General features: G+C 40.4%; 3 protein-coding genes across 3 annotated transcripts; all 3 read left to right on the forward strand.

Annotated features, from left to right (window-relative positions):
- Positions 1-17,240: 17,240 nt before the first annotated feature.
- On the forward strand, positions 17,241-17,819 carry LOC309809657 (DBIRD complex subunit ZNF326-like). Its single transcript, XM_082630973.1, has one exon. The coding sequence runs from the start codon at positions 17,342-17,344 to the stop codon at positions 17,552-17,554; it is 213 nt and encodes a 70-aa protein (XP_082487099.1). The 5' UTR covers positions 17,241-17,341; the 3' UTR covers positions 17,555-17,819.
- A 12,566-nt stretch (positions 17,820-30,385) lies between these two features.
- Positions 30,386-51,014, forward strand: CMKLR2 (chemerin chemokine-like receptor 2). The gene is made up of 2 exons (XM_082629935.1): positions 30,386-30,412; positions 49,835-51,014. Exon 2 carries the CDS (start codon positions 49,863-49,865, stop codon positions 50,928-50,930), a length of 1,068 nt encoding a protein of 355 aa, XP_082486061.1. The 5' UTR covers positions 30,386-30,412; positions 49,835-49,862; the 3' UTR covers positions 50,931-51,014.
- On the forward strand, positions 32,546-33,499 carry LOC309809586 (small ribosomal subunit protein uS5-like). Its single transcript, XM_082630823.1, has one exon. The coding sequence runs from the start codon at positions 32,565-32,567 to the stop codon at positions 33,453-33,455; it is 891 nt and encodes a 296-aa protein (XP_082486949.1). The 5' UTR covers positions 32,546-32,564; the 3' UTR covers positions 33,456-33,499.
- Positions 51,015-59,016: the final 8,002 nt, after the last annotated feature.

Raw genomic sequence — 59,016 nt, forward strand, 5'->3', positions numbered from 1 at the left:
AGACGGACAAGTCAGCCGCATCAAGGCTGGCTTCCTGTCAGCCTCCACACATCTCACCCTGTGGGTTTCTGAATTCTGAGTCCTGCTTCAGGTACACAGACATGCCCTTATCTGCCAGGGCCACAGATAAGATGAGAGATAAGAATCAGACCTTTAATTTACTCAAAGCCTGGAAAATTCTCAACCCACCTAAGTAAAGAAATAAAAATTAAAATACATATTTAACTGGGATGAATTGGGTGATTGGGATTAACATATATACACTAATATGTATAAAATAGATAACTAATAAGAACCTGCTGTATAAAAAAATAAAATAAAATTCAAAAAAAATACATACCTAACTAAGGTGTGATTCTGATTCTTCCCTATCAGAAATACACTGAAACCCAGGAAATAAAATCTCTCTCCTAATGAGCCCTGGCGCATTTGAAGAGCTCTCCTTTGACATTCTAAGGTTCTTTTCATCCCATCGTCGGAATGAATTTTTTTTTAATAAATTTATTTATTTATTTTTGGCTGCATTTGGGTCTTCGTTGCTGCGCATGGGCTTTCTCTAGTTGCGGTGAGCGGGGGCTACCCTTCTTTGTGGTGCGTGGGCTTCTCATTGCAGTGGTTTCTCTTGTTGTGGAGCACGGGCTCTAGGCACACGGGCTTCAGTAGTTGTGGCACATGGGCTCAGTAGTTGTGGCTCGTGGGCTCTATAGCGCAGGCTCAGTAGTTGTGGTGCACGGGCTTAGTTGCTCCGTGGCATGTGGGGTCTTCCCAGACCAGGGCTCGAACCTGTGTCCTCTGCATTGGCAGGCGGATTCTTAACCACTCTGCCACCAGGGAAGTCTGGAATGAAATTTAAATTGACTTTTCATAAGCAAAAGCCCACCCAAACAAAGGAGGGATTGGTGCCTCCCCCATCACTGGTTTTCAGCCTGCGGCACTGCAGCCAACAGTAATGATTTCCATTCAAAAAACAAACCTCAGTTACACACGTGTACACGCTGAGTAAAAGAATTTGTGCAGCGTGTTCATTGCTTACTTTTCTCCTGGAATACATGATGAATTTTTATGGAGGGTAGGATAGGAAGGGAAGAACCACATTCAAGTGAAACCCAACATCATTCTCTACAGTGTCATTTCAAAAGCCAGATAAAAGCCAAATGAGGAGGCTGGGAGAAGAGTGTCCAACGTAGCTGTTCTGAAAACCACCTTCCATTTCATTCTGGAGCAGGGAGGTTACACCACACATCCCAAAAGCCTCTCTCCTCGCAGAAAATTAACTGGTAAGTGCTTTCTTGTTTTCCTTGAACTGCGGCGTTTGGAACTGACCTGATGAGAATGCCTGCAGATTATTTATTTATAAAGCAGTATTTGGACTAACTACTAGCTGGCAAAAAAGGAAAAGGACTCCTGATAGTTTATGAAAAGCTCTCTGTGCAGATTCATATTTTTGGTCCTGTCAAAAGCGTAACAGGGTTTACAACAGCTGTGATTAAATCTAAAACACTGAGAGAACAGGAGGAGGTTGCTAGGGTAGGGGTTGGGAGGGCACAATGAACTTTCAGTCATTTCCTCAGCTTTTACCTAGCAAATAACAGCTCATAAATGTAGTCTTGACTCAGAAATGTCAAACATCACTAGTGGAAAGCCCACTGTAGTGAAATCGAATAGGAGGAAATGGTACTCAGGATGAAAATTGACTTTGCCCTCCTTCAATTACAAGGCAGGAAAAAAGTTCTAAATTGAGGTGTAATGTGGCTTGGTTTTCTCCTCTCTTTTTAAAATGAATAGCTTGTGGCTCTTCAAAACATTTCTTTGTTGTTGCTGCGTTTTTTGAAACTCATAATCAATTGCCTGTTAGAATAATTGGTATCTGGGCTCATCTAATGAAGGACAAATGGCTAATTGAAGGCAAGTACTTGGAAGAAAAGGTTCAGCTAACTTGACTGTTCTTTTGGTAGTCAGATAACTGTGAGTACCAATTGTTTTTTGTCTGATAGTTTATCCTTCCCTCCAAAGGAAAGTTAGTGAAAACCAAATGAAAATTTGATAACCGAACTTTCACCAGCAATTATTCTCTTAAATTGGCCCTTCTCACTTTAAAAAAAAACTCATTCACCCAAGCTTCCACAAACTTGTTGCTAAATTAATCCACTAGTATGTTTTGTTTTGTTTCATGAAAAAGTCAAGGGACTGCTCTTGAATCTCAAATTACCTAGTTCAGATAATTCCTCTTTCTAAATAATTTTAATCATGTTTGCACTTCTTCCAAACACTAAATGATTTTTAAGTTTTTTCACGGCCTTTATTTATTATTTTACCCAAGACTTAAGTCCTTTAGTTTATAAAAGAATGTCATACATTTTCTGTGTTACTTTACCACTGTCATCTCCCCGAGAGATAGCTATTTAACCCAACATTCCCCTTTCAAAGGCTACAGCAGTTGAAGCTAACTCATGGAAGTAATTTTAAAAGAAGAAAAAGTTTTATGCTAAAAGACTTTTTTTTTCTGAATTACTTATAATTTTAAAAAGTCAGAAGCAATGTAAATATCCAACAAATATGCAACAAATAGCTTTCTAGTGCAACCCAAATCTATGGTTGCATTAGAAAGCTAGTTAAGAAACATCTTATATATTACCTCAATGGAAATATTTAGTAGTCATTAAGTTATCATAATTTGGAGGGATATGTAGCATCATGGATGAGTACTCATAATACTAACAATAATTATAATTATGTAAAAAAGTAAATGGAGTTGAAAAAATTGAAGAAAGATACGCAAAATTGAAAATGATTATGTTAAGCTGATAGTGAACTGACGGTATATCAGGGAGGAAAAACTTTTCCTCTGTCCTCTTAAGTTCTGTTTCTGAAGTCCTGTTAATTAAACTAACGAATGACAGATTAGCAAGAGATAACACAAAATTTAATCATGTATTTTTATTAACATACATAGGGGAGTTCACAGAAAAATGTGACTCAAAGGGAAGGCTAGAATTTGGAGCTTATATACCATCCTAAGGGGAAGGGAAGAGAGAGAAGTATACTTACAGGGAAACAAGTGACTTCTTAATAAGGGAAGGGGAGGGGGAGAAAGGGGACTTATGGGAAAACAAATGACTTTTTAGAAATATAAATGGGCTTTAGGAGAATAGAAAGGCGATACGATAGTTTTTGTGACATCTGTTTAGATCTGATGTGGAGACTTCTCATCTATGGCGATGAGTCAACCTCTCCTTGTTGCTCCTGGGGAGGGGATTTATGACAATTGAGTTCTTCTGGGACCTCAAATGCCTTCTGCTCAAAATAATTTTTATGCCACGGTAGCATATGCTGGACCCCTTCAGATGATATAGCTCTTCTCTTTTCCCCAAATTTTCTCTAATAGTCCATTACTTGTAAAATTTTAAAACTTAAAAATTTTGAAAAGTCCCATCTGTTTTTTTCTTCAGGTCTCAATTTTCTTATAAACCACAAAAAGTTAAACCCTCAATCTGGTGGGGGTTCTTCAGTTCTAATTCACCTGGTTTCTTTGGTGGCATTAACTTTAGTAAAGGTTCCTGCCTCATAAAACTTCTTTTTTAAAAAGAAAATTTATTGAAGTATAGCTGTCTTACAATGTTGTGTTTAATTTCTTTTTTTTTTTAAGTTTATTTATTTATTATTTATTTTTGGCTGCGTTGCTGCATGCGGGCTTTCTCTAGTTGTGGCGAGCAGGGGCTACTCTTTGTTGTGGTGCGGAGGCTTCTTATTGCAGTGGCTTCTCTTGTTGCGGAGCACGTGCTCTAGGTGCGCAGGCTTCAGTAGTTGTGGCACACGGGCTCAGTAGTTGTGGCTCGCAGGCTCTAGAGCGCAGGCTCCGTAGTTGTGGTGCACGGGCTTAGTTGCTCTGCGGCATGTGGGATCTTCCCAGACCGGGGCTCGAACCAGTGTCCCCTGCATTGGCAGGTGGATTCTTAACCACTGAGCCGCCAGGGAAGTCCCAGGGTGTAGCTTTTAAATTGAAGACTGAAGTAGAGTAGAAAAAGAATTCAATCCCACCAGGGGTTAGATGGACTAAGTTAGAACACCAAAAACATGAGACCTTGTTGGTACTGCTGACAAAAATGCCATCACTAGATGGCAAAGTTCAAAGCATGGTGAAACCAAGAAAGTAATTTATTTCATAAAATTTAGCATATAAAGAATTCAATAAGGAGAGGTCATAGTCTTCACTCAGGAATCATGCAGAAGCAAAGCTTATTCAGTGTGCTTTGAAAGCCCTCAAGGGTTACTCTCTGAAGTTCTAATCTTGTGTTTCTTTTTATACAAGAAACAAAAAAGTTATTTAAGAACAGTCCATGGTCAACCAGCCAGTCACTTAGTATAATAACCAAATCAGTTGGGTATTGTAGGGGTGGAAAACTTTTCCCTTCTTTCCTTCTAAGTTCTTTGGCTGGTGTAATAATTAAATTAGCATAAAACTGATTAACAGGAGAAAAATTTAACGTCATGTGTACGGGAGTCCATATAATAAGAGATTCAAAGAAGTAACCAAGGCAGGCAGACTTTATACCTTTTAGACAAAGAAACAATAAATTTGTGAAGAATTGACAGTACAAAGATGTTTGGGTTTGGGGTAGTAAATTAGTGAAGAAGTAACAAGTTTTGTTTATACAGCCTTCTTGGACCTAAATTCCCTATTTCTGGTGATAAGGATATCCTCTACCCCGATACAGGGAGGGTACCTTTCACATAGGAGATTTATTTTCTGCTTTCAGGGGGACAAAGGAGGGTCAGAGTGTCCTTCTTGTACCAACTGTTTCTCAAGTAATTTTAGTTCAGAATATTAATATGCCCAAGTGGCATATTTGGGGGTGGCATATTCTACTCCCTTTCAGTATAGTTCCTCGATTATAAATGCTTTACACAATCGCGTATAACAGATCCCAGCATTCAACAAAAAGTGATCATTATAAACAGATATAATAATGATAGAAGTGTTTGAGGAACACTAGGGGGTGCATCAGGGCTTGGGAAAAAGGCAGAGTTAATACTAAAAAGGGAGAACTTCATGAAGAAGGACTTTTGCAAGGAGGTGTGCAACCTGGCAGCTTAGAAAAGAGAGAATCAAAGCCAAGTGTAATAATATGTGCTGGGTTAATTTTCATTAGGACCTAAGGGCATGAAAAATAATTTGTATATGAAATTAGATCATTAGACCTAGAAGAAAGTGCTTATAGACATGATACCCTTAATTTTTCATAAACTTTCTCTTTGGCAGTTTATAATGATAAACCTCCGTTTCAGTGCAAAACATCTGGTAATGGAGCAGTCTGCTTAACTATGTAGCTAAGAGTTGACATAGATTTTTTTTTTAAATGAAGTTATACCATATAAAAGTGCTGTTATTTGACCTTGACAATGTTGTATGCTTCAACATAAAATATGGATTACTAATTTAATAAAAACAGTAAGATATATTCATATATTATTTGTTTTATTACATAAGTATTTGTTTGTGTATTTTATTTAAGCACATTATATAGTTAACTATGTTTAACACTAAAACTATACGAAACATACTATAGTTTTTTTTTTTTTGCGGTACGCAGGCCTCTCACTGCTGCAGTCTATCCTGTTGCGGAGCACAGGCTCCGGACGCGCAGGCTCAGCAGCCATGGCTCACGGGCCCAGTCGCCCCGCGGCACGCGGGGTCCTCCCAGACCGGGGCACGAACCCGTGTCCCCTGCATCGGCAGGCAGACTCCCAACCACTGCGCCACCAGGGAAGCCCCATACTATAGTTTTGAGGATGAGAAAGTACTTCCTCTTTCATTCACTAAACTTTTATTGAGCACCTATTATGTTTCCTGCAGTCTGTTCTGTACTTGAGATACAAGGATGAGTAAAACTTAGACCTTGCCCTTGAGGCTCTCACCGTTAAGCAAGGGAGATGAACACATTAACAGATGATTACTACAGAGACATCGTGTACAAGGATTAAGAAGGAAGTCCCTGAAGTCAGACAGACCCAGAAGTCTTGCCTGGGCTTCACCACTTTTGCTAATTGCCCAACCTCTCTCTTAGCCTTATAGAAATAATAATAGTACCTCACAGGGTTGTTGTGAAAATGAAATGTGAAAATGCATGTAAAGTTGCTTAGCATTGTAGTGTACTGAACAAGTACTCAGGAGATGTTACTGTATTACTGTAATGTGTTAAAAGGTATTATATACTTAGGTGTGCTTGGTATTTGCTTCCTCATTTTGCATGTATTAGGTTAACTGGTCTTAATTATAAGTAATACATTATTAGACAACTGGTTGATAGTGAAGTAATTTGCTCCTGATAATAGTTTAGAGAAAAACCTCATCATCTTTCCCTGTAAGTGGGACCTGTTGTCATTCAAAAGCCCTGGTCTAATTAAGTGGCCAGACAGATTTAATACATCTCTGAGGAGTGAGATTCAACATTCTTTTAACACCTTTAATAAGACGGGGAACTGAGAACAAGACCTAATGGATTTGATGGTAATTAAGAGCTTAAATTTCCTTCTCAAACTCACCTTTGCCTTCTCAGACAAATATAAATAAATGTTAGTTGCTGCGATGCCCATGAGCATGAATGCCTTTTATCAAAACCCACTGAATAGCCATTCTTCTAGTCAATAAATATTATTGAGCTCTATTCTCTGCCTGGCACTGTGCTAGGTTCTGGGAGTATAAGGTAAGCAAAAGTACATTCTGGTGGAGGAGAGACATTCATCAAATAAGCATTCAAATATATAACTAAAAATTCTGTGTGAAGAGTGTAGAGCAGGGACCCTGAAATAAGCTGGGGGATAGGCTTGTAGAGATCAGGCAAGAATTCATTTAGGAAAGTAATATCTAAAAACACAGCTTACCCTTTAGAAGAAATGGTGGTTTTCTCCTTAATACCAAACCATCAGCAAGTTCAGGAAATAAGAGCTTAGTCAAATCAATTGTTTGGTTACTTTGTGGGAAATACTAAGTGTATATAAATTGTTTATTCTATTACCCAACTGTATAGATAATACTAAACCTGACTCTTCTGCTTGATTGTCATTCTGCCGCATATGGGCTTCCATTTCATTAACTCTATTCAAAATAAAACCATTCACCTCTGGGGTGATTTTATCATTATCAACACACTCACACACACAATGTATTTAATTTAGTTCTTTACATGCACCAACCAAGAAGATGGAAAAACTTAGAAGATAGTAAAATGACTAAATTCTTCCTTCCTTGTCTGGGAGAGATGCCTTGCTCTGGAATGATATTTCATGTATAAGCATAGCATTTCTCCTTGGTTTGCTTTTTGGTTTTTGAGAGATTGAATAAGGAAGGGGGAACTTCAGCACACACCTAAAACTGTTTATCTCTAAAGAGGAATTATAATATACCAAACACAATATAAAAGTGGTATTCTCAGATTTCCTCAGAAATGTATTCTATCCCCCAGAACACGAGCAGGCGTGGAGATGATTGTGGAGAGTGTCTCTTCATTTTAACTTTTTTTTTTTTTTTTGGCTGTGTTGGGTCGTTTCTGTGCGAGGGCTTTCTCCAGTTGCGGAGAGCGGGGGCCACTCTTCATCGCGGTGCACGAGCCTCTCACCGTCATAGCCTCTCCCGTTGCGGAGCACAGGCTCCAGACGCGCAGGCTCAGTAGTTGTGGCTCACGGGCTTAGTTGCTCCGCAGCATGTGGGATCTTCCCAGACCAGGGCTCGAACCTGTGTCCCCCGCATTGGCAGGCAGATTCTCAACCACTGCACCACCAGGGGAGCCCCCATTTTAACTTTTTATTAGATTACTTACAAGAATATTCACTCATTTTATTTCAGTCTTAATTAAACAAAAGCTTGATTTGTTAAGAACTACATCTATTTTCAAGCCATGTCAAATGCAATCTGCTCAAATTCACTGAGTGCACTTCAATAATTTTCTTGAAAATGACCATTTTGGGACTTCCCTCGTGCCGCAGTGGTTAAGAATCCACCTGCCAATGCAGGGGACATAGGTTCTAGCCCTGGTCCAGGGAGATCCCACATGCAGGGGAGCAACTAAGCCCATGCGCCACAACTACTGAGCCTGCGCTCTAGAGCCTGCGAGCCACAACTACGGAAGCCCACCTGCCACAACTACTGAAGCTCGCATGCCTAGAGCCCGTGCTCCACAACAAGAGAAGCCACTGCAGTGAGAAGCCCGCACACCACAACAAAGAGTAGCCCCCGCTCACCGCAACTAGAAAAAGCCCGCGCGCAGCAATGAAGACCCAAAGCAGCCAAAAATAAATAAGTAAATAAATTTTTTTTAAATGGCCATTTCTTCCTTTTTACACTTTTCTCAAGCTCAGTAAGCAACTCATTCATCAAACTTAAGAGAATGCCCCAACAGAATTTCTATGGGAAAGCTCGTTTTTTGTTTTTTGTGGGTTTTTTTTTTTTTTTTCTGAGCCAGACAATTGTTGTATTTTCTAGCCAGCTGGATTACAGCAAGTCAGTGAGATTACAGCAAGAAGCTCAGATACTTCGTTTCCATCTTCATCACAAGAAATGAACTCATCTACATGAATCATTTGATGTAAAATAAAATAAACTCCTTTAAGTAAAACATTATCACAGGGTCAAAATGTCCCCCTTTGGAAAGGAAGGAATGAGCATAATGTAGCTTTACTGTAACAGTAGGAAACCATTATTTTCTTGCTCACAGTGGTATCTTTCAGCTAATGTTTTCTTTTAGGATGAAACATAAGTCCAAAATGATAATCTAAACTAATTACAAATAACATCATCAAACGAGCTCTCTGATTAGAGCCAGTGATCATTAAACTAGCTGCAAGCCCAAGAATTCCCTACTTTTCAACAAAGCAATATGTTAGTTATGTGAATTATTTCATAATACACCCTAATGAAAGGATTAATAAAGTAAGATATAACACAATTCCTGAGCTCTTACTAGGAGCCAGGCACTGTGCTAGGCACTTATACACATTATGTTGTTTAATTCTTCCAACAGCCTTACAATGGTTTACTGATGGTGTTTCTCCCCAGCTCACAGATGAAGAAACTGAAATTGCTTGTAATCAAAAAATATGGTACATGTGACCAGTGTCATTGATTTGCTAATGTAGGGGAGGAAATAAATATCATCTCTTCCTCTTCTAAAGTCTCAGCTGGGGCACTTATAACAAAAGACAGGTTAACAGGGGGAAGGCATACACATTTTTAAATAAAAGTTTTACATGACATGGGAGCTTTCATAAGAAAATGAAGACTTGAGGAAATAGTTAAACCTGAGTATCTTTATGTGTACTAGGTTGTATGAAAAGTGGAGAGTCATCGAGAAATGTGATCAGACAAAAGGGGTATGTGCTAAGGTTGGTAAATTGGGGGAAACTTTTCAAGGCCTGTTCATTCAGATTCCTCTCAGCATCCCTCCTTCTTTGGAGATAAAGATGCTCCTTTCCTACGGGTATGGAGAGGGCACCTCTCACGTGAGGATCTCATGTCCTGACTCAGGGGAAGGTCAGAAATCCTTCCTGTACCTGTTGTTTCTCATATTTCTTCAGTTTAAACTATTCCAGGGCTTCCCTGGTGTCGCAGTGGTTAAGAATCCGCCTGCCAATATAGGGGACACGGGTTCGAGCCCTGGTCCTGGAAGATCCCACATGCCTCGGTGCAACTAAGCCCGTGCGCCACAACTACTGAACCCAGGAGCCACAACTACTGAAGCCCACACACCTAGAGCCCGTGCTCTGCAACAAGAGAAGTCACCACAATGAGAGGCCCGCGCATGCAAAGAGTAGCCCCCGCTTGCCACAACTAGAGAAAAACCCGCGCACAGCAACGAAAACCCAGTGCAGCCAAAAATAAATAAAATAAAATAAATAATTAAAAAAAAACTATTCCATATGCCAAGGTGTCATATCTGGGGCTAGCATGTCTTGAACCTCATCAGTATCTATGTTGGACTGAGGGGGAAAATGTGAAGTAGTACCTACAAATAAGAAAATAGGAAAAAGAAGTACACTAGAAACAGAGGGAAAATAGGAAGTAGGAGAGTGGAAACTGAGAAGGTTACAGTCATAACAGATCACTGACACTGAGCTTCACTCCATTGCCTCATTTCCTCCTCACAGCTGCCCGATAAAGTAGATATTATTGTCCCTGTATCGTTTTTACAGATGGAAAAACTGATGGTTAGAGCTTTTGACTGACTTCCCAAGGCCACACAGGTAGGTGATAAGTGGCACTGCAGTTAGAAAACAAGGACTGTCTGACCCCAGGGCTCTCATTCTTTTTTTTTTTTTTTTGCGGTACGCGGGCCTCTCACTGTTGTGGCCTCTCCCGTTGCGGAGCACAGGCTCCGGACGCGCAGGCTCAGCAGCCATGGCTCACAGGCCCAGCCACTCCGCGGCATGTGGGATCTTCCCGGACCGGGGCACGAACCCGTGTCCCCTGCATCGGGAGGCGGACTCTCAACCACTGCGCCACCAGGGAAGCCCCAGGCCTCTCATTCTTAACCACCATAAAATACTGCCCAGAAAGGATGGTAATTGTTTCTGGATTACATCGAAGCACGTGGTGAGGAGGGACTGGTAGGGAAGAGGGAGGTTTAACCAAGGGGACAGAAGAGAAAGAAGAGAGACCCGGAGGACTGGAGAAGGGAATGTGGAAATAAAAGTGCACTCTGCATAAACACCCTGATGGGTTTAGTTATCCCAAGGGAGAGCTGAGGCAAGGGCAGGAGCCGATCAGATAGTCCCGGGACTTCTCTTCATCCCTCTTCGGTGAGGCAGACAGTGTATCCATCCTCAGGCCGAGGAAGGCATTCTGTGTTCTCTAGCTGCAGCGCTGATCAGGCAAAGTGCCATATCTAACCAATTATTTTGGAGTTTGGTGTGGCTAGAACACTGGCTTGACTCCCTTCCTCTGAGTAGCAGCTGAAGGGATTAAGAGGCCTCAGTCTGACTGCAAAAAAATAAAAGAGAGAGAGAGATAAAAGGAAAGCTGCACATATTTGAGTGCTGTGCTAATATCCTGGCTGTGTCAAACAGTTGTATTAATCTTCCAGCAGTCATATCAAGGGCCTGGCTTTAACATACTGTCCTTAAAGAGAGCAGATAAGAATGAAGGACGCAGGGAAAAGAGGCTGGGATCCCTAAAGAAAGAATTTGCCTCAGCAATACAAATGTGTGGTGGTGTCAGAATTCTCTCTCCTTCAGCCCTTCCCTGCTTGCCTGGCATTGCACTTAAACCAAGCCCCCAGCCCTACCCCACCCCTTTCCCCTAAATGAGTGCTTCCCCCGTCCTGATGATCAGTTCCATCATCATCCTAGGAGTGGAAGGTAAATTTAGGTTTTGGAAATTGAGTGGGCCAGAAAGAAACTTCATGTACACTTTTTATAAAACCTTACCACATCCCTACCCGCCTCACCCTACTCTCATTAGTCCTCCCAAGGTCAGACCAATACTTTTGGACTAAAGGCCTATTAAAAGACCATTTTTTTAAAAACAGGTAAATCATGACTCACATACAAATATGAAGTTAACCTGTTTCAAAGGTTTTATTTAACTCTATTAATGATAGGATCAGTTAAGATGTTACAATGGGTAAAAAGGAGAATTCACAGTCTCACAAATGTGTAGACCATCAGGAATGTTGAAATGGATTTATAAACAGTTACAAAACTGCCAAAACTGGTCCGTATTTACAGGGCAAGAACTGATTGCATTCCATTAGACACAATTCATTTGTATTTCTCTGGATGGGATCATTGCACGATTGTAAAATAGACGAAGACAATGACAAGCAGAGAGAACCTGAAATAAAACCCAACCATAAATCATATTTTTCAGGATGCCTAAATATCATAAGTCATGTCTCACAGTGTACCTCTGTATTAAGACCACTGTACTGATTTTACTTCCAATGTTCCACCTCAGTGTGTCAAGAAATGGAGGAGTGTGGTCCTTTTTAAGCAGTATGATAAGATGTCACTTTGAAAACATTTCAGATAATTTGCTGATCTGTTAGTTTAAAAGATAATTTTAAATTATTCAATGCAAAATAATTATAAATTTAAACAAATTATTTTGAATAAAAGTTGTCTAGGGAGAAAGCAGCTTTCTAGATTTGCACGTGAGAAGGCGGTCTCTGGATGGGAGGATGAAGATGAAAAATTGCAGGCTCTTGGTGATACTTTGCTCTACTTTCTCTGATTCTGAGCTGGAAGTAGAAACAGTAAGGATAGTAAAGCAGCATACAAAGGGTGCCCTGAAACAACAGCAGCGTGTGCCTCAGAGGGACACTTGAGCCCCGGTTAGCCACAAGCACCATCAGCCCCAGTGGTGTGTCAGGAGATCATGATCATGGGAAGGCTCTTGTTTCATGGTTAACACTGCTGCCCAGGCCCATGTGGGGAAACATCCAAACAGGACAAAACTGATGCCTCCAGCTGCTGTGCCCTATTTCCACATCTGTTTAGTTTCCTCTTGGTTCCTGCTCCAGTCCTAATTTCTGCATTCTGATTCCTGGCTACTCTGTCTCCTGCAGCTTTATTCATTTCCAGTCTCACTGAGTGAGTATTGACAATCTGCTAATAAATGGGCTATATTCTCTGACGTGTGGCTTCATAGAGCCTCCTGACTTCATTCCTCCACATGTAGTGGATAGAGCATTGGTTCTCCTGTTTCAAGTCAGCTCAATCCTGTGTGGTGGGTCCTCCCCTCCTAAGCCCCTAGCTACCATTGCACCTCTTTCCTCAAGGTCACCCTGCACCTGAGCACCCTAATGGGTTTACATTCAAAAGGCTCTCTGCTGCTTCCCCCAGGAACCCAGAAACACTGCTTCAAACTACTTCCCGGCTCAGCTTCACCCTGATTAACTACTTGTTTGCTGAAATAATTACAGAATTCTGATTCTCCCAACTTGTAGTAAGAAAGAGAAAGTAAGCAAAAACAGTAAAACCAAATTTAATTTTGGCTATAATGATAGGAGTTGATTTGGTAGGTAAAAGAGTTGATTTGATAGGAGTTTGGTAGGTAAAATTATTCATCTATACCAAAATCATAGTTATTTTAGATCTTCCTCACTTGTTCCTTTAACAGGTAATTACAGAGCATATTCCATGTTCTAGGAATTTATCTAGCAACTAAGGACATAGTAGAGAATAAAAAAAGACAAAGTTTTGGTACTCAGAGTTTATACTGTATATCTAACAGGGTTTCTTAGAGTGAGGAGGTACATAGTTAATGATTTACAGAGTTCTACTTTATAGAGGGGGAAATTTTAAGAGTCTAATTGGTATGTTAATCTGTGTTCTCTAAGTTAATCACAAATAGAGTGACCAAAAACTCATGGCAGAAACCTGAAATAAAGGCATAATCTTTTTTTTTTTATTTTTATTTATTTTCTTTATTTTATTTTTGTCTGTGTTGGTTCTTCGTTGTTGCCCACGGGCTTTCTCTAGTTGCGGTGAGCGGGGGCTACTCTTCGTTGAGGTGCACAGGCTTCTCATTGTGGTGGCTTCTCTTGTTGCGGAGCACAGGCTCTAGGTGCTTGGGCTTCAGTAGTTGCAGAGCGCAGGCTCAATAGTTGTGGTGCACAGGCTTAGTTGCTCCGCGGCATGTGGGATCTTCCCAGACAAGGGCTTGAACCCGTGTCCCCTGCATTGGCAGGCGGATTCTTAACCACGCCACCAGGGAAGCCCTAAAGGCATAATCTTGCAAGCCTTAAAGAGGTAAGCCACAGCAAACATCCTGGCCTGTATTTTCTTTCCAAATTTTCATTATGAAAAATTTTTAACATTCAGAGAAGTTCAAAGAATAGGACAGAGAACTATATACTTATAACATAAATCAGTTGTTAACATTTTGCTACAGCTGGTTGATCTGTAATTATTTATATTTATATATACATATATATGTACATATATTTAATTTTTTATTTGAAAATAATTTCAGGCCTACAGAAAAGTTGCAAGAAAAATAAGAAGAATCCTCTCACATCCCCTTTACCTAGATTCACCAATTTTTAAACTCTTGCCTCATTTGCATTTTTTTTTGGCCAACCTGTGATTGAACCCGGGCCCTCAGCAGTGAGAGTGCAGAGTCCTAAACACTGGACCACCAGGGAATTCCCTGCCCCATTTTCTTTTACTATATTCTATGTATGTGTGTATGTATGTTTTCTGAACCGTTCAAGAGGAAGTTACATACAATGTACCCCCTTTCCCCTATATTTTTCAGTGTCTATTTCCTAAGAACAAGGACATTTTCCTACATAACCACTGTATATTTACCAATTACAGGAAATTTAAAATTGATGCTGTACTTTTTCTTAATTGAAGTATAGTTGATTTACAAGGTTGTGTTAATTTCTGCTATATAGCAAAGTGATTCAGTTATACATATATACACATTTTAAAAAATATTTATTTATTTATTTGGTTGTGCTGGGCCTTAGTTGAGGCAGGCAGGCTCCTTAGTTGTGGCATGTGAACTCTTAGTTGCGCATATATGTGGGATCTAGTTCCCAGGCCAGGGATCGAACCCAGGCCCCCTGCATTGGGAGCATGGAGTCTTAACCACTGTGCCACCGGGGAAGTCCCTATACATTCTTCTTTTAAATATTCTTTTCCATTATAGTTTATCACAGGATATTGAATATAGTTCCCTGTGCTATACAGTAGGAACTTGCTGTTTATCCATTCTATATGTAATAGTTTTGATGCAATACTTTTTAAAATCTCATCTGTAATCCACATTCTAGTTTGTCAATTGATCCAGCAGTGTTCTTTTTGGCCTTTTATTTTCCTCTAGTACAGGATGCAGTCCAACATCACATATCTCATTTAGTTGTCACACGTTTCTCTAGTCTCTTTTATTTTATAAATTTTTTAATTTTTTAAATTTATTTTTGGCTGCATTGGGTCTTCATTGCTGCGCGCGAACTTTCTCTAGTTAGCGCGAGCGGGGGCTGCTTCTTCGATGCGGTGCGCTGCCTTATTGCGGTGGCTTCTCTTGTCGCAAAGCACGGGCTCTAGGCGCGTGGGCTTCAGTAGTTGTGGTTCAAGGGCTCTAGAGCACAGGCTCAGTAGTTGTTGGTGCATGAACTTAGTTGCTCCGCAGCATGTGGGATGCTCCCGGACTAGGGATCGCACCCCTGTCCCCCCCACCGACCGGCAGGTGGATTCCTAACCACTGCACCACCAGGGAAGCCCTCTAGCCTCTTTTAATTCAGAACATTTCCACAGCTTTTCTTTGTTTTTGATGACACTGGTATTTTTTAAGAAAACAGAACTTTAAAAAAAAAATGTTCTTCATTTAGAGGTTGTCTGATATCCATCTTGTGTCGCAGATTCAGTTCTCCTAGAAGAAGACTTTGAGACAGAATTTAAGGGTCAGATATTTACTAGGTTGTGCCCTTAGGATCGATACCTGCATGTGGAATGGGGGGTGGGGGCGTTGGGGGAACAACACAACCGGGCAGAGGGAGAAGTTGAGCTGTAAGGTAGGACTGACAGACAGAGCCGACTCCAAATGGACCTCTGAAGCTAAAATGGACCCATCAGGATTATCCCCCATTGGTCCAAAGTGACCAGACCTTTCTACTTCCACCTCAATCATCGCTGACAGTTGGCTGTCCTAGAAGGGCATGACCTTGGGTAAAGGGGCTCTGTGTAGTAGCAGCAGTCTCTGAAGGGCTATTAGTTGGATGTGGCCTCTTGACAGCTCTCCCAGGAGTTAGTTTGTCCTTGTAGGGGGATCTGGACAATCATTTCCATTTACCACATTTCATGATTGAAATCAGATTTTACATTCCCAGCTGGACAACTACTATGTGTGTGTGTGTGTGTGTGTATATATATATATATATATATATATATATATATATATTTCTTTTCTTGTCTTTTGATTTACAATGTTGATTTACAATGCTGTGTTAATTTCTGCTGTACAGCAAAGTGACTCAATTATACATATATATACATTATTTTTTTACATTATTTTCCATTATGGTTTATCCCAGGACTATATATATATATCTTTCTGAATCTTTTGAAAGTTAAGTTGTAGACTTCAGCCCTAAAAACTTCAGCATGCACCTATAATAAAGAAGATTCTGCTACAAAACAATATCATTAACATACCTAAGAAAATGAAAAAAATATCTTAATGATATTCAATTCATATTCAAATTCTCCCTATTATCCTCAAAATATCTTTTATAGAGTTTTAAAATCAGTATCTAATCAATGGTCATGTTAAATTCCTTTTTTTTTTTTTTTTTTTTTTGGTCTTTTCTCTTTTAAACTGGAACAATCCCTCTGTTTTTCCATATCAAAGACTTTCTAAGGAGACTGGGCATGATGTCTTGAAGAACCTTCCTATTTTTCAGAGTGTTTTTTTGTTTGGTTTTTTTTCAAATTTGAAAGGCATAAGACATAATGTCACAAGAACTGAGGAAAATACCATTTGCTTTTTCTTAGATGATTTTAAGTATTAATACAGATGAAATAATTTTTAAAGATGTGGACTATCTTTGTTAGAATAATAATTAAAGGCCTGCTTTTATATCCATTATTAATTAAGGAGAGTCAAAGAGAAGTAAAGAGATAAAACGGTTCTTTATTTTTTATAAAACGGTTTTTATACCGTTTCCATTACATTTTTATAAAACTGAGTTGTCATTATTTGTGCCCCTATGTATTTGTGTGTGAAAACATAGCCAGATTCTACTTAACGTTCACATCTTCTCTAACAAAATAAAGCAAAATAAAAAGCCACTTAGTTTTTTTTGTAATGTGTTAGTGAGAACAGGAAATGAAAGAATCATATTATCTTATCCCATCATATTATGTTGTATCATAATCATATTATATTATATCGTTAGTCCTTTAAATGTAGCACTCTCATTATAAGCAGCTCTAATCCTCTTAAAATATTATGAGTCATTCATTATAACAAATTAAGAAAGACATGAGACACAAGAATCTTTTCAGATTATTTCCAAACAGGCTTCTTTACCTAATATCCTTCAACTGAGTTAGTTATGAGTTTTCTGATGGAACATAAGCCTATTTCTGCTAGGTGTTTGTCAAAATACTTGCAAAATTTGTCAGTGGCCACCATCTTGACAACTGACAAGAATATCTTCCTGTCTCCTCCCTCCTTTCTCCATTCTTCTTTTTTTTAATGGAAAGAATTTACTGTTAAAACTATATTATAGGCTCTTGGTCGCGTTGACTGGCTGTGTGTAACCGCGGGTCACCGGTGCTCACCTCCCGCCACAGCTCAGCCCAGCGCCACCGAGGCCGTCGGCCCCAAGCCTCCGCCATGGACTTCGAGGACGATTACACACACTCTGCTTGCAGAAATACTTATCAGAGCTTTAATGGAATGGATCGTGATTATGGCCCCGGATCTTATGGAGGGATGGATTGTGACTATGGCCGTGGATCCTGTGGGGGTCAAAGATCCATGGACTCCTACCTAAACCAGTCATATGGCATGGACAGTCACAGTGGTGGTGGTGGGGGTAGCAGGTAAATTGCTTCATCACTTGGCCAAATAATTAGATGACTGTAAGATTCTGGATATTCTAATATCCTATTCCTTAGGCATGTGACGCTACTTGAACTTTGCTATTTAGAATCACCTTAAATGTTGAAAGGTGTTAATGGTTCTAAAAATTATCTCAGCATCACTGGCAGACATTAGGAAAATCTCAGGAAAACCTTTATCGTTTCATTATAATAGAGTAAGATTTTCTGTCTTTAGCAGTGAGCATTTTTTTTTCTTCTTTTACTTTTAAGTGCTTATCAATCAGAATGTCCTGAACAAATGATATAAAAATGTTATTGGAAATATTATTTGTGAAGCTTTTTGTTATGAATTTCCAAAAATCTTTACTACTGTGGGGTACTCTATAAAGCAGCAAAGCAGTCTTTGACTAGAATGGGTTTAACTGAACCGGTCTAGCAAAATCAATTTCTAAGAAACATTTAAAATAGTTATTCTTTTAATTTTAATTTTAAAGTAAGTTACAAGAGCATATTGTAATAATAAGAGTGTTCTTTAAATCATGTCTAGATTATTTATTGGCAGGTACTGCTTATACCAGAAACACTTGTGCTCTAGACTAGGAACATTATATTAAAGCCATGAGTATGATACCTTTGCTTATTTTAATGCAGTAGAATTTAGATTGTACTTATGTTTCACTGTCAATGCTGTGTAAAGCTTAAACCTAGTTGAACTCCTATAGGCTTTAGGGTTGACCACATTTCAGGTCAAGGGGGTCTACTTTTTGAGGTACAAAGATTCCTACTAGATATAAGTGAAACTAGTTAGGAAACATTTGAAAGTATTGTCCTTCTTCATAAATTGAAGGACCTGGATTCCTTAAGGATGGACCAAATGATGCTTACTTTTCTTTTTTCTGCTTCAAGTGTGCCATTATGGTTTATAGTAGAGAAAAATCAAGAGAATAGATACAACAATTTTGCTTACGTGATAGATGTTTTCAAAAATGTAGTTGAAAAGAGGAATAATTTTTATATGGTTACTAGGATTCAGAAGTAAATAGTACCTTCTATTTAGTGATCTGTAAATAATTGAAGTAATGTAATACATTTAAATGTTTTACCATATCTCTTCCTGCCCTATTACATTGTAAATGTAATGTGCGTAAACTATGTAGATGTTATCATTTATCTCATGTAATTGTGGGCCTTTATAAAACTATGTTGTAAGATTAAAAAAAAAAACAAAACTATATTATAGGACTTATTTTTTACCCGAACTAAGATATATCCCATAAAAACTAAAGGAAATGGGAAATCTTCAATATAAAAAGTTTACAATTTTATGTGGGATAAATATAAAACCAAATATTTAATGTTATGAATAGGATAAGATATAATAGAGAACAGGTCAATTTTGCCTATTTTGAGCCAATCCATTTTGGCTCAGCACTGTTCCTTGAGTGTCTGTTATGTTTAAAGTTCCTGTACTGGGCCCTTTGATGAGTCACGAATTTAACTGATTAATTCATTTATTTATTCATTCACTTTTATAGTCTCTAGGGCTAAATCAAGCTTAGGAAGGAGAAGGAAATGGTGGGAAAATATACATTTTTCCATAGGAATTTAACTATTAAGTAGTCTACATTCCTCCTAGATTTCATAAGCCTAATTTTTAAAAGAACACCATGCTATTTGGGCCAAGTGGTTTCCAGACACACAGAGTATGCCAATTCAAACTCCCTATCCAGGTGACATCAGCAAAAATAGTGGAGTAAGGACCTCAGAAAATTCTCTCTTCCACAGAAGCAACAAGAAACTGGCAAATGGTCAGAATCAAATGTTTCAGAACTCTGAAAATTTCCCAAAGGCTTGCAACAATCTGGGGAGTGTTTAAGAAGAAGAAGGAGGAGGAGAAGGAGGGGAAAAACTGTTCAATCTCAGTAAAATAAATGAGCTTTGTGGCATTTTTAACTTGCCCTAGTCCCATCTCGGACTCTCTTGCTTTGTGATATTCTTGAAAACCAACAGCCTGCATTCATGGTGAAGACCAGCAGCCCGACAGCCACTGGAAGGAACAGAAAGGGGCTGGAGCTCCTTCAAAGCTTCATCCCCAGAGACTTATTATATGACCTGTTTGTTCCCTGGAAAATCCCGCTTGCAAGGCCGTCTATTTGACTTAACTCAGAGCTCATTAAGTGTGAAAAACTTTTTACCCATAAACATTTGTCGAAAACAATTACAGGCAGTTACTTAACTTTGCAGCTGCCTGAGGTGATGGATACCAGTTGGGGGAAAACATTAGACTAACAAAAAATTAAAAACAGAATGAGACATACAGAGGGGCTTTGGGAAGCTTCTGAATCAAGAAGGCCACATGCATGTATAGGGTTGTGCTCATGCCCAGGGCTCTGTGCATTGACAAGAAAGACCTGAAAAGGCCCTAAGCTCTCACCTCTGGATGACCTTGAGATTCCGTGCAAGGAAAGTGGAAGCTAAGGCAGAGTTGAAAATGCACCCCCAATATGCACACACAGCCTCTCACCAAAAACTGGGTTACTTATTGGTTCTAGGCATTTAAGGAAATTTCCAGTTCCTACCTTATACCTTCTGAGCTTTGCATGGAGGTAAGAACAAAGGAAAGATCACATGGGCGATAAGACAGCCAAAAACTTTGATGTCTCTCTAGATTCCTGTTCCCATTTCAGTTCAGGCCACTAAGGATTTCCCTTACTTTCTTGCCAGCTCAGCCATACATTTAAAAAGATGATTTTTACATTTAGTACAGTGGCTTTTAGAGATTTTGTAGTGAAAAGATTTAAAAGAATATCTGTAATACCATATTGCCAGAAACACAACTCCACCTAGCTTTTGAGATATTGTTGTCCTTAGGAAGTTTCTACCTACACTGTCATTTCTTATCTGACTATAGTAAGGAGGAAAAAGTTATTATGTTGACTGCAGTGATGCATTGTTGGGGAATCCTGCTTGTCTTTTTCTACTGTTCAACCTCAGAGCCAGGCTTGAACCAGCTGCCGGTTTTCTCTTCTTATCCTTGAGGGGCCCCAGAAAGCCAGCACTTCCCTCTCTCTCAGTAGCTGACTCTACCTACTTCTCTTGTCACAAATCTCTCCAACTTCCATATTCTTTCCTCAGCAAAAATTTATATTTGCCTTAAGGACTTTACTATTACTCACTAGAGGAGAATAATTAGATAGCAAAAACATGACCAATATGAGAAATTTACAGGCATTTCATAATTTTACAGATCATCGTTCTCATTTCCTTTTAGGATGATTTTTGTCTTCCAATTGCATTCTCTTAAAGAGTTGTTCTATAGTTAGATGAAGACCACAGGAACCCTTCCTCCTAAACCACAGATGTAAGGGTTTGTGGATGTTATCAAGACAATGGGGGACCCTCTCCTCTCCAGAGAATATCTGGTACCTCTGAGAACCACCAGATTGAGTGGTACCCAAATCAGTCATCCTCTGTCCTGATTAGGACTATTATGGACATTATTTTATAATCCTTTTTATTAAATGATCAAAACAGCTGAATATAAACTAGATTCTGATTGTGGATACACTTTTTCTTTTGTCTTTATTTTTTTTATTTTTTATTTTTTTAAGGATCCTTGGCTTTTACTTTCTTTCTTTTTTATTTATTTATTTAGGTTGCACCATGCCTTAGTTGCAGCACATGAGATCTTCCTTGCGGATGCGGACTCTTAGTTGCGGCATGCATGTGGGATCTAGTTCCCTGACCAGGGATTGAACCCAGGGCCCCTCTGTGGGGAGCATGGAGTCTTACCCACTGGCCCACCAGGGAAGTCCCTGTGCATCCACTTTTAACCACCTGGTTAACACAAGGCTTTATCCCCTTCTGAAACTCTGAGTTGATATATGTTAGATCTTCTTACTCTTTGCTCCTCATTTTTTAGCCTTCCTTTCATATCTTTCATATCATTGTCTCTCTGTGTTACATTTTGGATAACTTCTTCAGATATGTCTTCTAGTTTACATTCTCCCTTCAGCTGGGTCTAAGCTACAATTTTATGCATCCATTAAATTAAATTTCAAGATTAACTTTGTAATTTCTAGAAGTTCTATTTGATTCTTTTTTGGCCATGCCATGCGGTATGTGGGATCTTAGTTCACCAGCCAGAGATTGAACCTATGCCCCCTCCACTGGGAGGGCAGAGTCTTAACCACTGGACCACCAGGGAAGTCCCTCTATTTGATTCTTCATAAAACTTTCTTTGCCCAAAGTCGATATTCTGCCTAAAATTCTAGTGGTTACTGGTGCTTCTGTCTTTCTATTCAGGTCTTTTAAAGTGTTCTGTTAAATTTCTGTTTTCTTGTGTATAAAATGAAAGGACTAGAGTAGATTATCTCTACTATCTCATCTTACTTTAAGGACTATGATTCTGTGGTTTTTAGCCACCTGACTCCATCCTCCTTCAAAGAGATTAAAGAATTGAAACTGGTCTGTAAAGGAAGAGCTCCCATTCCCCAAGCAATAATGGCAAGTTGAAAAAGAATAAAAGTAATAGAAATGACAACCAGATCTTTGGGGGTGAATATGGGACATAAGAAAATTGTTTCCCTTCACTGTACATCACATACGAAAGAACTTTTATAGTGTTTTCTCTCCATGCCACCCCATCCCTCTTAGCACAAAATAAAATAAAATAAAATAAAATAAAATGAAATGAAATGAAACTACACTTAGCAGAGGCAGCACTGCATATATGCATTGACTGATAGAAGACCGTGGCTAAGCCACAGAATCAGAACCGTACATCATGACCCATGGCCAGGAGAGCCATCAAACTGCATCAAGTGTAACATTAGAGTAACCAAAACATAGAGTTTCAGGGTTGGCAGAACTTTAGACATTAAGTCCAGTCACACTCGATGCCAGAAAAACCTTCAATTTATGGTTGTCTCATTAAACATCTCTAAGTATGAGAAATGTGCCATCATCTGACAAAGCTTTGTGCTAGGCTGAAAGCTCCATGGCTTCAGTTCATTGCTATTCACTTCTGTTTCACTGGGGCCTAGAACACATAGGAGATGCTCAGGAAATATGTATTAAATGAATAAATGCCAATTTTTAACCACTATAATCTCTAGAAAGTTTTGCTTTATATTGAGCTAAAATTTCTCTTTCCCTCATATTCTTAGCTTTACTCTCTGGCCAGATAAAACAATTCCCTTCTCTGCATGAAAAAAGTTATCCTGCTCTTTCTTTTCCAGGATAAATAGCTTCCACCAGTTCATTCAACACTCCTCCCATGATGTCATTTTAAGCTTTCTCTTCAACCTGTTCCCTCTCTTCTGGACATGCTCCAGTTTATCCTTGTTCTTCATAAATTTAATTCCAAGGAAAGAACACAGTACCCCCGGATGCATTCTGACCAGCTCAAGCAGAGTTGGACAAATACTCCTCCAATTCTATTAAAACAGCCAAGGGCAAATTCACTCCCCCTCTTTTTATTTTAGGCGGCCACATCCCTTTCTTGACTTACTTGAGCTCATGGTCAAGGAGAAAGCTTGTGCTGAGTAGAAATTTAGCATGCCCAAAGGTCAGAAGAGGTCACCAAATGACACCAATCTCAGTACCTGGGTGAACGGTGCCCATCCCGTGGAAATGCAGGTGAAAGTGGTTGATTGGGATACCTTCTGGGTACATCACATCGACTCCCTTCTCATGGTTGTTGAAAAGGCACCGAATAAACCATTAGTTCATATTATCTATCTCTTTAATGTAGGCTTACCAAATCCATTTTAGGGTAATAATTCAGGGCCTGTAACTGCTGCCTAAGCACATTACAGCTGGGAAAACCTGTTTGAGAAGATGATTTGCTTTGCACTGTAACTGGCATAAAGTTCAATGCAGGTGTTGCTTAACAAGCTAGTTCTGAAGTGAAAGGTAAATTCTAAAGAACATTCTGGACACTGCCTTTCAGTCAATTTTCCAGGTCAGTATGGTGGAATTAGACTTTTTTAGAAGTAATAGAATGACCATTCTGAATATCTCTTTCCAGAACCTTCAATACTTTATCTTGAATGCAAGCAAAACTAAAGTGTTTTTGACTCAAGATATCTATGGTTACTATTAACATGACTATTCTTAGGTGGCTTTAAAGTTGAGCTTAGAATTGCCAAGATTTTTCTTTTAATAACTAGTCACGTGAGTTATTAAACATAGTTTCAGGGAATCAGACTTTAGGCTTGAAGTGGTTTGTCTGACATTGTCTTAGTAGAGAAAATCTGTGATGGACAGAAAAGATAGAGGAAAGTGTTCTAAAAGTAGAATTTAAAAAAAAATTTTATTGTATCAAGTGATTTGCTACTCAGTTTCTTCCAAGTTCCTTGTCAGGAAATAAACTGCTTGCATTATGTTTTAGTGATGATATATTGTGTTACTTGTATAGGTGCCAGGATATTTTCTGACTGCTTTCTTAGGCTTGAGTACTTGGAGAAATACTTGGCTTTTGAATTATCGAAAGTACAGACCGTCCCCGACTTATGATGATTCAACTTATTTTTTGACTTTATGATTGTGCAAAAGCAAAGCACATTCAGTAGAAACTGTACTTGGAATTTTGGATTTTGACCTTTTCCCAGCTAGCAATAGGCAGTATATGATATAGTGATACACTGTCTCCTGATGCTGGGGAGCCACAGCAGACACAGTTCCCAGGCAGCCACGTGATCACGGGGGCAAACAACCACTACACTTAAAGCCATTCAACTGTAGCCCCCTGCAGTGCAAGCACGGAGCCCTAATCACTGGACCGCTAGGGGAGTCCCTAGAAGACATTTTTTGAATACCCATTCTGTGCAAAGCACTGGATTTGGTGCTACTTGGAGACATAGACAGTAAAAGAGCTAGAATATATTGTCCTGCCATCTCTGACCTTCTCATACAAGTTTAAACTGAATGTCACCTGTATTTTTCAGATTTGGCCCCTGGGATCCTAAGTGGGAAGGTGACTCATCCAAAGTCATGCAGCTAATGACATGTAGAACAAAAATTTAGAACCATCTCTCCTGAGTTCCAATACTCTTTCAACATGATAGGCTACCTAGTACCGTGGACGTCAGTGGGCTCAGATGTCAGGGCAGGGCTGGAACTAGAGTGAGGTAATTAAGGCAAAATTTTAACAGGCACCAAAAATCTCAGCAAACAAAATGAATGTAAAAGATCCATGCTGGGGCTTCCCTGGTGGCGCAGTGGTTGGGAGTCTGCCTGCCGATGCAGGGGACACGGGTTCGTGCCCCAGTCCGGGAAGATCCCACATGCCATGGAGCGGCTGGGCCCGTGAGCCATGGCTGCTGAGCCTGCGCGTCCGGAGCCTGTGCCTCGCAACGGGAGAGGCCACAACAGTGAGAGGCCCATGTACCAAAAAAAAAAAAAAAAAAAAAAAAAAAGATCCATGGTGAACAAAATATCAAAATTTTAAGTGAAGTCAGGATCTGGCTCTGTACTTGAATGACCCAACCTCACTCGCCTCACCCTAATCTTGGCCCTATGTCATGCAATCTGAATTTGTGGGTGGACCAATGGGGAAAACCAACAAGAAACTATTCTGGAACTGGGACAACAGGGATAATTGTGAAGGAATCCTGGAATAGATAGAGTAAGATGTCCAGATGTTCAGAGGTGGGTCACAAGTATCCACAGTAGTGTATTGAGATAAAAGAGCTCTTGTTTGTTTTAATAAGAAACATATCTAAGGTAAGAGGAAAATCTTGAGATGTGACCATGGGTCATGCTAACCTATAGGGGGCACTGCTCCCATGAAGAACCTGGGTCCCGTTGAGGGCTCTGCTAGGTGAGGACAAAATGGAGTCCTCAGAGCCTCACGGTGGGGTTTGGTTGGAGGGCTTTGATCAGAACTAGAAACTGGGGGGCTTCCCTGGTGGCGCAGTGGTTAAGAATCCGCCTGCCAATGCAGGGACACGGGTTCGAGCTCTGGTCCAGGAAGATCCCACATACCGCGGAGCCACTAAGTCCGTGCACCGCAACTACTGAGCCTGTGCTCTAGAGCCTGCGAGCCACAACTACTGAAGCCCACGTGCCACAACTACTGAAGCCTGTGCGCCTAGAGCCCGTGCTCTGCAGCAAGAGAAGCCACTGCAATGGGAAGCCCGCGCACCACAATGAAGAGTAGCCCCCACCCGCTGCAACTAGAGAAAGCCCGTGCACAGCAACGAAGACCCAATGCAGCCACAGATAAAAAAATAAAGAATAAATTAATTTTTAAAAAAAAGAGCTAGAAACTGGGTTAAATTTTTCTTCCTCTTTCTGATTTTCTTATCTCTCACCTATGTCCTGTGCCTGATGTGTTAAGCCAAGACGTGGATATGCACCATTTGAAAGTACCCTTGCCCTTTGTAGGACAAGAAGAAATCACAGTGGGGTCCCAGCAGAAAGAAGAGGCTGTTGGGCAAATGCAGTCCACATATGGCCCAGGTCACCACGAGAGACCACGAGGGGACTTGAGACTTAACCTGCTATGGAGCAGTAAAGAATATGCATTTGCCTGATGTCCTCAGAATCCAGCTGCCATGGCTGTATAGGAGTCTAGCCATGGTCTGGTAATTTGGTTCCTGGTCTGGTAATTTGGTTCTTCACTTTTCCACATTTGCAGTAACTTTAACAGCAGAGTTAGAACCAGGCCCAGGAATAGAATAGATTCTGGGTAAATATGGGCCTCTGGCACAGCACTACTGTGTAGCCACAACAGAAGCTCAAAGATAAAAACCGTTCTCACAAGCTGGGTCCACTGGGCCTTGGGAGGGCGGGGTGAGGAGTGGTGAGAAAGGGTCTAATTAAAAAACAAAGAGGCTTTCTTTATCTTATATCATTCTGAGCTTCCTCCTATGTAGTCTTCCTCATTTGCAGGGAAGAGTGGTTTATTTTTGTTTTGCTTTTTTATTCAGCCACAAGTACAATTCTATAAAAGGAAAGTAGAATTATTCTCTAAATTCAGTGTCATTCTCAGAAACTATTTCCTTAAACACTCTTGAGAAAGGATTCTTGTACCTTGGGTGCCCAGAGGGTAAGAACTTGGGCACTTAACACATTTCAATAAGAATCTAACCATGCCAACTTGCCAACTCAATGGTTTTTGCAATTTCCTTAAGTTTCCTCACCTTCAGTTTCCTAAGCAGTAAATAGAGAATAAGGGCTCAAAAGTAATGTCTATTATCATAGACTCTTGTCCTTAATGGATGATGTTAAAGACCCCCTGAGTGCAGGTGTCAATGCCTTCTACAGTGTCTCCACCAGCAGCCATTCAAGTGCAATGTATAAATATCTCTTTGTTTGGTTTGTTGGTTGGTTTTCTCTTTTTTTTTTTGGCCTCATCTCACGGCATGCGGGATCTTAGTTCCGTGATCAGAGATCAAACCCAGGCCCCCTGCAGTGGAAGCATGGAGCCCTAACCATTGGACATCCAGGGAATTCCAGTTGGTAGGTTTTGAACATCTATAAGTTCTTGGTTCCACTAAGCCAAACTTTTTTAAAATATTTATTTTATTTATTTCTTTTCTATTTTTTTTGGCTGCATCAGGTCTTAGCTGTAGCACTTGGGATCTTCGTTGAGGCATATGGGATCTTTCGCTTCAGCGCAGGCTCTTTTGCGGCACGCAGGCTTCTCTCTAGTTGTGGCACGCAGGTTTTCTCTCTCTAGTTGTGGTGCACAGGCTCCAGGGTGCATGGGCTCTGTAGTTGTGGTGCATGGACTCCAGAGTGCGTGGGTTCTGTAGTTTGTGGCACGCAGGCTTTCTCGTTGAGGCGCGTGAGCTCAGTAGTTGTGGCACGTGGGCTTAGTTGCCCCGCGGCACGTGGGATCTTAGTTCCCTGACCAGGGATCGAACCTGCGTCCCCTGCACTGGAAGGTGGATTCTTTACTACTGGACCACCAGGGAAATCCCATCCACTAAGCCAAACTTTTCCTGGCTATTATGCCAACTAATTTTTTGCCCTAGCTCCAACTTTGGAATCAACATAAATGTCTTACTATTTATGACCTTAAGACAGCATAAATGTCTTACTTTTTCCTCATCCTCAAGTATCTGAAAACAGCTCTCAGACTCCTTTATTTTCTAATTAATTAGTTTATTTATTTATTTATTTTTATTTTATTTTATATTGGAACATAGTTGATTAACAATGTTGTGTTTCGGGTGTACAGTAAAGTGATTCAATTGTACATATACATGTATCTATTCTTTTTCAAATTCTTTTCCCATTTAGGTTATTGCAGAATATTGAGCAGTATTCCCTGTGCTATACAGTAGGTCCTTGCTGGTTATCCATTTTAAATATAGCAGTGTGTACATGTCAATCCCAAACTCCCAGTCTATCCCTCCTCCCCCACCCTTCCCCCCCCATAACCATAATTTCATCCTCTAAGTCTGTGAGTCTGTTTCTGTTTTGTAAATAAGTTCATTTTATCATTTTTTAAAAGATTCAGCATATAAGTGATATCATATGATATTTGTCTTTCTCTGTCTGATGTACTTCACTTAGTATGATAATCTCCAGGTCCATCCATGTTGCTGCAAATGGCATTATTTCATTCTTTTTAATGGCTGAGTAGTATTCCATTGCATATATGTACCACATCTTTTTTTTTTCCATTCATGTGTCAATGGACAGTTGCTTCCATATCTTGGCTACTATAAACAGCACTGCAATCTCAGACTCCTTTAGTCTTCCTTTCTCACTGATTCTTTCAACCATTCCAACAGATACAATTCAGTCTCTGGAGTCCTTTCTTCTGCACCGCTTCTTTTTCCAATGGTCTCCTCAACATCTGTTTTTGCAGACCTCAACAAACTACACCTAATATAGATTGACCATGATAAAAGTGGAATGCTGAGCCTGCTAGCTTTACTTTCACTACTGTCAAATAATTAAAAGTATTCATGAAGGATGTCTCTAAACCATTGCAATAATGATTCTGGAACTCAACTGTTTGTTTACTGTCAATGGGCAAATCTTTCAACTGGTGCTTTATTTTATCTTCCACTACTACATTTGATCCTATACTCCCTCCTATATCTCCCTCTAAGTGAAAAAAAGGCAGAAATATTTTCAGGCATAATCCTGTATGAATGGGAGGAAGTTCTAGAATTGTTGCCCCTCCCACCTCCCCCCACTTTTTTGCTTCTGTCTTGAAAAAACATTACCCTTGCTACCAAAACAAGTTTCCCTTCCACCCGCTTTACCAAGTTCACTAACTGTCTCTCTGGATGATGAATAAATAGTTTTGTGAAGTGTCTGCAACTTCAATACATTTTGCAAATTACTTGAGTGTTGTTCCTTCTTTTTTTTTTTAGAAAGGAAATATCTTGATACAAATTGAAATAAACATATAATAGCTGCTAATTCAGTTTCTATCCTAAACTGGGTATTCTTCCTAGATTTCTGTCAATGTTATTGACAATATGTGATTAAGGCCAAAACATTTTTAGTGCCAAGTAATGATGAAACAGAAAACAGAGGTACATTACGGTAGCAGCACAAACTTCCACTCGGTGTCCCTGAGTTTTCTGAAGCGTATCTTTGTCTGCAGAGATTTCAGGTCATGATTAACGATTTTAGACGCAGACCAACATAGTCACGTACAACCTTTTTTACTGTCTAAACCATGGGTGGTATCTACTTTTGAGCAGTTTAATAATCTGGTAGGTATTCTGTTGTGGCTGCTGCTTCCAAGATCTGTTCTTCAGTAGATATAACATTGCCCAGGAGACCCTAAAAAGGATGAAAGCTCTAGTTTTGACTGCTTATGTGGATGAAAATTATTCACAACATAAATTGAACAATTCAGATCTAGTAGCTATCTAGTCATATGCCCTACAAAAATAGAATTACAGAAGTCCTATGGCATCAAGGTTTCCAAATTAAGTGCCTACTTCTTCTTGCTAAAAAATTATTTGCATACATAGAAATCACTTTTTAAGGAAATTTAGGGATTTCTGCTCTGACCAAGGCTTTGAAACATTACATTGCTAATGGTGGTGATTCTTTCCCAGACTCTAGATAAAATTTGGAGAAAAGTGAGGAAAAGACCTAGACCTTTAACAAAAGCTGAAAATAGCTTTTTTAAAAAGTAAGAGAAATATAATGCTTTACAGTGTCTATTTTCTCACCACTCTTGGTCAGATATGGGGATAATAGTGGCCTTTGGGGGCTCGACATAGGGGTCCCCCAACTGCCTTCAGAAGGCAGGCATCTAACAAGGTGTGATCTCAATACAGATCAATATTTTTCAAAATATAAAACACACAACAAGTTTTAAAATCTGTACTTAAATCACCTCATTTTTCTCCTGAAGTTATACAGAGAAATCCCGTTATCTTTCTACTTTCCCTCTACCCCCCTCCATTGTGTACTGCTTTTAGTCTTAAACTGGTAGTAATCAATAGCTATACTTATTGAGCATGCTTTCTGTGCCGGGCACTGACCTAGCCACTTTCTGAGGATTTCCTTTTGTGATCATCATTAGCAACCCTATGAGTTAGAACTATTACTACTCTCATTTTACAAATGAGGGAACTGAGGCTTCAAGGTAGTAGGTGATTTGTCTAAGATTCCACAGCCAGGAAGAAATAGACTGGGATTTGAAGGCAGGCATTCTGATTCCAGAGGCGATAGACCACTTTATGGCCTGATATTTAAATTTTACCCATGTGTTCATTATCTTAAAGTCTTGCAAAGAAATTAAGCCTGAAAGTTCCTCCCTGACCCAAGGTTAATCATTCACTCTGTTTTCCTCCCCACAATCAACAGAGCCATACAGATTGTGCAAATCGGGACACAAACTTCTGGGTGGAGCATTAAAATCAACTGTTACGTAAGGTGGCGTTAACCTTTCAAATATGTGCTGTGTCCTCTTAAACTGTCCTAGTGAAGCCTGAGGATAGGACATGCAAATCAGCCTGCAAGTGCCTTTTATGAAAAGACCTTGATCCCAGCAGAGTGAAAATAGGTATCCTTTCACGTGCACTTGATTCAACTGTATTTTTTTCATAAAGAAAACATTTTCTCTTCCCCCACCCCATTGCCTTTAAAATGGAATAAAACATTTGTGTGCCTGAAATTAGCTATAGTTTTTCTATCCAGGGTTGGTTTTCAATGACAACTCAATAAAAAAAGTTATTGTGAAGGTTATCCTAGCTTAGCTAAGCTTCCTGAAAGCTTCTATTAATCTCCTAAATGAATGTCTTTCAAATAAGTCTCCCTCATCTCCATTCTAACTCTCACTGCCTGTGGCCCTTCCATCTTTGACTTCAATTGCGGCAATATCTCCCAAACTGCTACCAGATGATCTTTACAAAAACAAAAATTCAGCGATGCCACTCCCTGCTACAAACATTTTTATTTGCTCCCAGCTGACAATGGAATAAAATCCAAATGCTTACGTATGACCTTCAAAGGCCTTCATTACCAAAACACTCCCTTTTTTTGTTGTGTCTTTTCCAGCCAAACCAGAACACTTACATTTATCCTAATAAGCTAAAGAATATTGTCATTTGTCTTAAAGTATGGCATTAAGCAATAAATGACATGGGAGCTACAGATAGGCAAGATGCTTCTCTTATTCCACGTTAGGCTATGCCAGGCCTTGGGGTGGAAAGGTGCAATCCAACAATTACCTTTCTACCACCTCCCAACCCCAGGAACCATCAATATCACACTCAACCTTCAATTTCCATTTAAAACTCCCTTGTTTCTCTTGGGTGAATAAACAGGGAATCTTTATAAAATACTACTGTGCCCCAACACCTTCCAAGCAGAGATCGTTTTTCCAAAGGGTAGCAAAATATTCTGCGGGTGCCAAACATCTTGAGCACACACTGGGGTGTGCTATACAGTTTATATTTGATAGTTAGTGGAAAATATTGAGCAATGACCTCAAATAACTCCCCCCACCCTCACACACACACACACACACACACACACATGCTTTTCAACAAAATCTCTCTTCCCTAAGTAGATGGCTCTTGAAAAGTAAAGTTTGCTGACCATGTATGTTTGCCGGGTAATGGATCTGTGGTTTTCACCAAAGAGTTTCTCTCTCATGTCCATTGATTCTTTCTACTCATTCCTGTCATTCAATCAGAAGCAGAGTACAGGTTCCCTCAAGTGCCCCTGTTCTTTTCACGGGAGATGCATTTTACAGGAGATACATTCTTGAGTTCTTTTTTATCAGGGTGTATGGGGAACTCTACAAAGGCAATCCACGTAGACAACTGTCAGCAACACCAAATCCTTCTCTCTGATCAAAGCAGGTAAGAGCCTAAATTCTCTTAAGGTTCTGTTAGGTATACATTTCTGCAATGGTCCATGAAAACCCATCTAACTCAACGATATGGAACTAAATTGAACCTCTCTGCATTCACCAAATGTTTCTGCCAGAAAGAATCTTTGTGTTTTGTCAAGGTGGATAAACAAAATGTTTCCCTCTACAGCCAAGCCTCATTTAAAACCACATTTAAAAGTTTAATGATACACATTTCTACCAGACGTCCTTTCCCCAAATCATCTGGATTTTATAGACTATTTATCACTATTCTTTCTGCCAGAACTCTTTGTTGTGAAATCTGTTTATTCAGAAGAGAGTTTCAGCTTTACCATCTATTAAATCTGCATAGATAAGAAACCAGTTTGTTTAATTCAATAAACAGTTCTGTGCTCCAGAACTAGATATTTGTCACTTGAGTATGGAAGTAAATGTAACCCAGGAATGTGATAACTTGGTTCCTCACAGCAGCTGAATCCCTGTAGTAAATATGCCTCTTCACATTCTTTGGAAACCAAACCACAAACTTGAGGGGTGCTTCTCTGAACTTTGCTCCACACCAAGCATTTTTCACACATTTCTAATGGACTTGGGTGGACCTGTTTATATTCATGTCCACAATGCAGCTTGGCACTCACTTCAGTGGCTACTCTAAAGATTTAAGATCATATAGATAGCTTCTTTTATTCCTTAAAAACACCAAATGGCGCATGACGCCGGTGCTGCGGGAGGGACCGGAGGCCCTGGAGGCCCCGGGGGCCCTGGCATGGGAGGCCGTGGTGGCTTCCGCGGAGGCTTTGGCAGCGGCGTCCGGGGCCAGGGCCGGGGTCGTGGTCGGGGCCGGGGCCAAGGCCGCGGAGCTCGCGGAGGCAAGGCCGAGGACAAGGAGTGGCTCCCCGTCACCAAGCTGGGCCGCTTGGTCAAGGACATGAAGATCAAGTCCCTGGAGGAGATCTATCTCTTTTCTTTGCCCATCAAGGAATCTGAGATCATTGACTTTTTCTTGGGGGCATCTCTCAAGGACGAGGTTTTGAAGATCATGCCTGTGCAAAAGCAGACCCGTGCTGGCCAGCAGACCAGGTTCAAGGCGTTTGTTGCCATCGGGGATTACAACGGACATGTTGGTTTGGGTGTGAAGTGCTCTAAGGAGGTAGCCACTGCCATCCGTGGGGCCATCATTCTGGCCAAGCTCTCCATCGTCCCCGTGCGACGAGGCTACTGGGGGAACAAGATCGGCAAGCCCCATACCGCCCCTTGCAAGGTGACTGGCCGCTGTGGCTCCGTGCTGGTGCGTCTCATCCCTGCCCCCAGGGGCACTGGCATCGTCTCAGCCCCTGTGCCCAAGAAGCTATTGATGATGGCTGGAATTGACGACTGCTACACCTCTGCCAGGGGCTGTACTGCCACGCTGAGCAACTTCGCCAAGGCCACTTTTGATGCCATTTCCAAGACCTACAGTTATCTCACTCCTGATCTCTGGAAAGAGACGGTGTTCACCAAGTCTCCGTATCAGGAATTCACTGACCATCTTGTAAAGACCCACACCAGAGTTTCCGTGCAGAGGACCCAGGCTCCAGCTGTAGCCACCACATAGTTTTGTATAAGAAAAATAAAGTGAATGAAGCTAAAAAAAAAAAAGATCATATAGATCTTTATTAGTCTTTATTTCAGTCAGAATTATTTATTTGCCTTTCAGCAACACATATGTTTTAAGACAAATACAGTAGCTATTTCCTCTTTTCAGTCAAGTCTAAAGCCTCATTCTGGCATTGTTACTGTGCTCTTCTAAACTGAGAAAAAAATATGACATCTCAATGGAAAGTCACTGCCAGCCAAAACAGTTTGACTCTTCCTATTTAATAAATGACAGTGTTTCCTTTAAACCTGGATTTAAAGACCTAGGTCCGCCTGCTACCCATCTTCACTTCTGGTTACTGCCTAGCAAGGTTTTTTCTATTACCCAGATATCCCTCTAGTTTCACCTCTGCGTCTCTGGGAGATTGGGATTGACATATATACACTAATATGTATAAAATGGATAACTAATAAGAACCTGCTGTATAAAAAATAAAATAAAAAAATAAAATAAAATATGAAAAAAAGTTGTGTATATATATATATGTATATGCATATGTATATACCTGTGTACGTATATATATAGCCACATGGTGAAACTGAGGGCAAATTTCCCCATATTTTCTTTCTGCACCTCTTTTTGCTCTTTCTCTCTTATCTCATTAAGAATAAACAGATCAGGGGCTTCCCTGGTGGCGCAGTGGTTGAGAGTCCGCCTGCCGATGCAGCGGACACAGGTTTGTGCTCCGGTCCGGGAAGATCCCACATGCCGCGGAGCGGCTGGGCCCATGAGCCATGGCCACTGGGCCTGCACGTCCGGAGCCTGTGCTCCGCAACGGGAGAGGCCGCAGTGGTGAGAGGCCCGCGTACCGCAAAAAAAAAAAAAAAAAAAGAATAAACAGATCAGTATAACACATCATGACGGATGATACAGCAAAACATCAGTTTTTAAAAGTTTAAAAATACATGTTCTTAAATGTAGGTCCTTAAATTTAAATTGGCAGAAATGCCCAAGGCAGTAACCTTTCTTTGCAGACCACATTTTTACTTTGAGATTGCAGATATTATCTTGAGATTGCATTATCACACTTCATTTGCACCCTCATATGTGTATAGTTTTATTTTTTTCAATAATTTGATTTCTTTTTTTAAATAAATTTATTTATTTTATTTATTTTTGGCTGCGTTGGGTCTTGGTTGCTGCACGCAGGCTTTCTCTAGTTGCAGCAAGCGAGGGCTACTCTTCTTTGCAGTGCTCAAGCCTCTCATTGCAGTGGTTTCTCTTGTTGCGGAGCACAGGCTCTAGGCATGCGGGCTTCAGTAGTTGTGGCTTGTGGGCTCTAGAGCACAGGGTCAGTAGTTGTGGCGCACGGGCTTAGTTGCTCCACAGCATGTGGGATCTTCCCGGACCAGGGCTTGAACCCACGTGTCCTGCATTGGCAGGTGGATTCTTAACCACTGCGCCACCAGGGAAGCCCAATAATTTTATTTCTTACTATATGCAAGGCATAGTGTTAGCAAAGACTTCAAATTCAAGTACTGAGAGCATCCTGGAAAGTGTCATAAATGAGTGATTTGGAAGTGGTGGTGACCATGGCAAGTCAGAGTACATACCTTGTCTGGAGAGGAATGCAAATGCTGTTACAGAAAATACAGGCCCATTATTACCAGATGACACAAATTATCAAAAGAAGCTAAAAATTGCAATATTTTTGTGAAGTCTATTAATGTTTAATATTAGCATCTACACCAAACATCTTTAACACTTTTTCAACCACAGACACACAGACCAACACACAGACTAACAGTCTGCAACCTCTATAAAACACAGTTGGTTGGTAGTGGGATAGAGCAGACCAGGCTAAGCCAGGACTCCGAGATGAAGGTGCCCACGGGAAAAGAGCAGATTCAGCAGCAAGAGATAGAAGAAAGGAGTTCAGACTGAGCTCAGTGTGTGTAGATCAGGGTTTCTTAACTTTGGCATCCTTGACTTTTGGGGCAAGGTAATTCTTTGTTGTGGGGAGCTGTCTATTACAGGGTGCTTAGCAGCATCCCTGGCCTCTACTCACTAGATACCAGTAGCATTTCCCCCCGCATCCTTCATCCCCTGTTGTGACAATCAACAATGTCTCTAGACATTGTCAAATATTCCCCTGGGAGGCAAAATTGTCCCTGGTTGAGTACCGCTGGTACAGATGTTGGTGGTAATAAGGGATGAGCATTAGTGTCAGAGCAATGCCTCCTGGGGTGGTAAGTCAGTAAGTAGTCTAACCGGTGTGGGAGAGAAGCATGGATCCTCCCAGAGAGCAAAGGAGCCGAGTCACGGAAATGTGGTAACAGAGGTCAGTGTCCTCCAGAGGACCTAAGGTGTAGCAATCCAGAACTGGAACCTGGGAGCAAGGACTAGGAACGAGGCAATAACCCAGTTCCCAAATCAGAGAATGAAGTAGAAAGAGAACCATGGATCCGGATGACTGCCAGGTTATACTTTGAACAAGGAACATATTTGAGTTCAAGTCTGGGGCAGAGCAGAGCTTACAGGTAGGAGTTGAAAGGCCCAAGCTGTGGGACTTAGAGCAATGATGAGGCGGGGACATAGGGATCTAATGAGAGGTGGCAGAAGACAGGGTGAGGGTCATTTATCAGGGAGTTTACTCACCATTCCTCCTGAGAACCAGCTTTGTTACAGCTCCAAGGAATAGCTCTGGTTCTAGGTTATGACCCATTTCTTTGCCTTTCTTATCATGGTCCTCCATAGTAACTCTAACAGAAACCCAGTAAGGTGAGGAACTTGTACATAGCATCTTTTTTCCTGGAGAAAAAAAGAGATGTCTCAACTCTTAGAGTCAATCTCTTATAGCAATTTGGAGAAGGTTAAAATGAGGATCTATGGAGAGGCCCCGAGTAGCATTAAATCTTATGGTTGCCTTGCTGGGACAAAGAGGCAAGTCATTCTCAGAGGCCAAGTCAGAGTTTCTATTTCCATTTTATTTTTATTTATTTATTTATTTGTTTTTTGAGATTATGGAAGTCAATTTTTATTTTCTCCTTTTATACTTTTCTAACTTTTCTACAATGAACATTTACTATGTTTATACACAGAAGATAAAAACTAATATATATGTGTGTTGTTTATTCAATTCTTTAATTATAAGACAAGACAGAGATCACTTCTTCCAGAAAGCCTTCTCTGAATTTCTTCTTTTCGTTTTTTATTGTGGGAAAATATATGTAACATAAAATTTACCATTTTAACCATTTTAAATGTACACTTCTGTAGCATTAAATACGTTCACATCATTGTACAACCATCACCATTATCCACCTCCAGAACTTTTTCACCTTCTCCAACTGAAACTCTGTACCCATTAAACAATAAATCCCCATTTCCATTCTTCCCCTAGTCCCTAGCGACAACCATTCTACTTTTTGTCTCTATGAATCTGAATAGTTATGCATACAAGAACAATCATACGTTTGTCCTTTTGTTCCTGTCTTATTTAATGTATAGCCTCCTCCTGTACTTTTGAAAAGCTCAGAGTCTTCAAAGAGTTTGCCTTCCCCAGAGGTCACAAATTTATAGCTGGGCTGAATACAGCCCACAAGTATTTCGTTTTAAAACAGTAGTTTAGGAGTTGGAAACTTTTCACATTAAAAATATAGATATTCAGGGCTTCCCTGGTGGCGCAGTGGTTGAGAGTCCGCCTGCTGACGCAGGGGACGCGGGTTCGTGCCCCGGTCCAGAAAGATCCCACATGCCGCGGAGCGGCTGGGCCCATGAGCCATGAGCCTGCGCATCCGGAGCCTGTGCTCCGCAACGGGAGAGGCCACAGCAGTGAGAGGCCCGCGTACCGCAAAAAATATATATATAGATATATAGATATATATAGATATTCAGCCATTTGTCAAAAACTCTGGCAACACTAAGCCCTCATTTCCCACATGGAAGCAGTTGGCTGGAACTGAGTAGCTGCTCTCCACTGAAAGCAAGTCCACTGCTCTTTGGTTTACCCAAATCCCATTGTCTCCCCAACTTGGACTGTTGCATCCATTAAAGTTACCTGCCCTTGGGACATTTATTTTTTTTTTTTTTTTTTTTTTTTTTTTTTTATCATTGAAACAGAATGTTTATTGAGGTGTAGATATATACACAAATCTTAAGTGTACAAATCAAGGATTTTTACATCTATATGTAAATATAGATACATGTATATATATACTATATATATAATATTTTCAACACTCCAGAGGGATCCCTCATCCTGCTTTCTAGGTTCATACCTACACTGTTCCTCTCTCACCCCAAGATCAGGTAACCAATAGTCTGACTTTTTTTTTTTTTTTTTTTTTTTTTTTTTTTTTTTTTTTTTTTTTTTCTTTTCTTTTATTTTTTTGCTTTATAACAAATTTAATCAGTTATACATATACATATGTTTCCATATCCCCTCCCTTTTGCGTCTCCCTCCCACCCTCCCTATCCCACCCCTCCAGGCAGTCACAAAGTACCGAGCTGATCTCCCTGTGCTATGCGGCTGCTTCCCACTAGCTATCTACCTCACGTTTGGTAGTGTATATATGTCCATGCCGCTCTTTCACTTTGTCACAGCTTACCCTTCCCCCTCCCCATATCCTCAAGTCCATTCTCTAGTAGGTCTGTGTCTTTATTCCTGTCTTACCCCTATGTTCTTCATGACATTTTTTTTCTTAAATTCCATATATAAGTGTTAGCATACAGTATTTGTCTTTCTCTTTCTGACTTACTTCACTCTGTATGACAGACTCTAGGTCTATCCACCTCATTACAAATAGCTCAATTTCATTTCTTTTTATGGCTGAGTAATATTCCATTGTATATATGTGCCACATCTTCTTTATCCATTCTTCCGATGATGGACACTTAGGTTGTTTCCATCTCCGGGCTATTGTAAATAGGGCTGCTATGAACATTTTGGTACATGTCTCTTTTTGAATTATGGTTTTCTCAGGGTATATGCCCAGTAGTGGGATTGCTGGGTCATATGGTAGTTCTATTTGTAATTTTTTAAGGAACCTCCATACCGTTCTCCATAGGGGCTGTACCAATTCACATTCCCACCAGCAGTGCAAGAGTGTTCCCTTTTTTCCACACCCTCTCCAGCATTTATTGTTTCTAGATTTTTTGATGATGGCCATTCTGACTGGTGTGAGATGATATCTCATTGTAGTTTTGATTTGCATTTCTCTAATGAGTAAAGATGTTGAGCATCCTTTCATGTGTTTGTTGGCAGTCTGTATATCTTCTGTGGAGAAATGTCTATTTAGGTCTTCTGCCCATTTTTGGATTGGGTTGTTTGTTTTTTTGTTATTGAGCTGCATGAGCTGCTTATAAATTTTGGAGATTAATCCTTTGTCAGTTGCTTCATTTGCAAATATTTTCTCCCATTCTGAGGGTTGTCTTTTGGTCTTGTTTATGGTTTCCTTTGCTGTGCAAAAGCTTTTAAGTTTCATTAGGTCCCATGTGTTTATTTTTGTCTTTATTTCCATTTCTCTAGGAGGTGGGTCAAAAAGGATCTTGCTGTGATTTATGTCATAGAGTGTTCTGCCTATGTTTTCCTCTAAGAGTTTGATAGTGTCTGGCCTTACATTTAGGTCTTTAATCCATTTTGAGCTTATTTTTGTGTATGGTGTTAGGGAGTGATCTAATCTCATACTTTTACATGTCCCTATCCAGTTTTCCCAGCACCACTTATTGAAGAGACTGTCCTTTCTCCACTGTACATTCCTGCCTCCTTTATCAAAGATAAGGTGACCATATGTCCGTGCATTTAACTCTGGGCTTTCTATCCTGTTCCATTGATCTATCTTTCTGTTTTTGTGCCAGTACCATACTGTCTTGATTACTGTAGCTTTGTAGTATAGTCTGAAGTCAGGGAGCCTGATTCCTCCAGCTCCATTTTTCGTTCTCAAGATTGCTTTGGCTATTCGGGGTCTTTTGTGTTTCCATACAAATTGTGAAATTTTTTGTTCTAGTTCTGTGAAAAATGCCAGTGGTAGTTTGATAGGGATTGCATTGAACCTGTAGATTGCTTTGGGTAGTAGAGTCATTTTCACAATGTTGATTCTTCCAATCCAAGAACATGGTACATCTCTCCATCTATTTGTATCATCTTTAATTTCTTTCATCAGTGTCTTATAATTTTCTGCATACAGGTCTTTTGTCTCCTTAGGTAGGTTTATTCCTAGATATTTTATTCTTTTTGTTGCAATGGTAAATGGGAGTGTTTTCTTGATTTCACTTTCAGATTTTTCATCATCAGTATATAGGAATGCCAGAGATTTCTGTGCATTAATTTTGTATCCTGCAACTTTACCAAATTCATTGATTAACTCTAGTAGTTTTCTGGTAGCATCTTTAGGATTCTCTATGTATAGTATCATGTCATCTGCAAAGAGTGACAGCTTTACTTCTTCTTTTCCAATTTGGATTCCTTTTATTTCCTTTTCTTCTCTGATTGCTGTGGCTAAAACTTCCAAAACTAGGTTGAATAAGAGTGGTGAAAGTGGGCAACCTTGTCTAGTTCCTGATCTTAGTGGAAATGGTTTCAGTTTTTCACCATTGAGGACGATGCTGGCTGTGGGTTTGTCATATATGGCCTTTATTATGTTGAGGAAAGTTCCCTCTATGCCTACTTTCTGCAGGGTTTTTATCATAAATGGGTGTTGAATTTTGTCGAAAGCTTTCTCTGCATCTATTGAGATGATCATATGGTTTTTCTCCTTCAGTTTGTTAATATGGTGTATCACGTTGATTGATTTGCGTATATTGAAGAATCCTTGCATTCCTGGAATAAACCCCACTTGATCATGGTGTATGATCCTTTTAATGTGCTGTTGGATTCTGTTTGCTAGTATTTTGTTGAGGATTTTTGCATCTATGTTCATCAGTGATATTGGCCTGTAGTTTTCTTTCTTTGTGACATCCTTGCCTGGTTTTGGTATCAAGGTGATGGTGGCCTCGTAGAATGAGTTTGGGAGTGTTCCTCCCTCTGCTATATTTTGGAAGAGTTTCAGAAGGATAGGTGTTAGCTCTTCTCTAAATGTTTGATAGAATTCGCCTGTGAAGCCATCTGGTCCTGGGCTTTTGTTTGTTGGAAGATTTTTTATCACAGTTTCAATTTCAGTGCTTGTGATTGGTCTGTTCATATTTTCTATTTCTTCCTGAGTCAGTCTTGGCAGGTTGTGCATTTCTAAGAATTTGTCCATTTCTTCCAGGTTGTCCATTTTATTGGCATAGAGTTGCTTATAGTAATCTCTCATGATCTTTTGTATTTCTGTAGTGTCAGTTGTTACTTCTCCTTTTTCATTTCTAATTCTATTGATTTGAGTCTTCTCCCTTTTTTTCTTGATGAGTCTGGCTAATGGTTTATCAATTTTGTTTATCTTCTCAAAGAACCAGCTTTTAGTTTTATTGATCTTTGCTATCGTTTCCTTCCTTTCTTTTTCATTTATTTCTGATCTGATTTTTATGATTTCTTTCCTTCTGCTAACTTTGGGATGTTTTTGTTCTTCTTTCTCTAATTGCTTTAGGTGCAAGGTTAGGTTGTTTATTCGAGATGTTTCCTGTTTCTTAAGGTGGGATTGTATTGCTATAAACTTCCCTCTTAGAACTGCTTTTGCTGCATCCCATAGGTTTTGGGTCGTCGTGTCTCCATTGTCATTTGTTTCTAGGTATTTTTTAATTTCCTCTTTGATTTCTTCAGTGATCACTTCGTTATTAAGTAGTGTATTGTTTAGCCTCCATGTGTTTGTATTTTTTACAGCTCTTTTCCTGTAATTGATATCTAGTCTCATAGCATTGTGGTCGGAAAAGATACTTGATACAATTTCAATTTTCTTAAATTTACCAAGGCTTGATTTGTGACCCAAGATATGATCTATCCTGGAGAATGTTCCATGAGCACTTGAGAAAAATGTGTATTCTGTTGTTTTTGGATGGAATGTCCTATAAATGTCAATTAAGTCCATCTTGTTTAATGTATCATTTAAAGCTTGTGTTTCCTTATTTATTTTCATTTTGGATGATCTGTCCATTGGTGAAAGTGGGGTGTTAAAGTCCCCTACTATGAGTGTGTTACTGTCGATTTCTCCTTTTATGGATGTTAGTATTTGCCTTATGTATTGAGGTGCTCCTATGTTTGGTGCATAAATATTTACAATTGTTATATCTTCTTCTTGGATCGATCCCTTGATCATTATGTAGTGTCCTTCTTTGTCTCTTCTAGTAGTCCTTATTTTAAAGTCTATTTTGTCTGATATGAGAATTGCTACTCCAGCTTTCTTTTGGTTTCCATTTGCATGGAATATCTTTTTCCATCCCCTTACTTTCAGTCTGTATGTGTCTCTAGGTCTGAAGTGGGTCTCTTGTAGACAGCATATAGATGGGTCTTGTTTTTGTATCCATTCAGCCACTCTGTGTCTTTTGGTGGGAGCATTTAGTCCATTTACATTTAAGGTAATTATCGATATGTATGTTCCTATTCCCATTTTCTTAATTGTTTTGGGTTCATTATTGTAGGTCTTTTACTTCTGTTGTGTTTCTTGCCTAGAGAAGTTCCTTTAGCATTTGTTGTAAAGCTGGTTTGGTGGTGCTGAACTCTCTCAGCTTTTGCTTGTCTGTAAACGTTTTAATTTCTCCATCAAATCTGAATGAGATCCTTGCTGGGTAGAGTAATCTTGGTTGCAGGTTTTTCTCCTTCATCACTTTAAGTATGTCCTGCCACTCCCTTCTGGCTTGTAGAGTTTCTGCTGAGAGATCAGCTGTTATCCTGATGGGGATTCCCTTGTGTGTTATTTGTTGTTTTTGCCTTGCTGCTTTTAATAGGATTTCTTTGTGTTTAATTTTTGACAGTTTGATTAATATGTGTCTTGGCGTATTTCTCCTTGGATTTATTCTGTATGGGACTCTCTGTGCCTCCTGGACTTGATTAACTATTTCTTTTCCCATATTAGGGAAGTTTTCAACTATAATCTCTTCAAATATTTTCTCAGTCCCTTTCTTTTTCTCTTCTTCTTCTGGAACCCCTATAATTCGAATGTTGGTGCGTTTAATGTTGTCCCAGAGGTCTCTGAGACTGTCCTCTGTTCTTTTCATTCTTTTTTCTTTATTTTGCTCTGCAGCAGTTATTTCCACTATTTTATCTTCCACCTCACTTATCCGTTCTTCTGCCTCAGTTATTCTGCTATTGATCCCATCTAGGGTATTTTTTATTTCATGTATTGTGTTTTTAATCGATGTTTGATTCATCTTTAGTTCTTCTAGGTCCTTGTTAACTGTTTCTTGCATTTTGTCTATTCTATTTCCAAGATTTTGGATCTGGGAAATAGAATCTTGGATCATCTTTACCATCATTATTCTGAATTCTTTTTCAGGTAGAGTGCCTATTACCTCTTCATTTGTTAGGTCTGGTGGGTTTTTATCTTGCTCCTTCTCCTGCTGTGTGTTTTTCTGTCTTCTCATTTTGCTTATGTTACTGTGTTTGGGGTCTCCTTTTTGCAGGCTGCAGGTTCGTAGTTCCTGTTGTTTTTGGTGTCTGTCCCCAGTGGCTAAGGTTGGTTTAGTGGGTTGTGTAGGCTTCCTGGTGGAGGGGACTAGTGCCTGTGTTCTGGTGGATGAGGCTGGATCTTGTCTTTCTGGTGGGCAGGTCCACGTCTGGTGGTGTGTTTTGGGGTGTCTGTGGACTTTTTATGATTTTAGGCCACCTCTCTGCTAATGGGTGGCGTTGTGTTCCTGTCTTGCTAGTTGTTTGGCTCAGGGTGTCCAGCACTGTAGCCTGCTGGTCGTTGAGTGAAGCTGGGTGCTGGTGTTGAGATGGAGATCTCTGGAAGATTTTCGCCGTTTGATATTATGTGGAGCTGGGAGGTCTCTTGTGGACCAGTGTCCTGAAGTTGGCTCTCCCACCTCAGAGGCACAGCACTGACTCCGGGCTCCTCAATTTGGGATGATGTGTTGTCTATTCATGTATTCCGCAGATGCAGGGTACATCAAGTTGATTGTGGAGCTTTAATCCGCTGCTTCTGAGGCTGCTGGGAGAGGTTTCCCTTTCTCTTCTTTGTTCTCACAGCTCCTGGGTCTCAGCTTTGGATTTGGCCCCGCCTCTGCGTGTAGGTCGCTGGAGGGCGTCTGTTCTTCGCTCAGATAGGACAGGGTTAAAGGAGAAGCCTCTTCGGGGACTCTGGCTCACTCAGGCCGGGCGGGAGGGAGGGGCACGGAGTGCGGGGCAAGCCTGCAGCGGCAGAGGTCGGCGTGACGTTGCACCAGCCCGAGGCGCGCCGTGCGTTCTCCCAGGGAAGCCGCCCCTGGATCCCGGGACCCCGGCAGTGGCGGGCTGCACAGGCTCCCGGAAGGGCGGTGTGGGCAGTGACCTGCGCTCGCACACAGGCTTCTTGGCGGCGGCAGCAGCAGCCCCAGCGTCCCACGCCTGTCACTGGGCTCCGCGCTTTCAGTCGCGACTCGCGCCCGTCCGTGGAGCCCCTTTAAGCAGCGCTCTTAATCCCCTCTCCTAGCGCACCAGGAAACCAAGAGGGGAGAAAAAGTCTCTTGCCTCTTCGGCAGCTCCAGAGTTTTCCCGGACTCCCTCCCGGCTAGCTGTGGCACATTAGCCCCCTTCAGGCTGAGTTCTAGCCGCCAGCCCCAGTCCTCTCCCTGCGCTCTGACCGAAGCCCGAGCCTCAGCTTCCAGCGCTGCGCGCCCCGGCGGGCGAGCAGACAAGCCTTTCGGGCTGGTGAGTGCCGCTCGGCACCGATCCTCTGTGTGCGGATCTCTCCGCTTTGCCCTACCCAGGTATGTGGGGAGTTTCTTGCCTTTTGGGAGGTCTGGGGTCTTCTGCCAGCGTTCAGTAGGTGTTCTGTAGGAGTTGTTCCACGTGTAGCTGTATTTCTGGTGTATCCGTGGGGAGGAAGGTGATCTCCGCGTCTTACTCTTCCGCCATCTTACCCGGAAGTGGCCTGGGACATTTAAATTATGAAACAAAGGGCAGAGGTTGTTCAACTCTGCCCAAATAACATAGGTCTATTACAACTCTAGATCTGCCCCTCATTTCCTTACAAAGCAGGAGTCTTACCAGACCACCGTAATCAATTGAATCAATTGCAAAAACTCTCTCACATTCTGTTTTGATGGCTAAAAAGGATGTTCATTAAATGACTCCCTGACTCCTGCTGGGGTAAAAGAGATCCTCCTTACAAAGCCAGCTTTTTCCTCTTTCTGCTCTCCCTAAGGGAAGCTCCCCTCTCTTTCTTCTGGAAGCCATGACAATTGTTAGGAATAGTTCTCACCTCAAGGGTTTCTTATAACATCTTTCACAGGAGGTGAGCACTGACAAGTCTCCACCACAGTGCTTAAAGTCAAGGCCTAGAGAAGCTATATTAGTTAGGATACAGGTTCAGCTGCTTTAAAAGAATAGTGGGGGAACTATTTTCTCACTTAGTAATCCAGAAAGAGGTGGTTCAGAGAAGTAGGGCAGCTCTGCTCCATGAGGTCATCCAGGGACCCAAGCTTCTATCTGTGAACAATCATGTTTTCCTTATCCACCTGGTACACGATGGCTCATCACTGCATCCTCATTCAGCCAAGAAGAAGAAGAGAAAGAGGGTAGGGGAAGGCCCGAGACTCTGGCATAGAACAAAGAGGTCAAAACATCTTGTTGCATGTACAAGCCAAGAACTGCCAAAGTCTGCCAACAAACCACTGGAATCTAGACAAGAAGCATGGAACAAATTCTCACTGATAGCCCTCAGAAGGAAACAACCCTGCCTACACCTTGATTTCAGTTTTCTCCAGACTTTGAAACAATAACTTTGTTATTTTAAGCTATCCAGTTTAGAGTACTTTGTTACAGTAGCCCTGGGAAACGAATACAGTTAGTTAGTCTCTAGATATTTGGGTAGGTCTAAGTAAGGTTTGGAAATTCTACCTGGAGGTGCCTATAAACTATAAAGCAATATACAAACAAGGTACAATAATTAAGCAAGAATATGCCCTCAAGGGTTAACTGTCTCTAGCCAAGGACTTGGTAGGATAGTTGCTGAATTCTGCCTTACTTCTCACTTTTCTCCATCCCACCCCTCCCTCTCACCATCACCAGCACACAAAAACATCTACTCAAGTCCGAGGGGAATTCCTAGCTTATATTTGTTGTGAAGGATTCAGCTGGGCAGTATTCAGCTCCTCTTTTTTTTTTTTTTTTCTTGTATAATGCTGTAAAAAGCTGCATTTATTGCAATTTTTTTTCTTTTTTTTGAATTTTATTTATTTATTTTTTATACAGCCAGTTCTTATTAGTTATCCATTTTATACACATCAGTGTATATATGTCAATCCCAATCTCCCAATTCATCCCACCACCACCAGCATCACCCGCCGCTTTCCCCCCTTGGTGTCCATACGTTTGTTCTCTACTTCTGTGTCTCTATTTCTGCCCTGAAAACCAGTTCATCTGTACCATTTTTCTGGATTCCACATATATGTATTAATACACGATATTTGTTTTTCTCTTTCTGACTTACTTCACTCTCTATGACAGTCTCTAAGTCCATCCATGTCTCTACAAATGACCCAACTTTGTTCCTTTTTATGGCTGAGTAATATTCCATTGTATATATGTACCACATCTTCTTTATCCATTCTTCTGTCTATGGGCATTTAGGTTGCTTCCATGACCTAGCTATTGTAAATAGTGCTGCAATGAACATTGGGGTGCCTGTGTCTTTTTGAACTGTGGTTTTCTCTGGGTATATGGCCAGTAGTGGGGTTGCTGGGTCATATGGTAGTTCTATTTTTAGTTTTTTAAGGAACCTCCTTACTGTTCTCCATGGTGACTGTATCAATTTACATTCCCACCAACAGTGCAGGAGGGTTCCCTTTTCTCCACACAGTATTCAGCTCCTCTTGAAGACCTTTCTCCAAGCCTGAACTGGTCATTGCATCTAACCTACTCATCTGCTTTCTGGAAGATTAGGAATTTCTCTGGAACAAGGGTTTCTGTTTGAAGGGATTCTGTTCGGAAAAATCACTCATCCTCAAGGTACCTCCCCCTGCCCCAAGAGAAATGGGATGAGGGGTGGTTGGTACCCTTCAGCAGGCCCTGCGACCATTCTGGCCCAGCACAGTCAGCAATGACTTTGTAAGCTCCTGACTTGCTGAGGATAGTGGTTTTGTGTAATTAGAAGTCCTCCACTGGCTTTTCTTTGTTTGAGGAATCAAGTTCCATCTACTCACTGCTTAGGGTTTTGTAAGGTGATTTAGGGCCATTTGACTTCAGAATTGCTCATAGCCTAAAAGAATAGGTCATAGGCACCAGAAAGGTAAGGGTGTCTTAGTATACAGGCAGAAAACCAAGACAGGGCGTTGGAGGTTAGGCTGGAAAGGATTTGACACGGAGGGGGTTCAGCTATCAGAAGGAGTGAAGAGGGCAGAGTAAGGTCCCAGACCTGAAAGAAAAGGGTAGCAAGAAAGAAGCCAGTCTTGGACACATGAAGGAAAGGACTCAGTGACAAGGAACAAGTCTAGATCTTGAGGATAGAACTGTGGGTCAAGGCCAGAGAGATTCTGGCAATGAGAGTGTCTTAGGGGTGAACTCACAAACTCTCACCTGAGGCTTTAAAATTACATTTGGTTCTGAACAGGCTTTATAGCAGAGCCAATTATTTACTGAGCACATGTTGAGCACCTGTGAGACGTTAAGACCTGTACTAGGCACTGTGGGTTACAGTGAGATGACAGTATGAGATGACAGTCATTCTCAAGGAGTTCACAGTTTGGTAGGGCAGGAATTAAAGAGAAATCAATGACAGTATAGTGTATTAAGTACAATAAGAGAAGTATGGCAGAAGAGGGGAATGTCGTAGTTGTTAAGAGCCCAGGATCTGGGTTCAACAGATTTGAATTTAGATCTTGACTCTCCAATTATAGGTTGCGTGAAACTGGGAAAGCCACTAAGCTTCTTGAAGCTTCAGTATTTTTTCTTGGAGATGGAAATAACAATAGTACTTATCCACTTTATATGATTCTTTCAAGGGTCAAATTAGATCATACGTGCCTGGCATCTAGTAAATTCCCAATAGCATTGACTATTGTGTGTAATAATGGTTGTTATTATGTATTATAATAATCTGGGGGAAGGTAATGTCAGAAAATGTTTCCAAGAAAAGGTGGGATTTGAACTGAATGTTGAAAAATAAAGAGAAGTTAGCTGGGTCTGGGGTTGGGAGGATGCTAATGAAGTGCTTTTGTTTTTAACTATGCTCTGCTAGATTCCTCAAATGATTTTAGGTAGGATGATGACTTTAGTGAATTGAGTCTGAGCTGGCTGTGAGCAACACAAGATGTTCTGACCTCTTTGTTCTAACCCTACTATAATCTCAAATCTTACATATTTGCCCCATTAATGATTATAGCTCCATGAAATGAATAGAACTATTAGTCTTTTTTCTACTTGATTTTGAATACTACAGATACAAATAACACAAAATAAATTGATGAAGCTATATTTACACCCAGTAAACATTTTTGGTTGAAAAACTGACATTCAAGTCTTCTTAACACAGGAAACTGGACTTGATAGCAGGGAAGAAAAAAAAAGGCCACAAAAGAAAACTTACTTTGCATGAAATTATAATAGATAACATTTGGTATGGATAAAAATAAACAAAATAGGGGTGAGATAGGGAGTGTGGGAGGGAGACACAAGAGGGAGCAGATATGGGGATATATGTATATGTATAGCTGATTCACTTTGTTATACAGCAGAAACTAACACACCATTGTAAAGCAATTATACTCCAATAAAGATGTTAAAAAAATAAAGGGCTTCCCTGGTGGCGCAGTGGTTGAGAGTCCGCCTGCCGATGCAGGGGACACGGGTTCGTGCCCCAGTCCGGGAAGATCCCACATGCAGCGGAGTGGCTAGGCCCGTGGGCCATGGCCGCTGAGCCTGCGCGTCCAGAGCCTGTGCTCCACAACGGGAGAGGCCACAACAGTGAGAGGCCCGCGTACTGCAAAAAATTTAATAAATAAATAAATAAATAAAAATAAAATAAAACTGATTAATAAATCAAATCTTTGTTGTAATGTAGAAAAGAATTACTTTGAGTTAATTGAAAACAAGGAAATTTCAGGAAAATAAAAAATTTAAATAAAGCTTAACTGCACTCTATAAGAAATAATATAGAAATTAAGTGGTCATAGTCAAGTTCATTCCAAAGTATATCTTGTAGTTGAAAAGCCTTCCATATTGATATAATACTTTTTATTTTTTTTTATTTTTTTATAAATTTTTATTTATTTATTTATTGGCTGTGTTGGGTCTTCGTTTCTGTGCGAGGGCTTTCTCCAGTTGCGGAGAGCGGGGCCCACTCTTCATCGCGGTGCACGGGCCTCTCACTGTCGCGGCCTCTCCTGTTGCGGAGCACAGGCTCCAGATGCGCAGGCTCAGTAGTTGTGGCTCACGGGCTTAGTTGCTCCGCGGCATGTGGGATCTTCCCAGACCAGGGCTCGAACCCGTGTTCCCTGCATTGGCAGGCGGATTCTTAACCGCTGCGCCACCAGGGAAGCCCCCATATTGATATAATTCTGATGAACATATTTGAATTTATAAACCTAGAATCAAAACATCCATGGGTGCAAAACAGTGGGTCAAAATCTCCAGTGCTTGCCCATGACATCCAGGTGGATGAGCCAAAGAAGCAATTGGAACTCTGTCTAGATTTTAAGAAGTCAGGGTACAAATAAGGATTTTGAAGTCATCACCACATAAGTATTCATCTGTTTTCTTTTGCATCTTCCATAAAATAATAATGCCTGGTAAGAACTTAATAAATATTTGTTAAATGTTAGATTCTCTCTAGTCAGCCCTACAAGCATTATGAACATAGGAATTGTACCTATAGAGTCAATCATTTTAATTTAGCACTCACTGAATACTTTACAAAAATAAACTCTCACAGCTTTGAGAATTATAGCAAAACTTAGGTCCACTGAGACTTGGACATCTGGAGTGTTAATCACAAGTCCTACCAAGAAATATACTATTTCTCGTTCATAAGATGAAAAACATTTTTTTAACATATGATATTTCTTTAATGGTTTTAAGTCTATTCAGGTTTTGTTTCTGCTTGTGTCCATTTTGGAAGAGTACATTTTTTTCTAGGAAACATTTTGCCAAATATTTCAAATAAGTATTTTTTTCATAGCTTCCTCTCATTTAAAAAATCTCTACTTCTGTGGTTACGTCCCCCTTTTGGTCCTAAATTGTTATTAGTGTCTCTTAAGATAAAATATTTTTATCCTTATGTTCTGTATCATTCACTAAACATTTGTTCTTTTAAAAATTGTTTTCTTTCTTTTTAAATTTGCTTCCATAGATTTCTTCATTCTGCATTTAGCAAGGTCATGGAAGATCTAGAGGAAACATTATTTGAAGACTTTGAGAACTACTCCTATGCCCTGGAATATTACTCCCCAGAGACTGATTTGGAGGAGAAAGCACACCTAGGAGTCATTCACTGGGTCTCCCTCGTGTTATACTGTTTGGCATTTGTTCTGGGCATTCCAGGAAATGCCCTTGTCATTTGGTTTACAGGATTCAAGTGGAAGAAGACAGTCACCACTCTCTGGTTCCTCAATCTAGCCATCGCAGATTTCATTTTTCTTCTCTTCTTGCCCCTGTACATCTCCTATGTGGCCATGAATTTCCACTGGCCCTTTGGCATCTGGTTGTGCAAGGCCAATTCCTTCATTGCCCAGTTGAACATGTTTGCCAGTGTTTTCTTCCTGACGGTGATAAGCCTGGACCGCTATATCTACTTGATCCACCCTGTCTTATCTCATCGGTACCGGACCCTAAGGAACTCTCTGATTGTTATTATAGTTGTTTGGCTTTTGGCTTCACTAATGGGTGGTCCAGCCCTGTTTTTCCGGGACACTCTGGAGTTCAATAACCACACTCTTTGCTATAACAACTTCCACGAGCATGATCCTGACCTCACGTTGATGAGGCATCATATTCTGACCTGGGTGAAAGTTATTGTTGGGTACATCTTCCCTCTTCTAACAATGAGCATTTGCTACTTGTGCCTCATCTTCAAGGTGAAGAAGCGAAGCATCCTGATCTCCAGTAAGCACTTCTGGACCATCCTGGCTGTGGTCACTGCCTTTTTGATTTGCTGGACTCCTTATCACCTGTTTAGCATTTGGGAGCTCACGATTCACCACAATAGCTATTTCCACCAGGTGCTGCAGGCCGGAATCCCCCTCTCCACTGGCTTGGCATTCCTCAATAGTTGCTTGAACCCCATCCTTTATGTCCTAATTAGTAAGAAGTTCCAAGCACGCTTTCGGGCCTCAGTTGCCGAGATACTAAAATATACGCTGTGGGAAGTGAGCTGTTCTGGCACAGTAAGCGAACAGCTCAGGAACTCTGAAACCAAGAATCTGTGTCTCCTGGAAACAGCCCAGTGAATTCTTACTCTTGCACAAATCAGTATATGGCTTTTGTGTGGGTCCCCTGACAGGTGCTTTCGGATTGTTTGGGTCCAAGACATAGAGCTGACTGTATCTTTTTATTGTTTTTGGTCATTTTATTGGCATCATATTTTTCTATTGATATAAAACATAAGAAGGATCTTCAGGTTTTTTTCAGCAACTTAAATTATCTGTGTTATTCTTGCGAATTATACTGTAGTGGATTAACACTTTTTTCAATTTTAATGACTTTTTAAAAGTTCTAAATCTTAATATTAAATATATGACTAATTTCAAAAATATAAAAATATGTGTGCTTAAGCTCACTTTAATTTTGCACAAGTAACCTATTAGACCTAGTCTTAAAATACAACATATGTACTTAATTTCTTTATTTCATGTAATCTGTATATTGCATTTATGAATTAAAGTAATAGTTGGTTATAGTAGGTTAAAACTGTCCCAAAATCTAGTCGCTAAAAATAACAATTTATTATTATTATTATTATTATTATATCTCACAATTCTGAGGATCAGCAATTTAAACAAGGCACAGAAGGGAGGTTCGCCCCTCTGCTTCGCAATATCCAGAGCCTCAGCTGGGCCAGGATGACCCAACTGGCTGAGGTTTAGAACAGCTGGGGACTGGCTTCTCCCCATCCCCTTCCCTTCCTCTCCTTCCCCTCTCTCTCCTCCCCTTCCCTCCTCCCTTCTTCTCCTCTATCTTCTCCTCTCCTTTCTTCACATGGGTATTCCAGCATGGCACCTCAGGGTTAGCCAGACTTATATGACAATGTAGGGCTCTAAGAGACCAGGGTAGAAATTTCTACTCCTCTTAAAGGCTATGCCAGACACTGGCACAGTATCACTTCCACGGTACTCTATTGACCAAAGCAGTCATTGGCCAGCTCAGATTCAAAGGGAGGGGACATACACCCTACCCCTCAATGGGGTTATATGCCCATCTTTAATCCCCCATGATATCATTATAAACATTAATGTTTTTGGAAAATTCTGAGTATGTATATATGCAAATAAGTATAAGATTGCTATAAACATGAAACACTGACATCCAGATAGTAGATAGGCCAGCTCAATATCAGAATGATTTCAGGAAAATAAAGCATGTATGACGTATTGATATATTTCTACCTTCTATTCCTATATTTTTAAGACCAATAAAGTATACCTTTAAGTCAGTGACCCCTTCATGGTGCAAATCTGTTGCATTTAAGACCAATAGTATTTTGACTTCTATTCATTTATGCCTTTAGCAAATAGATGAATAAGAGTTATACAGAACCATGGTAGACAGATAACTGTGAGGGATGCCAAGATGCATAAGGTACTTATGGGGGTGAGATTAAGCTTGCATAAAAACAATCCTGAAACAAGGTAGACAGTAGTAAGTGCCGTAAGAGAGCCAAGACAAATGTAGACTGTTCAGAGGCAAGAGATGGCCTCCAGTGTGCAGGTCAAGAAACATTGGAAATCTATGTCCTTGCCGTTGGGGTTTCCTAAAGATCCTGCTCCTTTTCCATGTCTCCGTTTGTACCCTTTTATGAGTACAAACTCTGCTATTTACTGCAATTTTTAAAACATTTAATTTTCTATAATTTCTCGGTTTTATTTTGAAAGTCGGGAGGGGAGCTATGTTATTCCTTGAATCGGTATCCTTTTTTATTTCATCTCATAGTTTTTAGAAATGCTAATATCAGATCACTTATTGGCTCTGTTCTTTACTGTTAGCCCCATGCAACAATCAGATCTGGTTTGGAAATTATTCCAAGAAAAAAAATGTGTGGCATAGCTCAGCACATCCCAAGTTTCTTTCCTTCCCAAGATTCCTGGCTTCTGCCATACTCAGTATGGGTTAAGGGAAGACAAGGAGAGAAAGGCTCATTGTGAGTTTCCAGCCCTTTGTGCACCCTTGAACCCCACCCCTGCACCACCAGGGCTTGCAATATTCCACTCTGGTGTCCCCCTCAACCCTCAATGGACAGGCTCCCAGGATCAGGAGAAAAGCTGGAGGATCCAAGAAAAAAGAGAATTCTGTAGGTTCATCCCTAGTTTGGGCAAAGGGAGACACTCACTCTCAAGGCTGGGGGAGAAAGAGGAAGGCTGAGGAGCAGGAAGGAAGGGGATTAAGCAACCAGGGGCAAAAGTACATTACAGAGCTGGTGGTGGTCTGCAAGTTACATTTCAGGGCGGTGCTTCCTAAGCTTTGTGAGTTAGGAACCCGGGCAGAGCTGTTCGTTTTTCCCATGCTGCGGGCACAGTATCTAGGGCCTGTGAGCTTTCCAGAGGCCTATGAAAATATTTGAGATCCTGAAAAGTATCATTGGTTCTAGAATAGAAAAAGAAAACTTGAGGGTATTCCCTGGTGGTCCAGTGGTTAAGACTCTGAGCTTTCCATGCCAGGGGCCTGGGTTCGATCCCTGGTCGGGGAACTAAGATCCTGCAAGGCTCGCAGCATGGCCAATAAATAAATAAATAAATAATAACTTGAAAAGTCAGAATAAAAACTCTGAATTCATTTGAAAATCGATTGAAAGTTATGGGTCCTTTCCCCAGAAAAATGCTTTTAAATAAAATTTCAGGGGATCCTTGTACCCTAGGCTAAGAACTCCAGTTTTAGTGGCTTTTTAAATAGCTGATAGTGGGGCTGTGACTTACAGGAATCTATTAGTAGAAAGCAGCAACCAGGGCAGGAACTTTCCAGCAGAAACAGGAGTTAATTTTTTATTCTCAGCTTGAGGGAAGATCTAAAGTATAGCATAGGACCCAAGCTTGGACCCAGCATTGGAGACTCACCAGCCAGCTTCCTCCTCTGGCAGCTGGGATCTGGATAGTGCGGCTCTCCAGGGGTCTAATGACCCCTAATGAGCAGGATGAGTGACTGAAAGGACAGAGGGGCTGGAGGAGAGGAGGGCACTGGGGCAATCTGAGGAGGAAGCAAGGAAGCTCAATGCCTAGTTGGCAGGAGAATAAAGAATCTCAGGGCTCCCAGGGACTGGGGCATAAACCCAAGACAGACCTGGCTCCCTCTCGATGGAAGGAAGCTCTTCAAAACAGTGGGCAAGTTTCAGGGACTCCAGAGGCAGGGTATCTGGCTTTGCATTATGGCTCCAATATATCCTAGCTCTATGACCTTGGCTAAATTAATCCAAATTTCCAGACCTCAGTTTCCCCTATCTGCAAAATGGGATCACAATAGTAGTAATTGCCACATAGGGTTATTATGAAAATTAAATGAATTGACACAGGTAAAGCACTAAAAGTGGTGCTTAGCCCTATAAATACCTATTATTAATATAATATTACCTGGTATTATACTTATTCGGTGAAACTCTTGGCACCTTCTGATATAGTAATTACCTAGTAAATGTTAGATCCCTTCTTCCTCTTGAATGAACGTAAAAATCTCATAGGAAGAATAAGGGAACTTACACAAAGAACTTCAAAATTTTATTAAAAAATTCATAAAGTTTATTGGGAATTCCCTGGTGGTCCAGTGGTTAAGACTCTGTGCTCTCACTACCTAGGGCCTGGGTTCAATCCCTGGTCAGGGAACTAAGATCCCACAAGCCACGAGGTGTGGCCAAATAAATAATTTTCTAAAAAATTTGTTTTTAATTTACACAGTTTATAAATACTATAAAAGGATATGGGCTGAGAGGCTGAAAGGGGCAGGAAAAAGACTGAAAGCCTTCTTGAAAGAGGTAATTTAAATACATCTTGAAGAATGACTATAATTTTAACAAGTGCAGGTGAAAAAAGGCTATTTCAGGTAGGTGGCATAGCAAGAGCAAATGTTCAGAGGCTGGAAAACAGGCTGTATTCAGAAAAGAGAGACTAGTCCCATTTTATAGGGACAAAGTGAGGATAGAAGATTCCCAGGTTGGAATCAGGCTTGAATAGTAATTCATAGTTCTTCAATATTCTCACATATGAGCAGTAGTTCTTTAGGCGATGCATACGTAGAAGTGTACGGACAGTTGCCTTTGATTTTTACTTTACTAAAAGCTATTCAGGCCAATGACATTCCAAATGACTTCCAATTTGGAACATTTTCTAAATGCAACTAATATCATCTATACAGGGCATGTATTGAGAGAATATCTGTTTAACTGTCTCAATTTTCATTTTAGGTTTACACTTAACGTGATTTTAATGTTCTTACTTTTCCTAATTGAGGGTATGAAGAAAGGGTTACATGAAACAGAATCAAATTTCTTAAAGCAGGGATGAAGAACTTTCCCCATTATTGCCAATACATTATCTGGCCCATGAAGACCTGGTTTTGAGTTCCTCCTCTCTCACTTACTAGGTGGACAACTGGGGAATCATCTTTCAGAGTTGTCTCCTCACCTGTAAGTGCTGATAACAGTGTTTGCCTTTATCTCACAGGCTTATAATGGGGTTCATATTAGACAGTGTATGTGAGGCATGCATTTTTTTTCCTTTTTTGTTCTAAGGACAATAACTGCCATTGCCAAATGCATTTGTTTGGAAAAAAATTATACATACATCCCAAAACACTGATGCAACTCTTTTTGGTATCTGTGTCTTTGTCCATAAGTTTATCTTTTCATAGTTAGTCAATGAAAAATCAAGCATTTTTCAATGCTGCTACAGTCTCCATTACTTTCTAAAGTAAATATATTAAATTTATAAAATGTTTCACATATGCCATAATTTAGCCCTTTCTGCTTATTAAAACAGTCCTCTTATTTCCCTGATTCTATCCACATCATCTCCAGATTGGAGCTCTGCCTTTTTCTTTTTTTTTTTACTGAAATATAGTTGACATACAACATTATATTAGTTTCAGGCATACAACATAGTGGTTTGACATCTATAAACATTAAAATTGATCACTACAGTAAGTCTGGTAATCACTTGTCACCATACAAAGTTATTACAATTTTACTGACTATATTCCCTAGGCTGTACATTATATCCCCGTGACTTATAACCGGAAGTTTGTCCCTCTTAATTCCTCTCATCTATTTCACCACCCTCCACCCCTCCCACCCACTCCCACCTCCACCTCTGCTCTGCTTTTGTCATTCTCTGGCTTGGAAACCAGGCTTCCCATTGCCCTCACAGAATGCGCCAGCCTATAATTCAGATGCCTCTACAACCTGGCCCTATCTGATCCCAAACGGACACTGCAAAATCCAGCCAAACTGGTCTAATTGCCTCCCAAACCTCTGTTCTCATTCTTGCCTTTATCATTCTGCCTTTCACACCATCCTTTTTTTTTTTTTTAAACGGATTACTGATTAAGGTCTCTCCAGCTCAAGTACTAACTCCTCTAAAAAAACTTTTAATTCTAGCCTTCCCTGACCCTCTGACTTTTGGATTATTGTCAGCCCTTATCTGCCAGGTTCTACACCCAGAGATTCAACCAATCACGAATCAAAAATATCTGAAAAAAGTCCAGGAAGTTGCAAAAAAGCAAAACTTGAATTTGTCGCCTGCTGGCAACTATTTACATACCATTTACATTGTACTAGGTATTATGAGTAGTCTAGAGTTGATTTAATGCAGGAGGATGTTAGTAGGTTATATGCAAATACTACACCATTTTATATAAGGAACTTGAGCATCTGAGGATTTTGGTACCTGAGGGTTGGGGGTGGATCCTGGAACCAATCCCCCCTCCGATACTGAGGGACGACTGTACTTGTTTGATCACAAAATTACTTTTATTCTTAACAGTTTTAAGTATGTTTGAACCACCTCCCTTATGGTTATTTTCTTAATCCTTTTGTATTTTTATAGCATCTAACACAGTGAAATTAAATGAATGTTTCGAATTCCCACACTGTGCCCAGTCCTTGTTCTAGCGATGGCTGAATGTGAAAAAGAAACAAGGTTTCAGGGTCATGTAATCACTTATGGAGCATGCAAAAAAACGTGGGTTCTTATTCCAAAGCCAGAAACAGAAAAAAAAAAATCTCTTTATGTATACCTGTGCCTCCTGAACCCACTGGTTCAAAAACAGTTCATTCAGTATACTGGCTCACATGATTATGTAAGCACTGCTCGTAATAGCAAAACACTAAAAGCAAACTAAAAATCCAGTAACTAGACTGGTTCAGTAAAATATGAGACAACGGGTTCTGTAACTGTTAAAAAATGAGGAAATCTTTTATGTACCAATACAAAATATCCAAGATATAATCTCCAAGATATCCAAGTCTATTTCTAGGGACAAAACTTAAGATGCAGAAGTTTGTGTCATATGCTACAATTAGCCTACACATATGCTTAGACTAGCTCTGGGAAGACCTAAAAAACTGGTGACATTGGTTGCTTTTATTGAAGTGAATGGGAGACCTGGGGGACAGGGGAGACGTAACTGTATAACCTCTAGAATTTTGAATGATGCTAATGTATTATCTACCTTTTTAAATGACATTAAAAGATACCATTAAACACATTTTTTATTCAAGGCCGTGGAGTCAAGATCTTAAAGTTACATGCTTCATCATTCATTATTTTAAGATTCACAAGGCAGCTGTGGTTTGTTGGCTATTTAAATCTTTTAACCACATTTTTAATCATTTTTTTATCATTAATAATTTTTAATACTTAATGTTCTGGCCAAGCTATTTGGTACTCGATCAAGCTGTTACTCATGTCACTGATTGTGAATTATTTTTGGCTATTTACTACTACACCTCTACTTTTCCACAGCATTTCCAGAATCCCCGGGCTCTCCTGTTCTCCAGAAAATAAAGTGCTGCCCTCTGCTGGCTCTCACGATACTGACAACCTGAAAATTTCCCCAGTGATTTTAGACTGGGTCTGCTGGACTAAATGTTAAAGGTGATTTTATTCATCAGTACATATATGTCCGATTGAGTACATTTTCTTTACAATTTAAACAACTTCCCACATTCAAGTTGGTTGGCCACATACAAAGAAAGTCAGATTGGGAGGGAAGAAAACAGCATCTGGTTCAGCTAGGAAAACCTGGACCTCAATCTCCTTGGCCTACAGAGACTACAAAATGAAGGCTTTTAGAGGTCTACAGTTCCCAAGCTCTACTTTTGTGAACACTACTACTGTAAAAAATATATACTCAAATGTTCGATACATTCCAAATTAACTGTTAAGATGCAGCGGTTTCCAATACTGGACTCACCTGACTACAGTAACACCATCCTCTGAGTACACTCACCTGCAGTGCCACCGTAGTACTTAAGTCTCCACACCCCAAGAGGCTCAATCAGACTTACAAACCCAGGTAAGATGTCCCACCTCCACACCCAAGCCAGGCTTATGAACCGCAGCCGAGGGATCAGTCACCCGTATAGCCTCCCTCCCAGGACACACTACTACTCAAAACCACATGCTCAACACAACTTCCCCCTGAACAGGACAGGAGGCATCCCTTAAATTTGCAACATCTGCCTCGACAAACTCTGGGAATCCTCCCCTCCCCTGGGTTAGGTGTCCTTTAGTAAGTTGCACATGCCAACTCATAACATAAATTTTAGGTGGGATTTGTAAATGTGTGATTTTTTTTTTTTAAGTCACAAGTAACCCCTAACTTGAAGATGCTAGGTCACAACAAAAATTACTTTGTCAGCCACTGTAAGTCACTGGTTACTAACTATAAATTAGTCCTGGCATTTAATTCCTTTATCTCCAAATGTTTCATGACCTGGCAAATGACATTATTTGCTATGTGTATTGACCTGAGCACTTTCCTGTTTTTGACTCATTTCTCATGATTCTTTAAGGTACTCCCAACATTCACATCGAGGAAAGCCAGCTCAGATATTAAGTAACTTTGTAACCCCTTGCAAAGGGCAAGGTCTTCAACCATTATATATGGGACTAATTATCTAAAATCAAAACTCTTCGGAGTTCCCAGGTGGTCCAGTGGTTAGGACTGGCTGCTTTCACTGCCTTGGGCCCGGGTTTGATCCCTGGTCGGGGAACTAAGGTCCCGCAAGCCACGTGACATGGTCAAAAAAGAAAAAACGAAAAAACCTCTGACTACAAATTTTTCAGTCAAGTTTACCTCCCCAATTTCTTTTTAAAAACAAGGCAAATATAAACA

Source organism: Mesoplodon mirus, assembly GCF_964341445.2.
Source record: "Mesoplodon mirus genome assembly, chromosome: 8".
NCBI classification, from domain to species: domain Eukaryota; kingdom Metazoa; phylum Chordata; class Mammalia; order Artiodactyla; family Ziphiidae; genus Mesoplodon; species Mesoplodon mirus.

What these genes read in the sequence shown, in the direction of transcription:
- CMKLR2 (XM_082629935.1), top strand. Translation starts at nt 49,863, where the DNA reads ATGGAAGATCTAGAGGAAACATTATTTGAAGACTTTGAGAACTACTCC.
- LOC309809657 (XM_082630973.1), top strand. Translation starts at nt 17,342, where the DNA reads ATGGACTTCGAGGACGATTACACACACTCTGCTTGCAGAAATACTTAT.
- LOC309809586 (XM_082630823.1), top strand. Translation starts at nt 32,565, where the DNA reads ATGGCGCATGACGCCGGTGCTGCGGGAGGGACCGGAGGCCCTGGAGGC.